This window comes from Accipiter gentilis, chromosome 3, assembly GCF_929443795.1.
Source record: "Accipiter gentilis chromosome 3, bAccGen1.1, whole genome shotgun sequence".
Taxonomy (NCBI): domain Eukaryota; kingdom Metazoa; phylum Chordata; class Aves; order Accipitriformes; family Accipitridae; genus Astur; species Astur gentilis.
Genome location: NC_064882.1, coordinates 12578592 through 12649382, shown reverse-complemented (window position 1 = coordinate 12649382; position 70791 = coordinate 12578592). Strand labels below are relative to the sequence as shown.

The window sequence follows — 70791 nt, the reverse complement described above, 5'->3', positions numbered from 1 at the left end:
AGTAATACTACAAATAAAGAGACTATATTACAGTTCTGAGGAGGCTACTTTATACATAAATTCATAGCACAGCCATTAAATTCAGAGGATGTATGTTTGCAGGTACAAAAAGTTGTAAAACCAATGAACTTACAGTACAATATACCAAAGAAAATCTATTAAAAGTAATTGTTTGCTTATATGGAAGCTTCAACAGCACAAGAAAAAAAGAAAACAAAATGTCACACTGCTACATATTTACAAAATTCCATTTTCATAGCTAGAACTATTACGAAAGCCGAGGTGATGAGCAGAGAAAGCTATATGGGTATGTAGTTTGAAATCTGTACTATCATTATCTTAGAAGACTCACCTTACTCAGTTTCATATTGTTTCATTACAATGAATCCTTAATTTCAAGGTTGCTTATTTAGAAGCTGCTCAGTATGCCTAGCAAAGCCTGTCCCAGGACACTATTCTTATATGTATGATGCCTTAAAACCAGACAGAAGAAGAGAAAATAGCCTTTACTTCACTGATGGGAATATACCTTTATTAAGTGGATAAAAGGCTCTAGATTTAGTCCAGCTTAGCTCGTCATTTTGGTCTACTATGAAAAAACAGAAGTGCTTTAGGGAAGTAAAAAATGTACATACTCTGTAAATGGGTGAAGGACTTTCTTAAAAGTTGTCACTGAAAAGAAACTAGGAAACAGCTATGTCACAAGTATCAATTCAACATTGTCTTTCAAATTTATTTTTTATTTTATTTTTGAGAATTATAGACTTAAAGCTCAACCCATGATACATCAATAAAACAGGATCTAGCAATTGCTGTCCAGAGCAACAGCACCTTGGAGAGCAAGTTACCCTTCCAGTAAACCAGGCAGGAAAAGAAAAAAAAAAAAAAATCTTTGATCCAGAGCTCAGTCTCATATAGCCACACAACTTCCACTGAAATTAAGAGCAATCGCCTGCCTAGAAAAGTGTCAAGCCTGCTGTCCCCCTACATGCATCTAACAAGATTAGAAGGGACATATAAGCAGATCTCAGTAATAGTAAAGAGACGTGAACAACCTTTACAGACACTTAAGCAATCCCTAGGATTTCTTTAAAAAAAAAAAAAAAAAAAAAAGCAAGCCTGTGTATTAAGATATAAATCAATAACTTACAGGAATTTGGTGAACAAGTTATTATACAAGTATAATTTCTGACACTGGAAACTCAGAGCCTGATCATGGGTTTGACCTGATACAGAAATTCTTTTATCTCTGAATCCTTTTCTACTGAAGTGCACTGAAGGATTCACTATTTGAAATTGCCATTACTCAATGAAAAAGAAAATGCAAATTGCACATGAAGGAACTCTTTAAATGAATACATCTAATATGCTATGCATTCCCAGCTCCAAATCAAAAGACATTATGGGATTCAATAGAAAAAAAGAGGGGTAAAAAAGGGTACCAAACATGAGAGTGTTTTCGCTCAAAACTGGTATCAGGGAGGAAGAGAAAAGGTAAGAAACTTAAGTACTACTTAGTGATAAATTCTGACCTTGGACACACAATGTAATCTGGCAGGATGAACTGCATAGAGCATCAATATATTGAAGGCATATATTGAATCAACCTCAAAACATGTCAGAACATATCAGAGTATATACACTACTCACAGGCAGTGAGAGGATTTTTTTTCCCCTCAACTTCAAAACATACAAAATATTTGAGCTACCAAGATTAAGATACCCCTGACCTAAACACCTGCCTCGAATTATTTCTTTAAATGTGCCTATTGTCCTTCACGACACCCCTAATATAAGCTGTGCCCCCACAAGCTCACAACAGCTGTCACACTGCAAGCTCTTTGTGATACAGATATGTTTTCTGGTAGTTCACTGTGAAAGAGTTACTACTATTTATTTTATTCCAATCAGGGTGTGAAATATACTCTAGTGACAGAGAAGGTCTTTGAAATATTCTGGACAAGAACGCAAATACAAAAACCTATGATGAATGTTACTATCTACTAGCAAGGCATAAGTAAAGGACAAACACAAGAAACAAATTCTGAGGCTAACCTTCAGAGTGCTAAAAAAAAAAACCCCAAAACAAAAACCAAAAGACAAACCACAAAAACGCAGAAAACCCAAACAAACACCACCAAAACTCCAGATATCTTACTGAGAAGGACTTTAACTATGTATGCATTAGCAGTGGACACAGATAAGGACATTCAATAAGTCAGAGGTGGAAGCCAATTTTATATTGAAATCTACAGATAAATAAATTATCCATACCAGAAATTATATGAATGGTATGAACCTGCATTTTATTCTTCTATCTCACTTACTGCCCTCTCTTGTCCAGTAACTCTAAGCAGATGACAGCTAGTAAGAAAGGAAAGTGCACAGAGTGAACAAAAGTGGGTAAATCCTCTGCCATAAGGAACAAAAAAAGCGAAATAACCAAAAAAAACCCCACCAAAACAAAAATAAGCCCACAAAACACCCCCAGCAAAACCACAACACAAACACCAACCAGAAACTTTCTTCAAAGGTAGAAAAGTTACATGCACTGTTGTTACACCAAAATATATATCATCATCAGTTTTTATTCTTTCTAAGCTCTCACTGACTTGCTGTTGACTCATTTAGGGAGAGAAGGAAAAAAAAACAAAAACAAAAAAAACAACAAAACCACAGACACAAAAAAAACCAAAACCCCACACGCAACAGACCACACTGTCTGATGAGAGCTGTAGATACTGTCCTAGAACAGGCCAAACTTTGGGCAAAGATATGCTTAAAGGACATTACCCACACCCGTATCAACTTTGCTAATACCACATATAAAGAGAAATCTGTAACATCATGATAAGAAAGTGAGTGAACATGTACACCATCACTGCAAAATTCTCCATCTCTTTCTGAACAAAATGTAAGGGATACAGAAGTCCAAATAAAGCTAATCAAGCTGATGCAAGAAAACCAAAAGGAATGCAAAGTATTTATTCAGTAACACCAACAACCTACAGAAGGTATCTGCAACTACCTTAAAAACAGCTAAGATTTCTACAGGGAGAAGAGACATCATCAACTAATACTGCATTTCTCTTCCTCAGTATGAGAAATATGCATGACATCAGTCCAGATTTTTCAAGGCATTAGAGTTGATGCATGCCATGGTCTCAAGTGACTGTAGCTGAAAAACTCAGCTGAAGGGGGCTGGAAGGACTTTTTGGTGCAATAAACTATTACATTGCAAATAAGACAAGATGTAAAGGGGGGGGGGGGGGGGAGGGGGGGGATCTCCCTATCGGTATTTCTGTTTACATGAAACAGAATCGTGTACAAAGTCAAGAGCGGTGCAGCGCATCGCTGAAAAAAGCACGAGCAATGCAATCAGCATGATATCAAATGAGCAACAGGGTTGCTTTAAGAAACCAGAAGGACACTGCATCCTGAAGCTTACTGCTTGTCAGGCTGAGGGGACGCTGCAGCAGCAGATAAAGCTCAAGTATTTGTTGTAAACTTTCCAGCATTCAGGCTTTATTTGTCCGAGTCCGGTACTCCCCTCTGTGGGTGGAGAAGCCGAGGGACTGGCTGACGTCACCCAAAAAGCAGGGATAAGTGCAGTGCCCGCAGCTGTGGGACGAGTAAGAGTTCCTAGGAGGTGTGTAGGGTCGGCTGCCCCGTCCGGCAGGTGCTCTGCGGATAGCACCCTTCCTCCGACAGCTTGGCTCCTCACACAGACCTAAGGAAAAAAGGACAGTAACCCAGGAAAAAAAAAAACATCCACAATGCCACAAAATGTTGTTCTCCAAGGACCGGCACCCTGGGGATTCAGGCTCTCGGGAGGAATAGATTTTAACCAACCCTTAATCATAACCAGGGTACGTATTCTTTCCGTTTCCTTTCTATTTATTACATTTTTAAGTTGTTGCAGATTTTTGCCCTTTACTTTTCTGGAGTTCAGAGATGCAGACGAAGCTGTGAGTAGATTAGCAAGTAGCTGCTAGTTCTGAGGAGAGCCAGCTGAATGCTAACAGTTGTTACAAGTTTTGCATGACATGTTTCTGGGATCGTTTCATCGGTCTCAAATACCTTAACTGCATTTCTACTTATGCCTCGAAAATTAAATTCAAGTGCCTTGGCTGCAGAAAATCTTTGTCGCGATTTCCCCAGGCATTCAGATGAGAAAATTACTTTTCGAGCCTACTAAAGGCCAGACCCCACTTCTATCATTTGCACGACCAGCCTCTGTGATCACTGGGGGAGAAGACTGCTTGGCAGCAGCTCCTCGCATCTGGAAGTTTCTGCTTTGCAAACTATTTGCCAACTTTACAAGATTAATCTGACTCTTATTTAATTAAATTAAGTCCTGATTATTGCCAGCAAAGGCAACAGCGCCTTTTTTTTTACATACGTAAAAGTTCTCACTTTCATGAACGTTCAGTCAGTGAATTATTAGAAAGTTATCCAATCCTGAATACAAAGGAGATAGTTCTTTGGTGTTTTCTGCCATATTTAGAAAGAGCCTATTTACCTTACCCCCCTAATAAAGGGCAAGAATCCAAGCCTTCCTTTTTTCATGGATCTTGAGCTGTTAACTGCAAGTTAGTTAAGGAACCAGTTACTCAATGAATGGAGCATATAACACGCTGTCCGCTGCTCTGCATTTACAGACATAGATCTACTCAAAGGGCAGGATACATATTTTGATAATTGGTATGTTTTGAAAATTGTGTTCAGTGCACATCAGACTAGAATTAGTTCTCCTTATATTTTTGCTGCCTTTCAGAACCTCAGACACATCAAGTGTGTGCTCCATGAGCCTCCAAACCACCAATGCCTTTTTTTTTTTTTTTTTTAAAAAAGCCCTGCACTATGACTCAATATATACACTATGCCTGGTATTAAACAAACGTCAAGAGCCTTGAAGGATGGATACCACTGGTGAAGCCTTGCAGTAAACATGCTTCTAAACAAGAGGCCGCAGAGAATTTAAGGACCAACCTTTCATATATTATACTAGTAAAAATTAGTTTCATTTAATCACTTATTCCAGATTCCTGTAAGCATAAAATATTTTACTTATTTTAAACAGAAGTAAGCCAGAATGCAATTATTTGACTGTATGTAGCTTCATAACAAATATTCATAGGATACAGCAAAGCCTTTGGAGAAACAGGAGACAAAAACTTTGAATTAAAAAGAAAAAAAAAAATCTCTGTATGTTTTGGGGCCTTCATTGCCTTTTATGGGCCTTCAAAAGAAAAAGTTTCCATTATCTCTAATGAAAAATATTTTAGCGGTGTCTGGTTTGTATTTTCTTTGTGTTTAGATTAAGTGCAATGAAGTTTAAAACTGCAATAACAAAGGACGTTACTATAAATGTAACTTCCTGAAGAATAAATTAGTTTGCAATTGACTCATACCTAGCAAATGCCTCACAAGACATAAGCCATTGCTTTCTAGTATATTACAGAAATGCTCAAAATCTTATTTCATAGTTCTACTTGAAAAGTAGTATCTATAGGGAAAAATGGCAAACAAGTTTAACAAGTTAAACAAGTTTGCTTAGCTCACATTCAAGAATATTAATGGTAGATTTGTTTAACATTTTTGTTGCCAAAGCATACATTTAGAAGAGTCCCTACATAAGTATTCATGCAGTACTCCTTAAGTAGTAGTGAATATTTTACAAGATCCATATGCCTTGCTTTTGGGGGCCTAGGTGTTCCTTTTGTAAAAGGTATCACCAGCAGCCCGTTCACATTTGGCTTAACTGTCCTGACAAGAAAAAAAAATTAGTCATTAAAACAATAACTGGAAATTATTTTTAAACACATTTTCAATAAAATAATTGGACAGGTGTTGAGTTTGGTTGGCTACAGTCCTTGTGCAACAAGAGAAAGCTTTTACCAGGACTTGTCAAGAGAGACAGACAACATAAGAGATCATCATCCACCTGTCTAAAGAACAGATGTCATCTCCAAACCCATCTGCGATTTCTTCTGTTGTTTTGACCATTTCAAGCAAATGCAAAACCCACAGATCATAATCACTGGGAAAGTAGGAAGAACAGGAGGGGACTAAAAATAGACATACTCAGAATTCTATTAGGGTCAGAAACAACGAATTAACTAGAAATAATGAAAAAATGTCTTGAAATCCTTGGAACTTTACATAGATACAAAAAAATTACATCAATTAAACTGACCAAAAACCTAGTCTTAATGAAACTGAATAATTCAGTTTATTCTGACCAGAAGATAACCTTTTGGGTTAAGCATTTAGAGGAATGCAATCCTGGAATTTAAGTCATATTGAATAAAGCATTACAGGAACAATTGAAACTTGTAGAGTTTGGAGGGAATGGTGAAATATTATCAACTCTAGATTTAAGTTCTCTTTTAATATAAACCTTTACAGGTCACAATGCAAGTATTTATATTAACTCAATTTTATATCTAGCCACTCTGCAGACATTCATAACTCTCTTTAGAAAACACAAAACCTGAAATGTTTATGAAGGTGTGCCATGATGAGCTTCATAAGTCTATTAACAAATGCAGAGAGGTTTTCTTCAAAGTTTTCATAGGAGACGGTGCCCCTCACGTGGTTAAATAGTTATCTAGTCTCTGACAACATCTGAATGCTCAACATATATCCTTGTATTTATCCAAATCTGAGATACCTAGGATGCGAGAGCAACAGGTGTGCCATACAGACATGTCCTGAAGAGAAAGGCAAAAATTTTCTCAAAGCACCGCAGAATCTACCTCATGAAGCCAGAGTGAGCAAGCAACAAACACTACAGTCATAATACGATTCTAAGAGTTCACAATACACATTTAATGTGTCACTATGTTCCTTAAGAAACAGTATTACTTACATTACTGAGGTACCCACAATATCACTATTATACCCACAACGTGTTGTAATCTTGCAGCGCACAACCTGGTCCCTTTCTATAAAACGTAGGCTGCAGTACTTCTGTCTGTCTGCCTCTCTTCCCCATAAGCAACAGTCAAGATTTCCCCCCTGAAATATTAAGAGAGAAGAGCTGGCACCCAGCCACGTTCCTCCTACCCCATCCTAGCGGCAGATCTCCAGCTCTTTCCATCAAGCCCAGGAAGAGCAGATGAGGGAAAGGATCATACAAGGGCAGGTAGCTCTGCACCCCAGAAGGCCGGGGCAGGTAGAGCTCAGCACCCCCATCAAGGTGTTTAGGCCCAACAGACACATCCCAGAAGCCTGGCAAGAATCAGTTCAGCTAAGGAATAGGAAATACAGACTCCTGGCCCTTTCCCTCCTTGCTCCCACCAAACAACGGTAACCCCATTGAACCATATAGTGGTATCGCTGGTAACAATATGCTACGAAAATCCAAGGGATTGTGCATTACTACCAGCAACACAGAATGGGTTAGGTCCTACTAGCAGCACAGCTGCAGGGGAACATACCATGCTAGACAGATATGCTACTTTATAAGGCAGAATCATTATGTCAGTACATTGCTGCAGTATGCCACAGATAAAGCAGAGGATTTGTTGTGACATGTAAAAAAGCATAATCTACCGAGTAACCTATATAAGGGTTATTCAAGCAAGGTTATTCTTGGAGGGAACCAAGAATGGCTGGGTTTGCCCATTTTGGGTATTAGAGCATCAACAGTCACACTCGAACACTAGGAATCCTGCTGCAGTTTGTCATTCCACACATCTACAACATGCTAAGCAAAGTCAGGAGCCGTTCCAGGTTAAAGGGAGAAGCATGATCATACCTCTATCCCTGTCGTATTACAGTAATGTAAGTGGTCTCAGTGTAGTTCATTTACACTAACAGCTGTTGAAGTTTGAGAAACAGAGTATTTTGGAGACTTCAGACTTAGAATTTATGAGCAACTTCCTCGATTCATACGCAAACAGATTATTCAGGCACCTTAAGACTTTGTTAAGCACACACTACACGAGTCCATTCTTCTGGAGGGTGAGGGGGTAAAAGCCTCTGCTGAAAAACTGGGCAACACCAGAGTTGAACACCTCCATAGCATGTTTTCCAGTCCCCCATAACACTTAATTACTTCTGATAATTGAGATAGCACTTGCTTTGGCCGTAGCCAAACCCATGGTGACAAAAAAATATCTCCAATAGCTTTTTTACTTCATACATGGCACAGATCAGAGAACTGCTCTTGTAAATGAGAATATATTGACACTTTTGTCCTCCACACTGGGATTCATTTACTTAAAAAAAGCAGCTAGTGTTATTTTAGATGAATCAACTCATCCCCTTTGTTCTGCTGTTTCAGAAGAGCTGAATTCCAGAAGCTTATGTGCTACATCCATCAATTTCATGTTACTGTCTTGGTTATCAAAGGTCACCTAAAATGGCAATACACACCTAAGGGACCTAAATCCCACTCAGTGACCAAAGACCTCTTTAAATGGTGTGGTGGTATGACAAGTCACCTGTTTGCGAAAAAAAGGCCTGCAATTCTAGGTCATGGCCTCTCTGCAATAGTTATTTTAAATCAGAATTATATTGCATTTCAATTATTTGAACCATGATGTAGAAGATTATCTACAAGACACAAAAAAAAAAAAAAAAAAAAACAAGCAGAGAAAGATAAGCTTTGAGCTATTTCTATGAATGTCACTGACGGTGGTACATTTCTGTGAGGTATGAATTTTGCCACACGGATCACCTTGAAAGATCAGGGCCCTTGTTATTCACATGCAATGGGACTTAAAGCTAAGCACTTTAAGGAGTTCAGGGTCTGGATTAGACAAGAATAAAGAGAAAAATGTCATTTCAGTATTATTAGCATATTTCTGATTACTTAGCAATACAACATGAGAGACCAGTCTAGCAGAAACACAAACTGCTGTATTTGTCCTTAAATGTGGTAAGACCACAAGTGGCTTTCTATATCAGTCAGTCAATGGCACATCATGCGCATGAACATTAAGTAGCAAGATTTCTTAGCAGTTCTATTCTTCTGCTGTTGCCTGGAGTTGCAAAGGAAAAACTTACTGTTTCTTTTCAAGCAAATTACAAAATGGCAGTTGAGACGGAAGATTCAAAGACAAGGTACAGCAACTACAGAAATCAGAGTGGAAACTACTTAATGCAGAAGTGTGAAGATAGTTTCTATCTGATTTGAAGTAATGATGAATAAAGCATTTATGTGGTGATCTGACAATGGAACTACAGAGGGTCCGGCAAAACTAAGAACTTACTTTTTTTGTTAGCCAGCATATAGTTGTTTACAGGCCCACTCCCTCCCTCCCTCCTTCCCTCCCCAACCCAATAGGAAATAGGGAAGCATGGTGAAGTTTATTTTCTCTATCAATTTTCAGGTACACGTGGTGCTTAAGCAGTTAAATTTTGTTTTTTCAGATTACACCTGGAAGCAAGGCTTCAGCTGCCAACCTGTGCCCCGGTGATGTTATTGTAGCTATTGATGGTCTAGGCACAGAGAACATGACACATAACGATGCCCAAGAGAGAATTAAAGCAGCTGTACATCAGCTTTCTTTGAAAATAGAGAGGTATGTGTGCATGTCTGCCTACTTGTGAATGAAGATACTACCCAACCAATTATACAGTACAACTATTATATAGTGTAACTATTTAAAATAATTTTAAGAATTTCACAAAACTTTTAAAATTACAAGCACCCAGACCCACCTCACCAACTCCAGATCATACAAGACTCCCCAGAACACTTCTTCATGGGCACAAGACGACTCCCCTCAGGCTACTCACCACGTTTATTGAGCTGTGAACTGTACCCCTGTACTGTCCCTACTGACTCCACAAGCCCTACATTTGCTCTCTGTAAACAAGTGGTTCTTCATATTTTTGGGAAAGAATAAAACACTCAGCTAGCTGTCCCTTGTTCAGTTACCTCTCTGCTCTAACTCTCCCTCAGCCACAGGTGCTTATCATTGCCTCCTGCTCCTAATCACAGACAAAGCTGCCAGTATATCCTCCCAGTTAAGGAAAGCAACATCACATCAGACTTTCATAAGGAGTAACAAAGGAGGGGGTTTAAAGCCAACTTCTTTGGTCACAATGTATTAGACCAAATACAGGATTCTCAAAGCAATGTTAAAACCAAAACAAAACTAAAAAAACCCTCTCTTACCTAAACTGCAGGAGTCCAGAAACTTTTTGTGTTCGTTTTGCCCAACTAAAGCCATCAACAGAAACAACCTGCATCTTCACGTCTCCCAGCTGAGTTTGCTCAGCCTTTAATCAGAATCACCTAGCACACCCTTTCAGCTGCCTCCAGGAATCAGACAGCTCTGATTGACCTGAGGCTCTCAAGGAGGCACAGCACTTCATTACAGCTGACCACAATATTTATTTCCAAATACAGAAGGTTGGGTTTTTTTTGAAAGGAGCATTGTCAAATTACTAGAGCACACACCACTGTTAAAAATCCCTACAGTTAATTCTAGGTTCTGCTACAGATTGGTATACGCCATTCAGCAGCTCTCTTAGGAAGCAATTTTCAAAATATGATAAGTGTAATTGTGCCTATGAAACATGCATATTTTTAAAATGCTAAATACTTGTATTTATTTATATAACAACCAGTCCTAGATTAATGTTTAACATTAACATTACACTATTTTAAAATTAGCGGCCAAATTCCATTTTGTCGATGAAAACTAAATTGTAACTGATATTTGCACGTTATCTCTGCCTAAGTGGCTGAAAGAATCAATTGCACATATACTTTGCATACCTAGATTGCATTCCTCCCACACTGAAAAGCAGACTTTGCATGGATATTGCGGTCATAAAAAAAGAAATTTATGTTGTTCTGGTTTAGGATTACTACTAAGATATTCACTTACTTGTGCAAAATATTCTGAGGACCCAACATTCATTCTATCAACCATTAAAAAAACCAAAACTGTAAAAATTTCATCAGCTCAGGTCAGAAAGGCATTAATTTCCCTTTCCCTTTGCATGTGGTAACTAGTAACAAATTATTTTCCATTGTTCATAATATACATAGTTTTTTAAAAAGTAAGCACGTTTTTATATATTGTTTACATATAGTACACATTACATATGGTTAAAGTACTTTTCTGTTAAAACATTTAAAAAGCATAGAACAAACTGAAAATTTTCAAGCTGCGTTATATTTTACAGGAACATATACAACTCTATAGGAATTCAAGTTATTTAAATTATGCCTTTCTTTCTTTCTTTCCTTCTAGGGCAGGAACTAAATTATGGTCCCCACAAGTTTCAGAAGATGGCAAAGCACATCCCTTCAAGATAAATTTGGAAGCTGAACCACAGGTATGAACTGTTGAAAGTTACCTAACCATTTCCATTCACCTTTTTACACTCTAAATGATCTCCCTTGTGGTCATTAAAATACTTTGACTAGCACTTCATCCATTACCTGCCAGTTTAAGCTAATACAAACCATCACAATTATGATATGTATGAACAACTTTTTTTTATCTGACTGGATTTTTTTTATTTTTCAGCTATAACTGAAACAAAATATTAACAAGTGACAACACATTCTCATTTTTCTTGAAACGGTACATATCACCATAGCTTTATTATGGAAAGAAAATAACTCATTTTATGCTAATAGAGTTTAAGTTGCTTTAGAGATTCTTCATCATACAAGGAAGCTCTTCAATCAGGAATAAATGTCAAGTACAAAAGCAATGCACTCATCATATCACAAAAGTTATTTTGATGTAACAGTCAGTTAAATAGAGAGATCCATTAATGCTGCATCTCTTTACTTCCATACATTTTTATACTACACCACAGAACAAAGTTACAAATTTGTACAAAACCCATATACTGATCAATAATCAAACCATTCACTACTTCTGACCAGCAAAGTCTTGATCCTTGTATATGACCAAAGCAAATCCAATCAATTTAAATCTTATAAGCTGAAGTGTCCATATTGTATATAGTTAATTAGCTAGCTACTGTCTACAACTAGTGCTTTATTCTTTTGTCATTCCTCTTTAACCTACATGAACGTTTGCTGTTCTTTCAAGAGGGGGGAGGGAAGAGCATTCTGCTGATCCTGGAAGGCCAGGATCAAAGCAAGTATGTCAAAGTATTTATTCTGTGCTATCCTAGACAAAATGTAAGTGCAGATTCCATTTAAATAAATCCTAGGCAATAAATACTTCCATGAATTCTGTTTTCATGGAGACACTCCCAAACATAAATATGGCATTTCAGTGTTCCAGTTGTCTCCCAATCTAAAAACTTGCATTAAGTGATACAGCAAACTTAATCAGAAATAACATAACCTCTTCAGCAGTAGGAGATAGCATAGTGAAGAAAAAAAAAACATTTTAAATGCATATTTTTGTGGAATAGCTAGGATACACATAAAATAAACAGCAATGAAACAAATTCAGTAAAAAAGCTACAGAGAAAACTATGTAGGCATGTATGACAGGAGAGTAATCCCTTTGCATGAAAGCTGCATTCCTAAAAAGGATAGTTACTTCAAAATAAATCACAAGATTTCATTAAGTGCTATTTGGCAGACTATTGAAAGCAGTCTCCATTGGGCAATCAGAAAAACCGTTTCTCCTAGGTTAAACAGCCCACCTCTTCATTTCAGTATCTGTCTGTCTTTCCTTCCTAGGAAAATCAGGACTACTGAGTATATTTAATAAATAGTAGGCCCCAGAAAAGTAGCAATGCATATAAACAAATATGCTAAACCATTCTAAGAATGATTTACATTTTAGATTAAAATCTTCCATCCAAGAACATCCATTACCCTGATCTCCCTCTGGAAAAAAAATATAGCCTTTTTTTCCAACAATTGCTGTAATTTTAAATTAGCTTTTACTGCATATTTAGTCACAACACGAGACCCAGCACTGTGTATACCAGTAGTGAAAACAGTACAACATCAAAGTTTCTTTAACCTCATATGACAAATTATTGCACAACTATAACCTGTGCTGTTTAGGTCATATTAGAGTTTGCTGGAGTCCAACAATAAATAAAGGCATTGAAGCCCAGACAAATGGAGAAAAATCCAAAAGCAATATAGTGTTACTTCAAATGTAAATCCCTTTTATCCAAAAGTATTGTATACATTAACTGGTGTGCAGAAATGGAAGATCACCGAGTTCTATAAAAAGCATTTCCTCCATTTATATAATAATTAAAATTATTCAAAAGGTCATAGATGTTATAAATGTAGTCAGATTTTTTCACTCTTGCCAGAAAGACATTTTAAAGTTCACTAAGAAAGTTTCACAAGTGTAAGTCAATAATTTAAAATACATTATAAGCCAAGCAAATAACAATAATAGATGAAGACTTACACAATTTTCTTAGTATTTAGTTTCTATTTGCAAGCTAATAAAACATAGTTATAAATGAAAGTATAACATATTTTAAATTGTTCAGCAATTTGGCCAAATATTTGGCCAGAGAATGCTTACTTTAGCTTCAGTGAATGAAAATTATTCTACAGATGCTTGGAGATGGTTATGTGAAAACTGAAAAACAACTAAATACTGTGCCTACCTGCAGCGATGGAACGAGGGACCTTTACACCGTAGCAAACTTTTGCATTTAGGCTGAGCATCCCCAAAGAGTCCTTTGGAGATTGGTATAGGCAATTGTCACAGCACAATGAAAGCTCTCACTGCTTTTTCCTCTGGGAACAGGAAACTGAGGCAACAATTCAGTAAATAACTTACAGCAGTAAGTGGCTGACTGAGAGCCACTCTTGAAAGCTACACAACCCCACATAAAAACCAGCCACCTAATTTCGTTAGTCAGGAGCAACCTATAGCATGATGGAAATAATAGGAAATAACAGACTACTTGAAGTATTACTAATACAATCACATCGTATTCTGTATAAAAGCAATTTAGAACATAAAGTTCCCAAAGAATATAATTAGGAAGAGAAAATAAAACAATATAAATGGCAAACTGTATCTTAAAAATTATTTTTAAAATCCTTTGTTGTATTGTCAGTGTAAAACAATACTATGACCTGTAAATTCTTTTCTGTTACAATCGCTTTAACCTCATCTAAAATGAATTTCTTTCCATTACCACAATTTCTTGAATTGTTTTTATTTGGGCTTTTCTTTTTTGCTTCTATCTTTGCCTGAACATTTTGTTCAGTGTGGCTAGGCTTTTGGCCATGAAAGACATTATACATTCTTGGGAGATAGAAATATACTGTACACATAGATAAGTATAAAAATCTAAAAAAAACCCCACCAACCTACTATTCTAAAAAGTAAGATTTTAGTCTATTACCACTTCTAATCAAGTTTTGAAACACTATAATTGTGAAAGCCTAATTTTGAGGACTTACACCCTCTTCCATAACAGCATTCAGAGATAAAGATTTTAGTCACATGATACCTCCAAAATGTAAACATCTGTGTACTGTCATAGCAATTATCCCCAAGGAATGCCATCATATGGTCTGTGCTGGATGCACTTCTACAGATTTTAGGGGCTACATTCATTCTATTCCCAATACCTGTATCAATGCAAACATGTAGTTAGCCCTGCAAAAAGGACATCAGTCAGCTGGAAAAAAATTAAGAAATTAAATTCTGTAATTCTCAAATATTCCTAATTAGGAATTTCAACAACCTCCAGTTCTCATTTAGCTTTTGAACTAAAGGAGGACTTTTCACAGATTCAATGAGATCCAATAAACACAAGAGCTGGACTATTTTTGCTGCTGTATGTTCTGTCACTGATATTTTATATGAATAGATGAGTTAAAAAGAAAACAGAATTTAAGTCTAACTAACTGCAAATACTTGTTTCACAACTGTTACATTGTAAACATGCTATTATGGTGCCATATGTCTTCTGTGCTGTTCATTTGTCAACAAGAAATAAAAAGGGGGGATGAAATTACAATGTTCATGGTTGTTTTTGTTCGTTTCGTATCATACATGGATTTAAATAAATTTTAAATACTTTGACATTAATATCATTTATTAAGTAGACATGATCCTAAACACTAGTAGATTATTTCCATTTACTAATACATTTTGTTAACTGCAACCCAGTTCTAGCAGACAGAAACAAGGAACTGCAAGCAAAATCTTTGTGCTTGTTTATCTGATTGCTGCTTTCAGTAGCCTCTTACAGTGCAATGCTGCTAAACATTTTTATTTAATAAAACTGCTTTTTACTGTTTGCATTTTCTGGTTGCACATTCTATATATATCCATGACTTTTCTTTAGGTCTATTCCTAAATATATTTCTGAAACTGTTGTTTTAAATTAAAACAAAGGGCCAATTCACATTCAGGTTTTCATAATTTTTATAAATTATTCACCAAAACTTTGAACAGAGACTTGATGCTGTCTGAGAAAGGAAGTAATGTTCTGGGGAATTAACAAAAATCCAGAGATGTCAAAAATGTGTCCATGCTTATCTAATCTGCTCTTCTTATCTTGATTTATTCTGTGGATTTTAGCATTCAAGTATCTATTTTGGTTTTTGGTAATATGTTGTACTTGTTCTAACTGGAAATTTTTCTAGCATTCTTAAAGGCTAAGGTAATCTTAAAAAGGCATTTCTGCATTAAACAAAACACTTTGTTTACAGTTTTATTTAGTGGAAAAAGGAGACTGGTTTGTGTAGCATGCAGCACATAAGTGAAAGACCACAACTGCATCTGAGTAATCTTAGAGTTGAAGATGTTGGGTGTGCCACCATTAAAAAATATGTGATAGCAAATACCAGTCAGCGTATACTGTACACAGTGATTAAGCCAAAGGCTCCTGTACCCAAGATACAAGCTTCAACAATTTGAAATAAATCTCTATCAGAACTTACACTGTCCATAGGTCATATGACACAGTGGGATAGCAACATAAGAACAGAAATGGTCTATAGTATTGCAGGTGTATTTCTAGTACACCAATCACACTCAAAAACAAAGCCAAATCAGAGAACTGGCAAAGCTTTCTAAGAAAATTGAAGTATTTATGTCCTATGCTATTTTAACATTGCAAGTTCCAGCCTCTAAAGAAGACACCAATTCAAACTGTAGAAACCTATTTGTTAGGAACAAGAGCTTTTTATTCCATATGGATGGAAGTTCAAGTGCTCTCACAGCACTGTCTCCAAAGAGCGCTGCAGGACATCAGGACAAGGTGATGGACTACAGCAGCAAACATTCTTCACCCATGAGCACAGAAGGGAAAAAAAAACCAACCTCAGCAGATGACAACACTATTTTTTCCAAAGTCTGTATTTCTCTGGGTTAGGGATGGACGGGACCTGAGCTGACTGGGACTCAAAGGAGACTGTATTAATGATGCGTAACACAATTCATTTTTCACACAGTCGACAGTCTTTATTATTCCTGGCCAATCACTCCAGAAGAACATTGTAAGTTATCTGAAAGGTCATCAGAGATTTTGTTTCCAGATCTTATCCCTATGAATTCTACAACTGGAGGCAATTATCTGGGCCAACAATAAACAAAATCGTATTCCAGAAATAAACAAATATACCCAGAATGATTTCCAATTTACCCATTTCTGGGTTTTACTTATTTATGATGATTTCACATTATCTTTAAATTATACAGCACCACAATTTTTGATGCACAGGTATGCTTCAAAGTATGGAATAAATTCAGAAGAATGTCCTTGATCTGACATACACTCAAGACTATTTCCATAAAAGAAGTGTTAAGAATTATGTGTTTTCTAGGCAAGACATTTACAATAAAATCTTCACATTTTTGTGAGTCCCTCCATCAGCATGTGACAAAAATGCAAAGGCAGAGATTAGCACTAAAGCAAAGCAATGAAGCTAACTATACATGGAATGTTTCTAAAAGATGCTAAACAGTGCAAAATCTAGATAACAATACAACAGATTACTATAATATTCATCCCTCCCATTTCTTCTTAAAGTTGCACACCATTTACAAACATGGAATGCGTTCTGTTTGCCCTGAAGCAGGAAAATAATAGTCTCTGAATGTGTATGGCTTAAGTAGCATATAGAAAATTCATGGAAAATTATAGCATGCTTGCACCAGTTCAAAAATAACAAAGTCACAAAAGTAAAACATGCAGAGATTAACAATACTGATGTTGTCAGTTTTACTCATTACTAGCTTTGGTGTGCATTGTAGCTTTGTGTATTTTGTCTGCCTATCATGTACAGGAATTCAAGCCTATTGGTACAGCTCACAACAGAAGGGCCCAGCCTTTTGTTGCAGCAGCAAATATTGATGACAAAAGACAGGTAGTGAGCTCCTCCTATAATTCTCCAATTGGGCTGTATTCATCTGGCAATATTCAAGATGCACTTCATGGACAACTGAGGGGTCTCATTCCTAACTCATCGCAAAAGTGAGTACTGGTATTTACTTATAATATGTGGCCATTTGTGGTATACCACTATCTGTTCTGTTTTCAGTTTAAAAGTCCAGCTCTTGCTGTTTTTTCTGATAATCAGGAGTTGATTATCCAAAAAAATGGTGATAAATGAAGCAATTCTTTCCAACATAGAAAACTCTCCATTCAGCTCTGTAGTAGCAACGCTGCAGGTAACTAAAATTTGCCCTCTATGTTGGGCTGCAACACTACCTACCATCATCCTTCTCTCTTACAACTGCACTTTACTCTGAACGTTTCTGAACACTAAAGTGATTGTGTTTTTAGTACCAGGAATGTACAAACTAAACACGGTTACAATTTTAAAACTGTTAGCTACTTTTTAACTAGAAATAAGCATTTGTAGGCCAAAGAAAGTTATTTTAACTCTCTTTTATTTTACAGGATATGAACTACTTTGAACACAAGCATAATATTCGGCCCAAACCTTTCATAGTCTCAGGCCGAAGCAGGTTATAAACTCTGAGTGCTGTGCTGGATTTGGATGCATGATGTTATTTTTTAATGGTTACTCACCATTCACATTAATAAAACATACTGATGCATTTGAAATTTACTCATAGTAGTATACAGCCTAACACTGAAACAAATTTAAAATAAAAAAAAAAAAGGTTGACTTGCAGAGATCAGGCTTGAAATTCAAATTTCTATTTCCAAAAGAAAGCAGCTCCACACTCCCATCTCAGTTACACTGATAAGAGTCTGAAGTAACGGTATTTATGAACCTGATTCAATTTACAGCGTAGCACCAGATACTGTATACTTATAAATCTATGGCACTTCGAAATTCTTCTGTCCAAATGGAAATACATGTAATTTGTTAACTTGCTAAATAAAAGATAGCTAGTTATATAAGTTATCATCTAGGCCATTCAGAGATATTAAGTTTGCTTTCCAGCAGACCTCTGTTCAGAAGGCAACCTGATGCAGAGCTATCTGATGCCACAGAGGTGTAAAGCTCCCAAATGCAGAAAAGCTAATATATATATACATCCATCACTTTAGTGTAATATTCCTCTATCATAAATGGGCATGAACTGCCTCACTTACTATTATTTACATTATTAAATACAGAGAGGAAAAAACAATGCAAACTGTGTGGCTAAAAGTGCAAGGAAGCTCAAAAGCGCGTGAGTGATGCAATACATTCTAATGTTACCCTTTATCCTTTCTAGCAGTAGCACTTTTTACCAGTGAACTTAGTGTTCTGCATTTTCTTCTGAAAGTTCAAAATGCCTGCATTCTGATTGTACTTATTTAAGTGTGACAAACTAGACCAGAAAAACAGGATGATACTTGATTCCTGTGTACAAAGGACAATCTCATATGGATTATCAGTTTTGAGATGTGTTAAATTTTTCAACCACCTGAGTGATAAAGAGGAGACTGTAGAAGATGGATGGAGTCCCATCCTTCTGTGAACAAGAACTATCAATGTAGAAGGCCACGACAGTGGAGAAAAGGTGCCCATCTCTCCTTGCAGTCTGATGCTGATACAGGACAAATGACAAAACAGTCCTTAGCAAACATGCATGGCCTCTAACCATAGGCAGCACTTACATACTGTACCTAAACTGGCTTTTGGACTACTAGGTACCATTGACAGGTACCTAATCAGATTGATGGAGATTCAAATGAGCGTATCAAGAGCCTTATCTCCTAGTTCAAAAACCTGAGTTACACAATATTTTCTATGAAAATATTGAAGTAAATGGCCATTTTCCAGCCTGTCAGATGGGGAAAAAAACCTGTAAAAATTAACCTGACAGCGATGCAACAAGTTTCAGAACTTTAGTTGGGCAAGGTCAGGTCTATCAGGTGTTCTAGCACTGGAGAAGTCTGTGTTTACAAACTGCAGAATCTCTGACACTGGGTGTTACATCAACAAAACCTTGGTTGTCACACCGTTTGTCTGCTACATTTTTGTCAGTCTGGCTGGATATTTACCCTCTGCTAAACACAGCAAAAACCAAACTGCAACCTTGACCGTAAATATCCCTTTAGGACAGACAGCTGAGGACTTTGACTAAAAGAAGAACTGATTATGGACCGTGGGTTTGAGCTAACAGATTGGGCATTAGCCACGATTTTGGACTTTACTCTAGCAAAACTAACTGGAAATTACATTAATGTATAATTATATTTTATTTATACTTTAGTTTATTCTGTTTTAACATTAGTTTGGCTGCTCATAGCAAGAGTCATGCTTTTTCTAGCCTTTTCCTGCTACCTTCCATTTACTAACACTATCAGCACTGACAAAACTTACTCTACTGCAGGATCTAAAGGTGGTCTTGATTCTCCTAGAAGAAAAGACTGTAAATTTTTAAGTTGCCCCCGTGTGAATTTTTTGGCTGGCTCATGCTAGGCGATGATGCAGAACTGTACTTTTGCTTTGAGGCTTGCCTACCACTTCTGGAATTAGCTTTCTTTTCATATGTCTTTGATGGTAGAGTATATATTTCCCTTTACTTTTTTGAGAAAGTGGTCCTACACAAATTCACTTCTGAATCAAAGGGAGAATTGTGGGTCGTCTTCTCCACCCAAAAGTAGCTACTGGGCAGAGTACTGAACTATGAGACTGGGAAACAGAGTATTCTTCCAGGTTTCCACAGAATCATTCAGCTTGGCAAGAACTAACCACAACCCTGATACACAGGTTGGATGAAAGAGATTAAGCATTTCTCTGATAGCTCTGAATATCACATAAATGGTAACCAATGACTGTGGAAAGCCTGGGTTATGTGCTGTTACAGAGCAACAACAAAGAAATATCCCATAACAAAGAAAGCCTCTGGGGTGCTATGGCGAAAAGACTGAAGTATTAAAAACAGTGACACTGAAAAAGACTTGGGGCTTAACGTTCACATTGTTTTACTAATCCTTTTCCAGAGATGTTAAATTGGTGTGCAGTAACTTTACTTCAGTAACATCAAGCAACATTAATATTTCTAAAAAACTGTACATCTTTTTTATTATATATAAATTACATGTAAAATCTACTTCAAAAGCAGTAAAAGTAATTCTCTGAATACATATCCATTGCTCTTGTGAAGGACCACTTTACATTCTGCTGGAAACACTGTAATTTGGAAATGCAAAAGTAAGCCTGGCTGGTTTAGTATCTTTTCTTCTTTGAAATGCTCAACAAATATTAAAAAAAAGAAATACATTGTTAAACTAATTTTAAAAGATTAATAAGTATCTTATTGTAGAATTTAAGGAAATCTAAGAACTGTGACACCCATTATTTTACACTACTTTATAGTAGTCTCTTCAACTGTGGACCGAGATGGTTGTGAGGTACAGGACTGGAATGATGCGACTAGGATTCCAGTACTGCAGGTGTTTTTTTCTGTCACTGACATGGACAACTCACATAACCTTTGTATGCTACCCTTTTGTAAGTGTTAAAAGTTACTCATCTAGAACAAAGAATTTTAGGGAGGCTTAATTAATCCTCAATAAAATCTAGCATTGAAAATGTAAAGTAATATGTTCTGAATTATTCAATTTATCAAAGAGGTTTTACTATATTTAAAGAAAATGCATGCCAGAGTTTTAAGGACTGCTTTATAACTGGCATTGATACTTTTTACAGGAAAATACTTTTCAGCGAATACGCATACTTTTGCTTTTCTCTACTTTCTGTACTTTTGCTTTTCTGTATCTGTTCTATTTACTCTTTTCAGCCCTGTTAACATCACCATATTCCTGTACTTTTGTCTTTATTCTCTATAATCTGATACGCATTGCACACTCTTCTGTAATCTGGCTATTAACACAGTGGATGCAGCACTCCTTCGGGGATTGACTGTGGCAGCGGACGCAGTACCCCCTCTTCAATTAGCACGGTTAGCTCTATCTGCCCTACCGAGCTGAAAGCAGTGTCAAAGATGGCCCCTAACATTCCCTTGGAAATGGAGCTTCCCGGTGTCAAGATTGTACACGCTCAGTTTAACACACCTATGCAGTTGTACTCAGATGACAATATCATGGAAACACTGCAAGGCCAAGTTTCTACAGCTCTGGGGGAAACACCTGTAATAAGGTAATTAGAGCAGTATCTTTAATATTTATGAATATACAAGTTTAGAATATACCAAAAATCATGAGCTTTAATAATATCACACTGTTTCTCTGAAAATGGGTAAAAGGGTTAGAGAGAACCTGTCATTTAAAGCCATTCCATATTTTCTTTAAAATACTAGTAATTTATGACTTTTAACCCAAAGCATTAAAGGAGTCTTTAAGAATTTACAAATAAATATTTCATAGGACATAATCCTATATTTGTAGCTAATAAATAAAAACTGATGATACTACCTGGACTATTAGCTGACTGACCCCTCCGAATCAAGATTCTGATTCCCTCCAAAATTAAAAACTATGTATTATTATAATTATTATTTCTTTAATAAACATTTAATAACTTATTTTATTAATAATTTACTATTAGTAACTCAAATTTATTTCGACTGTTGAAATTCAGGTTACAAAGTTTAGGAAATCTTGTAGATGTTCATAGTGTTCTAGATATTTAACTCCCATTCAGGATGACTCATTCAGTACGACTAGCTCTTGTCCAAAAAGAGCCAGAATTGACTTCGTAGGCCTACTAATCTATCTCTGACTTATGAATTTTAGCCATTGCACTGACTAAAAGGCAGGTGGGAACCTTATGTATCTAGATAACGATGATTATACAATAAAAAGTTTTAAAGCATTATTCATTTTTTTCAAGGGACAATTCATCATTCACATTGCTTTATCTTTAGTTTTGCAAAATGGTAACTTATTTTTCTGTTTTACAACAGTACTTAAGTTAATAATTCATAATACATATGGTGTAAACTAAAGCTAATTACTAATATTTTAAATAAGCAATAATCACTGGCACCAATGAGCCTTCTTCAGCACCTTGCAGAATTGGGTTGTTACTAACTATAAAAATTGTATTTATATAGAAGTATTAACTTCACCCTATCTGATGAAAAGAAAACTGTAGTTCATCAAGTTTTTGCAGAGTGATGTTACTCTACTGCATGAATATTTATCCTCAAACACAACAACTAGAGAACAATCTTAAAAAAACTTGCTTTTTCTTTATTCTGAAATCGTGGATTAGGTTCAGAGTAATCAGATTTCACAAATGCCTGTGGCATTCCCAGTTTGAGAACTGACTCTCTACAGAGGTTTGAAATGTCTTTTGTTGTGGGATTGGTTTTCACTATGTATGCATTTAGAAGTGTTATCTCACTCCTTGTGTCTAGTTTTTTGCTTTCTGTATATAATTGCATTATACTTGTTTCACGTTCAGAAATATTTTAATAAAGAGGAGAGAATCAAGGGTTTAAGTAGCCATTGGTAAGAACTGTAAATAAGCTTCTTCAATTCATTAAAAGCTTGTGACAAGGCAGTGGTAGTTTCTTCACCAGCTTAAAGGTGGCTCAGAGAAATCTATTGATTGATGAAGATGCAAACAATTAACACAAACAACAGAGATCACTGCCCCAACTGCCGCTGCTCTTACAGAGCTATTTGACAGCTTAGATGCTACCCTGTGAAACAAACCAAACCATATAAAGCAAAACCCAGTCCAGTTCCTTACGGAATTAGGTAAGTTTCCACTGGAAATAAGCAACTAAAGTTTAACAGACAGTAGGAGGCCAGTTGTAACACAAAATTTAAACTGGACACTTATGTGTATATCAGTGAGATAACAGACTTCACTGAAGTAAATTTGGACCTTTCTAATTAGTCCCAGTAGCAGTTTGAAATTTACAGATGCCACATATTCAGCCTAGTTCCTGCCAGTGCATGTAGTCATCTACTCTTCCTCTCAACTACTTAGGATGTTGGTTATCATAATCAATTTAAAACATTCAGCACAGTTTAAAATACCATGAAATACTCTCAGTAAAATCTTCGGCTCATGGATCATTGGAAATTCAACCATCAGCTGTTGTTTGGACAATAATTCACTTTGTATTTTTATCATAAAATTGGCATTACAAAAAGTAAGCTGTGCCCCATTCTAATTAAATTAAGAAACAGAATTTCCATTCATCAGTGTTCACCTTTGTTGCGGTTTAACCCCAGCCAGCAACTAAGCACCACGCAGCTGCTTGCTCACTCCCAGTGCGATGGGGGAGAGAATCAGGAAAAAAAGTAACTCATGGGTTGAGATAAGAACAGTTTAATAACTAAACTAGAATAAAATAGAATTATAATACAAATATAATAACAAAAATAATAATTGTAATGAAAAGGAATGTAACAAAAAGGGAGAAATTAGACCCAAGAAAAGACAAGTGATGTACAGTGCAATTGCTCACCACCCACTGACTGATGCACGAGCAGCGATCCACCCCTCCCAGCCAACTCCCCCATTTATATACCGAGCACGATGTTCTATGGTATGGAATATCCCTTTGGCTAGGTCTTGGCTCTGCTCCCTCCCAGCTTCTTGTACACCTGCTTGCTGGCAGAGCATGGGAAACTGAAAAATCCCTAACTTAAGATAAGCGCTACTTAGCAATAACTAAACCATCAGTGTGTTATCAACATTGTTCTCATACTACATCCGAAACACACTGTACCAGCTACTAGGAAGAAAATTAACTGTATCCCAGCCAAAACCAAGACAACCTTACAATGCTTACTACTATCCAATACCTACTCAATCTTTGTCAACTCCGTAAGTTAAATAAGTAACAATTATCTTAGCCAAATAACAACTATATTAACTAGTGATCGAGCCAACTTAGAAAAGGAAGAACAACTTCATGTCATGATACTCTCCCAAAAGATTCGTTTACTTAGGTTTTGGCTGACCTTATGTAAAGATATAAGCTGTGATTTTAACAATATTCTTGAGGCCAGTTGCTGAGAAAATGGAACTTCTGGATACCGTACCAAAGAGCACCTGGTAATACAGCAGTTGATTACAGGAATGCAACTGCTTTGAGGTTAAACACAGGTACCGGCCTATTTCCAAATGCCATTACAGCCAGAACAGTAATTATGGAAATACTTTCGTGAGTTTGTAGATTTATTTTTGTAACAATTGCACAGATAATTTGTTTCCAGCACTTTTTAGATCAAGAAGAGGCTATATAAAGCAATGCTACCTGGAAGATAGAGTCTTTCAGCAGTTGTAGAAACACATTGTCTTTATGTTTGTTTCCTGAATCATATTCTATGCCTGGTAGAGCTATTGCTTTAAAGTTATGTTTGTTAAACTGCTTTATCTGCTCTTCCTCCCTGTGATACAGTGACCCATCTCCCAACTCAGTGCCTCAGTCTGACGTGTACAAGATGCTGCATGCCAACCAGGAGGAGCCCAGTCAACCTCGCCAGTCTGGCTCCTTTAAGGTGCTCCAGAATTTAGTCTCCGAGGAAGGTGGTTAATAATGACATATTCTACCTGTTCAAAGCATTTTTAAATGTTTGTGGGAAGGGGGAATCTGAGAAGAAAATATGAGAGATCAGAGCTGTAAGAATTTCTGAAAGCCCAAGTCATTCTGAATCTTATAGATAGCACACTAGCCTCCTAATATTTGTCCCCTTTGTTTTTATAGCTAGCAATCTCCTGTGTGAATAAAATGGGGGTGTTAATCACAGTTTTCAGAATCTCTTCTCAGATTTTAAGATTGTTAACGTACAAAGCTGACTTTAACTGAATGCTAAACAGTTTTATGTAAGTGAACTTTGGGGACAAGCTGCATATACTCATGACACCAAGAAAGAAAACACACTCTTCCACATCCAGGAAAAGAGAAATTTAAACCAACTCCTAAAATAAGTTTCACCCATCACCTCTTCATTCTAAATAAAAATTGAAGAGAACAATATAATTTACAGTCATATTTCCTTCAAATGAAGAAGTTATGAAAACAACATTACTAAAGGCTGCAAGTTTGTTATATTTACAATAAGTGTAAAGAATAAAATACAACCAAAATTAACCTAAAAGGTAAATATTTAAAATTTTATTTTTTATATCTCAATAGTTACCAGAGAAGGGATACATGCATCTAATTGTGTGTGTGTATATATATATAATTGTGGTATTTTGCTTGGCTTTTTCTTGTATTTTGCTATAATTTTGTATTCATATCACGTTACTAATCTTTCTGAATTTTTTGTAGGGTTAGTTATATAAATAAGCAGCTTTCTAACAATAGGTCTTGACTATGTTAAGTTGCTATGTTAAAGCCAAACCCTCCTCCCTCTCCTGCTATACTCGAGACCTACTATCAGAGAATTAGATGATGTCTACAAGACAGAGAGCAATATATATATATAAACTTTTGTACTTGCTTTTTGGCTACAGCTACACAATATTTTTCCCAATTCCAAAGAGGTGGAATCTGGCCACTAAACTTGTATAGAGAAACTTCATTGTTTGGCAATATAAGTGAAAGCCTGTAAATACATCCAGAAGTGTATTTACAGGAAAATTATTTAACTGCATCAGATGCTTTTATATCAGCCTCTACATAACAGGATTGTTTTGTTTCTCAGATGGACGCCCCACAGGTACAAGAAGTGTGAAAGCACCTGTGACAAAGATACCTACTGCCATGCCTGGTGTCCAGAAAGTGCCACTGTGTGACAAGTGTGGGAATGGGATTGTGTAAGTTGTTTCTTTTTAGTTTTAGAAATCTCTAGATGAAGCACATGTCCTCAAACACCACCGCAGACTACAGGAATGCTTTCCAAGTGATGGTCTTAGTCTTGCCAAATTATTATACCTTAGCCACTTTTGATACAGATGATTTCAGTTTTGGTGATCTACCATCAAGGCTTTAATTAAGATTTCTCAGGACCTTTTGCAAGTCAATCATTAACACATACATAACGAAACCAGCAGCTACCTGTGCTGCATTGCCTCAAGCTGTGAATTCTCAAAAGTTTCTTGGTATTGTAAAGCGTCCTTCTCCCAACCCAGTGGGAGTATCCAGAAAGCTCTCTTCGGCCTATTTCAAAACTACCACATTTCTATCTGAATGACAGCACTATCTTCAGCAAAGAACACAGATAATGATGAGCTCAGAGAACAGTCAGTGAGGAAAAGAAATGTGGTTTTTAAACTCATTTTGTCACCATCTTGATAGGTTAGACTGTACTTCCTGTGTTGTAACCAAACTAACATGTTTCTTCAAACTCTGGTTTTCCAACGAACTACTGAACCAGGTGATCACCTCTATGTCATTTTATGTCACTTAAACTCAGCTTCTAACCTTAAATTATATAGTAGTTGGCAAAACCACCAGATGAACAACCTAAGAGCCTTAAGATAAATACCTAGAACTTACTTTGTGTCATACTGTAGTTTCTTCTCACTTTAAATTCATATGAATTAATTGTTTTTTTCTTTTCATTGTTTCCCCATAGAGGAACAGTGGTGAAGGCACGTGATAAATACCGGCACCCAGAATGTTTTGTGTGCTCTGACTGCAATCTCAACCTGAAACAAAAAGGCTACTTCTTTGTGGAGGGCCAACTATACTGTGAAGCTCATGCACGAGCTCGCATGAGGCCACCAGAGGGATATGAAGCAGTTACCGTTTATCCAAAATGCTAGTCTTACGTTAACACACAAATATATGCATGCACACAAAAAGCCATTAACAGCTTAGAACTGCAGTACAAGTGTCAGGACTTCCGCCTGATTCCAAAGTAGCAGCTTTTAAACTTTTTCTTGTGGGATTCTGAGGAAGGTGGAAGTCCCTATTAGCCAGCAATAACATTATACCACTAAAATTCTGCTAAAATATTATCTTTGAAGTTGCCAATGTAACTCAATTAAGTATAAACTAAAACAGATGTACTGGAATAAAAAAAGTGAAACAGCTGAGGTATTACATTATTATTACAGCATATACATAAGGGCTGTAATCAAGATATTTTTAACATAAATGAAGTACCTGTGCAAACAACAAAGCCATCAGTGTTCCAGGCTGGGCCCTAACAAACGTAGAAAATTGACAGATCATTAGAAAAGCAGCTATTTTACATGGATACTACAAAACAAGCAGTTGTTCATGTCTGCTTCCACCATCTATTTTTCAGCTACCATTAATGTATGCCAAAAATAGATTTTGCTTACTTTGCTTTGAATTTGGGGTTATATTGACTTAACTTTCTGGTTCAGCAACTGTGATAAGGAATAAATACCAAGTCATACAATAAAATGGCTAGAATAATAAAGACTGTTTAATAAGAAGCAAAACACAAGTTCTATGTTGTTTTAATGGTTTGTGGTGAAATCAGCTTTCACATCACTTAGCAGAAAATTGTTCCGAGGCAAGCACACACACATACATTGTTTTTTGGAAAAACAACCACTAATAGGAACTCACTGCAAATTAAGAATGAAAGTAAATTTAAAACCCTTTTTGCATAAAATGGTACGGGTTTTTTGCATCTCCATCTTTCAACTTCATAATAGAAACAATGGGGAAATATCATCATAATATCTTTATTGCTGGTAAATTAAAACTTGGTCAACTTTAAAAAGAGATACTAATTAAAATACACAAAGGAAAGATCTGTTATAAAAAGCCTGGTGAAGTCCTAAGGAGAAAAAAAAAGGCTGAAAGAATACAGTTTTTAAATCAATTTCTGAAACTTTTTAAGGGCTACATTGCTTTCAGGTAGGTGCTAGCTACATATACACCTGACTGATAAACTGAACCTTAGCATTTTCAAAAAATATCAACACAATTCATAAATGATTTATTGGGGTATTTTGAACCCACTTTAAAGTAGAAAAATCTACAAAATTTGTATCAAGTCTACAAGACCAGCAGAAATTAACAAATCAGTCACAAACAATCTTATATTGCAGAATGGGAATAGTATATAAAAAGCTTAAAGTGTAAGAAGAATATGGGATCAAAATAAGAATTTGTACATACTTTAAATATCTTTTAAAAATTCAGATGAGTCCCAAAGCTTGAAATACCATGTCCACATATTCAAAGACCTTTCAAAATGTCTTAAAGTATTATTTCAGAATTTAAATGTTTTAACAATGTGTGTCACTGCATTTATAATTTATGTCTGCATATCAAAAGCAGACATAAAAAAGTGTTGCACCCTTTTAAAGGTTAGCTCCTGAATTATTTTTGGGCACAAAACATAATTCGGCTCCTCATGTATCATGGAGGCTATGTGTAGCATTTATATTATTGCACTGTTAAAGCCCAAAAAATAAATCTGAAAATCCTTTTGAAAGTGAGAGTGCACATGTCTATTTTACAAACCTAAAATGTCATCAGTGTTTTAAAATATTTGCTTAATGTTCATTTCTTTGTGGAGTAACTGAAGGTAAAAATAAATCTACTACATACAATAAAGATCCTGTATTTCTTTTCAACTGGTATGAAAAAAGAGAAAGTGTGTCAAGCTACTGGACAATAACAGAAGTTTGGCATTTTCAGCCTGACAGAAGAGTATGCTTCAGATTTATCAAACCACTGGCAAGAATGAAACACAATTTTTGTATTAGGCATTTGAATATATAATCTGGGCAAAACTAGCTTTCTAAAACTGAATGAGATCATATGCTTTCAAAACTGAAGACCCCAAACTGCTCTCTGTTTAACAGGCCAAACATACCAATTGTAAATGTGGGGAAACTCTCATAAATGTAGATACAAGAACAGTTAGGTTAAAAGAAAGTCATAGAACATGACCTGATACCAAAACTTTGGGGAAAGTTCAGTGGCTCTGCATCATCATACAGTGCTATTTTGAGAGGTTGGAGGTTGGACATGACTTTGATAGAATTAGAAGGTAAGCCTATCTAATTGCAAGTACCGACCTATGTGAAAATCTTTATGCCGATATAACATAAAGGAAACAAAGATTTTTAATTAACGCAGATTCTAAAATCTTTGATCCTGGTAGAAGAGAAAAAAAAGAAATCTTATCCTCCAGTCCCTTCAGTTTGGAGGAATTGAATATAGAGATTTAAATGTGAAAGAAAGATACAGTAATTCTCTCCATCACATGCTCAAGGCTCAATTCTTTATCTCAGTAGGGTGTCAGTGGTTCCTGGCACAAATCCTTTACGAACTGTCCAGCTAAAGAACTATCCACTTTATCTTCTGGCTTAAGAATGGCATAGCCAGTGAATCATGATAGCTTAATGCTACTATGTTTCTCAACTGTGTCCAGGCTTTTTTATATATTTATTACAAGCCAAAGAGAGCCATGGCGCTTATTTTTAGATGGAGAGAAAGATAGGAAGTGTGACTTCACATGCTTGTTATCTTGACTCTTCAGATGTTGATCAACAGGTGTGAAAAGCTTTCCTCAGCTGTGCTACTGTTGCATAAACAGCAGGGCTGTTCTGGGAGATGTTTAAAAACTTACATGAAACTGTAATCCTCCAAATGAGTAAGCCAAGAATTGCATCTGAAAATACGCACATTAATTTATATGGTACTTCTGTATCAATTATTCCAAGACAAATGCTTTTGGTCTTTTAAGTAATGCTGAAGTGTTGCCAACAATTTGAAACCTAAAAAGTTCTCTAAAGTACTTAAAAGAAACTAGTTGTTTCCATCAGCTCAATAACTTTTTTTCAGTTTTTCAGCCACATTTCATGACTTAAAAAATTAGACTAACACTTTTGTTCAGATCAGAAGTATGCTGTTGAAAGAACCCCCCATCACTCCCATTTCCTGCATTTTGGTTCACATCACACAACTTCAGAGTGCACAAAGTGGTTTCCTTTACGATGAAATTCAACTAGAAGAAGATCTCTGGAAGCACTGCTAATGCGCACCAACCACATATGGGAATTCAGACCATAGAATCAAACCAGAGCTAAATAGCCCCTGCCCGAAACACCCATTAGGTAGATGCCAGGACCTCAATACCAACTGATCTGCTCCTACCGCACCACGCTGCCTGCTAACACAGACACAGCTTGAAGCATTTCTTGCAACTTTCATAGAGAAAAACTTTCTTAACAGAAATTAAATTACTGACTGTTTAAAACTAGAGACACATCCAGTCTCAGAATTTGGACCTGGCTTCAGATGTTCCAAAGCTCAGAGGTGTTTGATCAAGAATTTTGGTTCAAATTTCTATAAACCATATAGAAGGGAACTGTGCAGTTGGGTATAGATCTGACTTGCATGTAAAGCACATGCACTTGATTTAAACTCTATTTTAGGAGGGCTTTCTCACAAGGACAAGATTATTATTCACCTGTTCATACATTTATAAAGAAAATGGTGGGAAATAAAACATGTTTGTTGGCATATATCCAGCAAATTTTATCTCTAAAGGCAACCATACTCTGCAGATTTGCCCTTTTGTGTTTCTTTTTTTTTTCTCCTCTCATCTAAGCAAGCTGTTCAGACAGCTTCTTCTGAAACTGTTAACAAGAAAATTCCATAAGCAGATTATTCCTTTTTTCTTAATACATGAAGTTTTAAAATAAAAAATGCATGCAACAAGTCTTCAGCATATGCTCAGTACACTTATTCTTGTTTCTTATTTTATGGTCATTTATTTCTTCTCTGACTCACAATTCATCTATCATTTTCCATTCTCACTATGACTTGTTATGAGATTCTTCTCTATGAATACATATACCACACAGCTCTGTTAACTGCCTTTCCTACATACTTCCTATTCACTGCTTATTAACAACCGGCCTTCCTGGATCAAGAGCTACTCTCACCTTTGACAGAGTATGAAAGTGTAGCATTTCAGAAATGATGCACTGAGATACAGTGCTGTCTTTCCTTAGAGGTCCACAAAAATGCTAATGAGGTAAGTCCCTTTATTAAGTATGGAGTTCTAATGACACCGTGACATAAAATCTGTTCTTTGAAAGTCACACCTAAACACAGATGTACTTTTTGATGTCTGTTAGCAAAAATTGTATCAGCTATTGCCCTGCTCTAGGCAGAAGTAAGGATTGAGTAAAATATGCTTTACAGTGGTAGCATCTGGGCAAATAACAAGCTGTCAAATCAATCACAGTTCCACTGTAGCACGTGAGGAAAAAGGCAAAACCTTTGAGGCATTCAGACTGCAGTGTTGCACTGGTTCTCATTGCTGTTGCCAAAAGGCTTTTCACTGCAATTAAATTTCCTGAAAACAGCCTCTCCTCCTGAATGCTGAAAGGGCTCAAACTCATGTTTGCACCACAATACAAAAGATAATATAGTAATCTGAAAGTAGGACAATCTCTTTTTTTCCCTAAATTTCAAGGTCAGACAAAAATGCTAAGTGTCCAACATTCTATCTTAACTACCAATAACAGAGGATACTAGATACACAGTAAAAATGAATTAGTAGAGTAGAATAATATAATAGTTACACCCATACAGTTTCCTACACATAAAAGTAGGCAAGTTTGACACAGTGGTGATAAAAGGATCCTCTTTTGAATTTATATCTTAAATGACTCTGCCCTTGATAATTCAGACCTTCTTGAAAGATGCCAACTTACATAAACTGACATTAGCTCTGACTTATACATTGCCTCTCAAGTTAGAGAACCAAACTGACATCTCCAAATATTCAACGTATTCTGTCTCTATGATCACCCTGTCAGATCCCAATGCCTCACATACTTGTATACTTACTGCTATCATGTTTTAATAAACCTGTCTAGGTTGCACCTGTTCAAAGGTTCGTGGAACATATCTACTCATGGTCTCACGATAATTAAGAGGTGGCAGCTGTCCCTGTAGCTGATTCTAACATTTCTATCATATTTAGAGACACAGACAAATTTAATTAGCTGTTCATATTTAGCCCACATTTCCCTAAGAAGATTCATGGGGCTATAAAGACCTGAGCCATGCAGTCTCAAGACAGGTTGGCATCTGATACTGCAAGTTATGAGAACAATGGACTGTTTCCATATATGTGTCTCCTTTTTTTTTTTTTTTAAATAAGAACAGCTAGTGAATACCATTGCTGATTCTTTCTGTGAAAGCTTTCTTTTAAGGAAAAGACAATCAATGTCAAATACCGGTTAACGAAAATACTACGAATCCTTGGCACTTCTTGCAGACTCATATCAAAATAGTAGTGCCTGCCATTTTTCTAAAGTTTTCTAACTTTGATGATATTGAAGTGTTTTCTAAAATAAATCACTAGTTTTGCAATCTAAGGGAATGTATTTAGCATCAGTTTTTAAAAAGATACTAGTTCCGATTTTATTCAAATTATTAGCCTCTAATCATACCTGCTTATTGGAATCATTAAAAAAAAAAAAAAAAAGAAGAAGAAGAAAAAGGAAAAGCAGAAATCTCCTCAGATCCTCAGGAAGAAACAATTTACCTTCATCTTCAGAGAATGTCTCTTCCATCTTAAAATGACTACCTGTAAGAGGTAAGAGAAAGACTTAACTCATATCATAAGATGAAATGCAGCTTCACTCCACCAGCTATTAGCAAACTCTTCCAAAGGTTTCTTTTTCCTGCTTAGGTCAGCAACTCAATACAAGAGCCTAGCAAGCACAGGGTTTTTTGCTGGCAAAACATTCACTCAAAATATATCACTTGCCCTTCCCCCAAAAAAGAATGTTTTAATCCAATACAGATACACATTTTTCTAAATATCAAAGAGGTTTAGACATTCGCAGCTAAATGACTAGAGTTGGAAGAGGCAAGAAGTTGGTATGTAAAGGATACTAACTTTCTGCTCCTTTGAGATGAGACCTAAAGTCTTCTCCCTTCTCTCTATCTGCTCTTGTCTAGTAAGCCCACCAAGGGAGTAACTTCATGACAAACTGACTACTTTGTACATATATTTATCCAAAAAAGACATTTTGAAATTGATCTTCCTCATTTATTGGAACTTGTTCTGCAGTTCATATACTCTTCCTGAGGCCTGGAACAGGTACTCTTTGTCAAGAAATAGTTACTTACTTTCTCTTTTCAAGGTCAGCTTTTAACTCCACATCCAATTCACCTATCCACATAGCAGAAATTATCTTCTGGTGATGTGACCAAGCAACTACATATTTTCCTCCCACAACTTTTTACCCACCCCCACCCTCCAGACCTTTAACATTAGGTATCACATTCACCTGCTGTAGCACCTCCCAGCTTAAAAGGGATCCCATCAGCAGCCCTCAGCTCTTAAGGCAAACAGTGGGGCATGGAGTGGGCCACCGTAGGTACCACACAAGCACAATGACATCTGCACGGTCCCATTCAGAAACTAATGCCAAAACCACCTCTGTCTGGGGCACAAAGGGGATCTCCACCACCTGTACACAGAGACTGGGACTGTGCAACAAGGGTTCTGCTGAGAGATTTCTCCGCTGTTCCTGCCTTGGCAGCCATGGAAGGCCTGGTCCAGCAAGCTCTCTGAAGAGCCTCCATGTCCCAAGTCATGGGAGAACATGGGCAGCTGAGAGGTCTTGAAAGTTACCCTTAAATACTCTTCAACACACAAGGCGCTCTACGTTCTTTCTTTATAGGTTTGTAGTTTCCCTGTTTGCTGGCTTTAAGATGGTTTTTGGTCTTATACATACCAACTGGTCACTGCGTTTGTTTATTTACTTCCATTACATCCATGCCTAGCTCTTGCCTACAGTGTAACTGCTTGCATCGTATCATCTCCTCCTTGTAAGTTTTACTTTGCACATCTTCTTTTCTGTTTTCTTTCCAAAAATTGCAATCTGATAAACTTAATTTATGAAGCCTGGCAATTTCCAGAATATAATTTTCAAAGTGAACTTTAGGGTTCTTCTATCAGACTTTTTCCCCATTTTTCACTCTCTGATCACCAATAAAATTTGAGGCTGAATTACAGATTCTATCAGCTCTCCCAAGGTACCTCAACAGCCTGAAAATTGCTAATAATGCTTCACAATTTCTTCATATTTTAAATCTGTCATGTAAAATTGATACCTTTTGGAAGTTGGGTTTTTCTCTCTCAAACACTACACTATTTCTCAAACTTAGTAATACAATCTCATAACTAATTGCCTTGTCCTTACTCAGGTAACTGCCTGCATGTTGCTAAACAAATCCTGTATCTCAGAATCCTGACTAGTCCTCTCCTCATTTTACTTGTCAGTGCTTCCTGAATTTCATCCACTCATTGCTATGTTTCTGGCAATTTTCAGATGCACTGAGCTTTCAGCTGCTGATCTATTTTATCTACTCCTGTCCTTGGTTTTCTGTTTCTTTGCCCTCCACATCTCTTGTGAAGATTTTGGGGTGGTTTTTAATAAGAAGCCTGTTGCATTGGAGCTGCAATTTAGATGAGTCTAACAACAGGTAACTAAAATAGTATGGAAAAGAGCTCATGAGAGAGTGAAGGACAGCTACATCTATCTACACTGACTACTAACACAGAATTAATTCAAACTGGCTAAACCAATTCTTCATTTGCAGCCAATTACCTAATGGCCCACTATTGTTCTCTGTGATTTCCTGCAGTGCCTAACTTCCTAGCACTTCTTTCTGCACTGGAAAATTTCCCTGTACCTTGTGTAAGAAATGCAAAAAGACCATTCTCTTATTTTTTTACTGTTTTTCTTGCTGGAGAAATACAGAGGACCTCTCCTGGGTCAATTTCCGGATGTGTCTTTGTATAAAATGAAGTGTACAACACAGTTTATTTCTAAACAAAACAAGGTACTGGTCTTGTTTCAGATAAACATATACATCAGAATTTTACAATGATCATATTGTTTTCAGGCCAAGACATCCATAACCGTTTTCCATTTGCGTCACAATTTGGGACTAGATGCTTCTCTCTGTTTAGGAAGCTGGGTTTTTTTCAGTTTTCAAATAGCTGATCTTGTTTCTTTAACTGCAAACAGGAGCTGACAACTCCAGAAGGCTTTTGTTGTTGTCTTTATTGTTCTTAGTGGCTTTTCAGGAATCCAGGAAGATCACAATGCAGATATACTAAGAACAGTCTCTATAGCTTGCACACACCCTGATGGCGCAAGCAGGCAGCAGAATACCACGAAGAAACTTCCAAGTAAATGTTCTTTTTCATGGTAGATTTATAGTTTCATTATTTAGAACCCTTCTTTGGTCTTTAAACTGGTAGTATACCACAGGACTTACTCTCTCCCTGACTCAGAGTCACACACAGACTCCCGGTAATACTAACTTCATGTGTTGTGTATGTCAATTCCTATACCTATCAGTGGCAAAATTCACTATTTTTAATGGTTCTATCTTCACGGACAAAGAAGATGCAATATTCTGAGAAATGTCCACAATTTGGATGACTTTTGCCAGATTCATGAAGGAGCCAAGCCTGAAAACTATTTTTACATTTATTCAAATGATAATTTTTTCTTGCATCACTGGTTTATTCTTCTTCCTCTTGCACTGCCTGGCAGCAAAGCCTTCTGCTATCTTCCAGATCTTTCATGGTATGATATGGTCTTTTACAACTTACAAACGCTTTGTACATTATCTTTGACAAAACAGCCCTATGTAAAAAAAAAAAAAAATCATACTTGATTTGCTAGCACAGCTTAAAGACAAGCTGAAACGCCTGATTCAAAAGTCAAAACCAGTAACTGTTAAAAAGCCATTCTCATAACCTTAAGGGCAAATTTCTCCATCAGGGACTGCCAGTAAAAGGTTCTGATTCTAGTTCATGGAATAGTACTGGGGAAACACCTCTGGAGACAACATTGTCACTAATGTTAGAATAGGATCCGAAAAAACCTCAAAAATTGTAAGCAGGGGACAGATTGCAGTTACAGATTTTATGTTCTACTACTTACGGATTGCAAACATAAGCCAAAACTTGTTTTTATGATGCCACAAAAATGAATAAAACTTATTTCTAGGTTGGAAAGTAAGCAGCTAAATATGAGATTTATGTTTGTTGCTGTTGTGTAATACTGCTGGACTAATTCCAGCCACTAAACTCTCCAGCTGTCCCTCGACAGGTGTAAAGTGGTTTCACTAACTTTGTACTTCTGCAAAAACACGTTAGAACTATTTGGGGAGCCTGAAAACCTTGAATATTACGGCTATGCCGTTCTTAAGGACTGAGAGTCATGACCCCAACTTAACTCTTTTAACTACATAATTGCAAACTATCCTTCCAAAATGATGCTCAAATGTACCAGTATCAATGTCTTTGTCGGTCTGTGAAACTATAATCTTCCGATGCCGTAAGCACATTTGTAATCTTTTAGCACAAGCACTGAACGACAAGTCCCATGACTGAATATTAAAAAACTCAAATTTCTTCAACGTGTCCCACCACTAAACTAGTTAACCAATTATATTATAATTTCATCCACTTTCTCTCTTCCTATTAAAAAACAATATATAAAAGAAGTAACTACACACAATTTGAAAATGAAATAAAAATGTTGAGGTTGAATTCGTTCTTTCATCAACAAATCCCACCAGATCTTTAGCTTTTCTGCAATATTGGGTTTAGAAAAATATGTAACTTCCACTAATTAGCTGTTAAACAAGCTTTAACTTAAAAGCCTGACACAGATTAAAAAAAAAAAAATTTAATTAGAAATAAAACCAAAACTTTACCTTTGGCAGTACTGCCTTCCAAAATAACATCAATGAGGTAGGTTAGCAGTTGCTTTTGCAGCCAAAGGCTTCTCATGTACGTCAGTCTTATGGGTGCTTTAACGAGAAGCAATGAGGCTTAACAACCTGTGCCTAATATTACAGGCTTTATTTACCTGAGCCCCCTAGTTACCTGAGGAGTCTTTCAGTGAGTCTACTCACGTGGATACAAGTTATTGAACGTCTGCTTTTGTACTTCTGGCACAGAAAACACGAAACGTGGATGTTGTTCATATACCTTTTAGGAGCCCTAAATATTTTGGGAGGGAAACTTTTTTTGGGTTTGTTTTGTTTTGTTGGTTTTTTTCTCCTGGCAGGATGGGACTACACTCGTGCAATCTGTTTAAATTCAATTCAAACAACATATGGCAGAATATTACTTTTAAAACATAAATGCCAAAAACACGTCTCACAGATGCGACTGCACGATAGAGCAAGCCCGTCCGGAGCGACAACACATGGAGGTGTGTGCAACGAAAAGCGAAACTAACAAACAAACAAAAAACCCCCACCAAAACCTCCAAACAACAAAGTAAAGAAAGGAAGAAGGAGGCACTTGGTGCGCAGCCACGCTCACCTCAGGGCTGCCAGGGCTAATTCTGAGCAGGCAGCTGGCGCCAGGCCCTCGGCGACGGGCGGCCCGCCAAGCGGCCCGCCGCGCCGAAGGGGTCTGCCGCCACCGCGGGGGCGGCGGGGCCGCAGGGCCCGGCCGCCGCAGGGCCCGGCCGCCGCCCTCCTCCCCGCCCGGCCTTCTTCCTCCGCCGCCCGGCGGGGCCGGCGAGCGCTCCGGGCCGCCGGGGGGAGCCCGCGACCGGCTGGCGAGGAGGCGGCGGGCCGGGGCCCGTCGGGCCGGGCCTGCCGCCGGGGAGGACGGCGTCGGGCAGCGCCACCGCGCGGGGGCGGTGCCAGGGCATCCCTCCCCGCGCATCAAAATTCTTGTGTAAATTAGCGTCTTAAAAGGCCGTGGGGTCCTGCTGACCTCAAGGTAAGGGTTTTTATGCTTCAACACACGCTGGAAGACCCGACCAACAGCTCCTGGGTTCATATTTATTTTCATTGATGCCAGGAACGGTGAGATCCAGTCTGGGAGTGCTTTAAAAAACTACTGTCCTGGGAACAGCGGTAAGGATACCATGTCGTGAATATTCTAGAGTGGTACCATAAATCTTTGATAAAAGTGACTACAGAAATTCTGTCTTCACGTAGTAATTTGGACAAGTACATGCTGAGTATTTTTTTAATTTTCACAATAAATCACCTTTGGTCTACACGAACAAATTTCTTGGACCACGTATAAAAAGCTGACAAAAAGTATTAAGATGAAGGTGAGGTGTACATTTAGGATCACAGTTCCATCTGAGAAGAAGCAACCTTGAAAGACAGATCAGGTTTGTTAGGAACCTCCCACGTACGCAGAGTGAAACGAAGCTGCTCTTGGGGAACATGGCAGCACTTAGGGTTGTCGGGAAATGGAGGAAGGGCGGTAAATAGGTGCTGGTAACTAGAGACGACTCCTCCCTTCATAACAGCCAGCTTGTGGTCTGGTTTTGAACAATGCTTGGTATTGGTCGTTTTGAGAAGGTCATCAAAACTAAGATTTAGACATTTGAAAGACAGTTCTTACAGAAATCATAGTTGAAATAAAGCGCAAGTTGTAATTCTACTAAAGGGAAACAATGACCTTCGTTTCACTGTGGGTCACATGTGACTAACTTGGTTAATACGTACACTGCTACACACTTTAAAATACATGCATTTTCTTCTACTGCAATATATAGTCAATTTGCAACCCAAACTACTCATTAGAAGGTCTGTTTTCTAAAAGTACATTTCAAAAGTCCAGTTAAGCAATAAGATAAAAATTTATATAAAAATACAACCTTGGTCTTAATAAATACATGGTCTTAAATTATTTATTATAGCTTTATATTTAAAACCAAAAGACTGCATTCTCAATAATTAAAGAGATTGGATTACCCTAGATACTTGAATTCCACTTTTGACATTTTTATTTGCTTTGTTAACATTTTACAGACTCTAAAAAGCGTACCCTTCATTTCACCTTTTGTACCTAATAAGATGTCAGCTGCGCAGTCTTGTAGTTCTTTACATTTAATGATCTGAAATGTAAATGAAGAGAAACTTATTAGATTTTTGTAGAATATCACCGTACAAATTACAGGAGTTTTGTAAAAATTAAAAACTGTGATATACCCAGTCCTGTAGCTAGATTTAATGACTTGAATCCTCATGAAGTCAGATTTATTTCAATAGAGCTCTGCATGAGAGCAAGAATCTACACTAGCAAATCCAATTATAGGATTATGGTCCAAGTATCAGAAGGTAAGCTTTCCATTGGAAAGTACATAAATAACTGTAATTCAGTGGAGGAAGCAGATGATTTGAAAAATGTCTTACCACATTTCTTAAAAGCTATGAGCTTCATACTTATAATAAATTCAGTTCACAATTCTCATTCTATTAAACCTAGGAATAATGATGCAAATATAAATAAATACATTCTTTAAAATTCTTAGGAGGGAAATAGCACTTGAGAATTTGAAATACTAGTTTTAATTTCTCTCTGTGGAATTTCTGTTGGGTATGTGAAAATTTTCTCTTTACAAATATTTTTACTGAGTCCATCATAACTATTTCTGTGAGCACATAGTGATACTTCACCATCAGTCCCCCCCTTTCAATTTTGAAACCTACTTCACATACAGTTAGGGGTTTTTCCCAATAAAAACATTTCATTTGGGAACATGAATTTTTATTTGGTTGATAAAACAACAATACAAACAATTACACTAAGAAAGCTACTTAGACCAATACAGCATTCTCTTCACTTTTACTAGTTTAAAAACACCAGTGCATACATGGAAGGTTGTACTTTCTTACGTCAGTTTTGGTAGTTACCACCAACCAAAAAGTTACTTTCAATTCTTTCTTACTTTCCATTAGTAATGAAAAGCAATGTGGAGCAATACATAGCTTCTGGTTCTGCCTTGTCAGTGTAAATAAAAACTTCAAACTATCCCTGCAACTTAAAAAGTGATTATGCAAATGCCAATACATGGTGAAATAAAGTAAACAGAACAGCAATGGGGGAATAAGGGAAGGTGTATTTCTTAGACTTCACATATGATATGTAAAAGACAAATCACAAATGTAAAGCAGATTCCTCTAAGAGAGTTTTTCAAATTTTAATGAAGTATTCCTAAACTATTTCATGTTACTCAAGGAGTATGCAATATGCTTAACTGTTCTACATGCAGTCTTAGAAGTCTGCATTTGAAAGTGGTTTCTCTAAATAACTCGAAAGAACACAATCTTGATTTTTTGCTTGAATTACAACAGAGCCAAAACCAGAAAAAAAGTTTGTTTAAATAAAAGGTTTATAGCTTAGTAAGATAAAAAAAATAAGAATTATGTGTTTGTCTACCTATATACATACACTGTGTACTATAAATCTCTTCTAACATTGCACAGTGACATGTTTGTAGTTAGGAATCCAATTTGAGTGCCATTGTTTCAAAAGCTTCACAGGCTTAGATTACCTAATATTATGTTTTCCAGCAGAGGGAGCCAATTTTATTCCATAAACATAGGGGAAACCAAAAACATTTAAACAGGAACATTCCTAGTCTTTTTACATTTATTAAGTCAGAAAAGAATAAAAATTAATAATTCTTCAGTGACATCTGTATAGCATGATTCTGAAGGTCTCTCAAAAGCCTCATAAAGTAACCTGAATTTACAGAAGAGAGTTGGAATAAATTTTGAAAGCCAAGTTCCTTATACATTTCTTACCCTTTTGTTTATAATTCATTCCTTCATTTCTTCAATTATTTCAGACAGCAATAAACAGCTGTGCTAATGACTTTTGGTAGACTGCATACATGAAACATGAACTCAAAGGAGCTTACCTTGTGACATTTAAAGTTATTATGCTTCTAACAGGTCTGCTTTTTGGTCCAGCGGGAGGATGAAAAATCTGTCGTTCTTTATTAGTTGTGACAGGCTTAGATTTTTTAATTACATAAGGGTCAGCGGAATGGCTTGGGTAAGGATCAAATGTGCCTCCTTTCATGCCCCCTGACTGGAAAAAAAAACTTTTTGAAGTGCCAATCTACAATATAATTGAGTAAATTAAAGTATTTTTCATGCAAAAGTAAGTAAGAATACTGAATAGCAGACTGCATCATATTATATAAAAAAAACCAAAAATCAAAACAAATATTCCTTAAATTTGCAATGGAAACTTTAAGGAAAATTTTAGTCATTATTTTGATGAATTCTCAGTTTCAAATGTTCTTTCATAAGTCTGGATTTTGAGGAAAGGAGCTCAAAAATGTGACAGAAAAAGTAAAAACATAACTCACTAAAATGAGCTATGTTGTGGCAAAAAAAGGGTATTCCTTTGTCACTAGTAGTTTACTAGTACACCTCCGTGTCCAGTACTGGTATAGGGATTCTTACATACAGCAGGGCTTGGGCATTATTATCAATGTGCTGTCTGACATACAGGATTGAATACAGCATTGTTTTTTCCTGAAATGTTACGTCCACTAGTAGTACTACAAGAGTGGCAAATTTTAGTTAAAAAATATGCAGAGACCTGATTAATTCTTTGCAATCCCCTAGTACAGCTGAACCCCACAGACTGCTGAGGCTGCATTCCTGAAAAGTGTGGCAATAAGCAGTTCAATCAACAATAAAGCAATTTTTCCCATAAGAATTTATATAGCAGAGGGAAAGTGTGCAGTAGCTTGGGAAGTACACATAATTTAAATATAAGGGGAAAGCATATATGGTATGAAAGATGGGGAGCCTGAAGCAGGATCACGAGCATTGTCAGCCAGCCAAGGTGCTGACTTTCTAGCAGCTAACTTTTCTGAACAGATTTCCATTCTGAAAGATCTCAGCTGCCTCATCGATGAGGCCAAACACCCAACACAATTATTAGTATGTAAGCATTTTTGCAGTCTCTTTCTGAATAGTTATATTTTCCTTGCTATCATCATCTTCCTTAGGTGAATCAATGTCAGTCAAATAAAAGTGAAGGACATAATAACAGGAAAACAGTGGTTAGCAGAGCACAGTGTTAAATGACTGACAATGGAACTCCAAAATGAAGAGTTGAAAAGTGACAGATTAAGGGGTGTTACTGTATTAGGTATCTGGAGTCATTTAAGAGAGAGGTATTTATGCATCTTAAACCCATTTCAAAGTGAAATTAAGGTTTAGCCTAAGGTGAATGGCATAAATTTAATATCTAAAAAAAAAATCAAAATGGAATGCTTTATGGCATGGAAAAATATCCATTCAGATTTTAATAATGACACTAAGCAACTGGAACTAATGAACTATGTTCCTATATACCCTTCATACTAACCCCAGGCTTTATTTCTTATGCCCTCTAAGCCCTGCCACATATATTTATTCCCATACTTTTCCTCCTTTTCTCCTAAATACTAAAGAGTTGGCAAATTCTAAAGTGGATTGCAAATTTGTGTCTGCTGATGGACGAGCAACAGATAATTCCTGAGTTTATTCTGCAGTCTTTCCCTGAGCAGAGGGACTAACCTGACATTTTTCTGCTCCTTCCAGCTATCCATTCCCATCACACTTCTCAGAATTATCTTTTAGATGTTTGTCTTTATAGGGTGAGAGTAATTAGCAGGTTCAAAAATGATAGAAGTGACTGACAGAGTCCAAAATAGGAGAGCATTTCATTTTGCAACGGTAATCTAGTCTTACTGTCATTTATTGTATAACCTTCTGCTTTTTATCTTTTTGTGGTGTGTGCAGTCAATTAACTGTATGTTAACAGCACTATGCAGACTTTAAAGAGAAACACTTTTTAGGTTACTTGAAAATGGTTAGCAGTTGTTGTTGGGTCAAACAAGATTTCATTGCTTTGTAAACTGAAAACAAAGTAAATGGAATAATACCTTTTGTAAGAAAAATAAGAAATTAATAGCAAAACCTAACATTTGTTTTTATCTTATGTACTATAAGCAAAGCTTTTAACAGGAAATATCTGAATATTTATCTTTTGTCTCCAGTAGCTATAAGACAAACTAACCTTTTTAGCAGGAGAACTTGGTTTGAAAGGTGGTGCAATTGGCTTCTCTGGAGGTGGTTTCTTCACAGGTGGCAAAGGTTTGTCATTAAAATAGGGATTCATGTCAAAATAGTCCTGGGGATATAGATTTAACTTGAAAGGCCCTCCTTTAGCCAATCGTTTATGCTCCTCTTGCGCTTTCTGTAAAACAAATACTTTGAAAGAAACAATCTTGAGGATTTTTACTGTATATTATTCTAAGAGAAAAATGGAAAGCATTTAAATTTAGTCTTGGAGAATGTTCACTCTAACTTTCTTTGCTCTTTGATGATCAAGGTATTTTATATACCCACCATGTATAATGGAACATAGATTCACTAACCAGGAAGTGCAACAATCACTGTAAAAGTATGGTAGGAAAGCACTGTGCATTTAAGATGTGCCTAATGGTATTGTATACCTGTATCTTGGGCATACATGCACACATACATGCTTGAAAATTCTGCCTGCATACAGTCCAGCCACTCACCCTTGTGAACCCTGGCCACTATGTTTCCCAGATTCTGAGCACCCTACTAAGCTGAACTTCTCTAGGAATTGGTTCTTTGTACCATGCGAGATGTTGACTATTCTTCCCAGATTCCATTTTAAAATAAAATAGGTTGAAACATTACGAACAATTAAAAGACAAGCATAAAACGTACCATCAGTAATACACTATCACCTGGTAATGCATGTTAATGTCTCAGAGCAAATTCCCTTTTTTCTATCCAGTGGAAACAATCCCACCTCCCTCTTTTCTCTGTTCTTCTTATTTTCTGCACTGGATACTTAATTTTGACACTGAATTTGTCTCAACTGCAGGTAGCTGAATTGTTTCTTCTAATCTTGTTCTTACCCTAGACCAAAAAATGTCCTCCTGCTGCCATTTTTCAGGACATATGATGAAAATATATGATAACTAAAATCAGTGCAAGCACATTTACAAGTTTTCTTAGATTTATGAATTTATATGAAAGAAAGGAACAGGGTTTTTTTTTTATATAGTATCTAGGATAATGAGGTCCCATTCTTCTGACAACAACGTAGAAGTATTATTGTTCTTGCTATTGGCATTGTTTGGTCATTATTGTATTACAGCTTAAGGTCTCCAAATATAAAATTAAGGTCAAATCCTGAATGGTAGAACTTGTGTGGGATACTGCCAGATGTCTCAAAGAAAAAATAATAAATGAAAAATACCTAAATATTTTTAAATACAGGATGGTCATTAATTTGTTTTCCTTCCTTCACTTTGTAAATAAACATTAGTGATTTCAAGCTAAAGGAAACACCACAGGGAACAAAAAGTTCATGTAAATTTTAATAAATAATCATAACACTAATACATAATAAAGACAAATATTTTTACCTTTGCATTTATTCTTTCTACTTCATACCCATCAGATTCATGTGGATATTGTTCACCTATGGTAAGATTTGCATAACTGTAAAAACAACATTAATTACTTAGGTGTTCAAAACTCAAGAAACATTTAATAAAATACTCTGCAAGAAGCAATATTGTGAAGTTACCCGTATCCAGTTCCTTTCTTTCCTGGATTAGTATAAAAATTCTTTCCAGGAGGAATGTATCTTTCTTTGGCTTTCAGTTGTGGACTGAAGTATGCATACGAACCTCCTATGGTTCCATAATAGCTGCCAAGTCCACATCTAAAAATAGCAAATGAACATATTAATGTTTTGCAAATATTTCAGGCTTCCCATGTCTAGTGTGTTAAAATGACAGTAAGTAGAAAACCCAAGCAATATATACATCTCAAGAGTTAAATATAAAACCAGTTCAGATCCACTGTCCATGGAATCTACTACTATAGCAATTCTGTGCAGTGTTATGGACAAAAAGGAAACAAGATGGTGGCAGAGATGATGTTTTAAAGTATCTGAATAACATAAATATGCTTAATAGAGATCGTTTTAATTATGCGCCAACAAGGTGAAGTAACACTGGTAGAGATAGATTCACAAATGGAGACCCAGAGGAGTAGGTTAAACAGATTTGATGCTTGATGACAAGAGGACAGTCTTTCCCACAAGTTTACAGAGAACAGTAAGTTAGTGCTGGTATGATAATGGAGTGGCAGGCAATGTCTGCCCAGACAGGGTACCTGTCTGAAAGGGTTTTTTAATGGGAGATGTCAGGACTAGTTAACTTTCTGTCTTGTCACAGAAGGAAAGTAAAAGGAGGCATAGCTCATTTAGGAGAAATACTTCTGCCTACAAAGCTGCAGGAATTCACAAAGACTGTTTTTTAAAGACCAGCTTGAAAATCAGTATTTGCTGACAAGCGTAGGACATGCTCTCAAAGTACATGATCATACAGCCACTAAAGGAAAAAAGGACCGAGACAAACTAATGAAATTGCTGAGTGGCAATTTGGTCCACTAAGCTGCAGCTACAGTGGTCCAAAAAAAACCCAAACAACCAACCCTCTGTTCCCACGCCCCAAAATAGAACAGAAAAAAATAAACAGGAGCTACTATATGAGATCTGTCAACTACTCCAGATAGCTGAGGTAATCTGCTTTGCCTGTACTGTCTGCACTTATTGTGGGGAGAGAGTAAAGTGTCTCAATGAGCTCCTACTTAAAAGGGCCATTAATGAATACTGACAGGATTAGGATGCCTAGATAACATTTTTCATCTTTGCACAAAACTCTAACCTACCTGTTCATTACCCTCCCCTTATTTAGGGACTTCATAAACTCATATATAGAAAAAAATGGGCAAACTGACAGTGCACAGACAACATTTATCTTGGTGTTTCCTAGCTCTTAAGTGCTTCATTTCATATTCTTCACGTCTTGCCTTTGTGTAGGCTTTTTATATGCCAGTAACAAAGTAACAGAGAACACACATGTGAAGAAAAGAAAGGCCCAGGCTTCAGTCATATCTTCAGAATATGACATCTTTGCAACCTTTCTATTTGCAGCTAACAACAAATGTGGCTCCAATGTAAAGATTCTCAAGAGCTGCTTATCATTCAGACAGCCAAGAACAACAACTCAGAGAACAGCAACAGAGCTCTGTGCTAGTTTCTCAGTTACAATGGGAGTCAGTTTTGGATATAAGAAATGTATAATCGCTCTCCGGAATTGCTTCAGGATTCCATTAAAAGACAACCTAACCACATTCCCAGCTTCTGCTTTGTGCTACTCTGCCAGTACAGATTTAGGAGAGGATAAAGACAATAAAGAACCTGTCCTAAAGTTCCTGTCTAGATGAATTCAGAAGTCTTACAACAAGAGCACAAGCTGCTGCACCAACAGCCAAGAAGTGCATTTGTGGAGGCAGTATGTGGAAGAGAGCACATCAGCAGGTCTTCATTGTAAGCAAGACTCCCACTGTTGGTCTCAGAACCCAGGAAGTAAGTGAACAGGACTCTCATTGACTGTCATGTGCCTAGGTGTTTCTAACAGTTAAACCCTTATAAACAATTTGGTTGCTATGAAGTCAAGTTGTAGCTGAAAGAAAGTTTTGAACACAGGACTCGCATATTGTCTGTCCCATCAGAAACAGCACACATATATCCAACAGAAAGCCTACACACCATGTCTTACATTCCTATTAAAATCTAAGGTGTTCCTTTAACATACAACAGAACATAGAACATGCTAATCCTTGCATCCTAAAATATATATATATATATTAAAAATAAACAAAAGGTTACTCTCCAAACAAAAGCAAAGCTGCAGAAAGATATGACTAAATGTCATATCTTACAGTCATGAGACTGTAAGAACCAGGCCCTGTACATAGACTGAATCCTCCTGTCCAAGAACAAAACAAGATTGTATAGTTATAAATGAGTAACCAGGCTCTATCTGTTTTTCACATGTGAATAATAATAGTTATATGACACCAACTTCATTGGTGTCATTTTGTCATGCAATTAATGTTGTGCAAATAGCAAAGATGTATTTATTTTAATATTCTACATATATTCCTCAGCTCTGTAACACGTTCTGATCATCCTATAGGATAATTGGTATTATTTTTTTAGCAAAAAGATAATGGATATGGATTTGCTGAGAGAAAAACGTTGCACCTGGATAATGGCCCCTTTTCCTACTGTTTATGCAATATATATGCCATCTCTATTTTGGGAGGCTCGGAAATGGGAAAGAGAAGATATTGCATCCAACAAGTTCCAACAGATTTCCTCCTAAATTAAAATGAAATATTCATTTGTTAATTATCCGTATCCTTTTCCCATAGCCATCTTCGTTTTCATCGAAAGTAAAAAGCTAAAGGTAATGTTTATAGCAAAAAACACTAGTTAAGAGCAAGCATCAGGACTTGATTTCTACCTGTGTTCAGCCTTCCCTATGTTGCTGCTCAAAATTCTTCGCTTAGTACTGACTAACACCACATTGTATAAAACAACAGTATTGTACTCTTATTGCAGGTTTTATAAGAAATAATCTGTGAAAATCATCTTTAGCGTACAGAAAAGAAAAAAGGTCAATTTAAAACATTTTCACAACACTTACGGCAATTTGTCTCCATTACTGGGAAGGAAAGCTTTGCCCAAATTTTTCTTTGATTCTGCCAATCTGTAGCGTCTCCTTAGCTGAACAGGGTTTGAGTAGGCTTCACCATTGAAAATCCTCACAAACTGAGGCTCAAAATAACCTGCCTGCAGAGCTGACAATGTTTTGGTTCCCCCAGGAAACATCTGTCTGTTCTTGCTCGCAGCTTCGTTAAAAGGGCCTTTAAAAAAGTAAGCACTGTAAATAGCTGTTCGATGTTAGTGCTTCTCTTGGCCTACATTAAAAAACTAAGGTCCGGATCTGGGTGGCTCAAAGAATGTACTGTAGACCATTTAACTTGTAAAACATGCATGTAAATGGTTGTGTCTGAAAGACAATGCTATGAGAAGTTATTCACAGCATCTCATTTTAGTTTTCTAATCCCAGCACTTGCTTTACAGGCAATGGAGAGAGATTAGTTACTCCAGGCTACAATTCAGAGCTATTTACATACTACTACTACATACTACTATTACTCTGAGTAATACTTCAGAGGAGCATATCTCTCTCTCTCCCACTGATTACAGACCAGGTCGAATAGCTTAAGTGCCTCCAGTTGGGTTTTGAATCCCCAGCAGCTCAGTGTGGTGGAAGTATATCAGCCAGGGTTCTGGTGGACACGTTCATCACTGACACAACAACACAGCAGAAGCGTCTGTATTGAGAAGCCAGGATTATTTTGCATTATCACTTCAAAGCAGCTACTGAGAGTTAACCTCTGTAACCTTACTAATTACAAAAAATTACCTTTCTCAATAAGTATTCTCATTAAACAACCAAAAAAAAAAAAAAGGAAAAGACAGGATGGGGAATCTCACACACGAGTCAGATCAGAACAAAAAAATTGCATCTCTAGTTTAAAAATAATGACAATCTAAGTGTCAATGACAGAAAACCTGCTGAAAGAGCATAGAAAAAACACTATTGTTTTCCACAAAATCAGAAAAATAGTGGTAACTTGCAGATAATTAATATTAAAAAGAAATGTATACATTAAAAGATTTTATCAGTCTTATTATGCATAGATATTTTTCAGTTTTACTGGACTTCTCCTTTCTTCGATATATTCATTCCAATCTATCAAGCCTTTCTCTTAATAATACAGACCTGAGCAAAGAATATGCATGAAAAAACAGTTCCTTCTAATAAAAAAAAAAAACCAACAACAAAACCAAAATTAGAAAATAGTGATTCTGAAAGTAAATGGATACTAGAGCTGGTCCCTGTCACTAAACAGTGATTAAAATTAAATGTACTTACGCATATAATGTGATACATATTTATCTCCAATGGTAACATAACCCATTTCACTGAAAAGGCCAATCCTCTCCATATCACTTTTCCCTTCCGCAGGCATGGCTGGATCTGTGTGACAGTGCACTGCACTAAAAGGGTGGAAGTATCCTTGTTTATTTGTTCTACTGCAAAAGTCTATGATCAGTCCACACCTGTAAACAAAATGTTTATTAAAGTAAAATGCAAGAAATTTTTGGTTAAAAATACTAGCAATAAATGTAATCTGAAGAAAGTAATCTACAATATGTTTGACAGCTTTGGTGCTTATACAACAAATGGACTATGTGAGATTTAGACACCATTAAATCTCCTCTGTTAAATTCAAAACATGACCAGAGAGAGAAAATCAAATGCTTTTGTTTTGTGATAAATCTGGTGCAATTCTTACTGAATTTTCATAGCTGGGTCAAAACTTATGACAGATGTCTTCAGAGTATTAAGATGAGAGGGTTTGGTGGCATTAACAGCTAGTAATAAAACATGCCAAGCAGCTTCTTTCTTCACGTTGTGGCTTATCTCTAGCAATAGCTTTCAGTCACTTTCTAATAATGGTATAGAAGGTCGGTGTATGGACAAATCTGTGGTAAAACGTAAAAGCGGAATTTTGGAAGCCCTCTAACTAATCCAAGACCTGGTCATGGTAAATGTATTTCCAATTTCTTATTGGTTTTAATGCAAGTGATTTACAGTCAATATTAGTTTTTCCTCATCATCACCCTCATGGGAGCCTGACAGAACTAAGGAAAATGCCTAGTCAACAAGTGTAAGAAACTTAAGGGCTTGAACAGAGAGCATGCTTAGCACTAGGATTACCAGGGATCTGATTCCCAGAGTGAAAACTTAGTAGAGATGGGAATCAGAATCAGCTAGGGGAAGAACTGCCTTGAGGAGGAAAATAACAATGTATGGTAGCTTCACCAGGAATGGAAATTAAGGCAGAATAAAGTGGTTAATACGTTAGTAAAGCTCTCTCTTGAAAGTCATGAAACGTAAGAATTATCCAAAAAATCAAGGATATGCAAACAAATAGCTGAAGTATCTGTGTCCACACAGCTTGAAAGAGAGGAGGGAAGTTAAGAAGACATTAGAGTGGAATACAGATTAAAGACACTGTAGATCAAGTCCCATGTTGGTATTAACTATGGGGGTGAAGGTAAGATGTAAGATAGGAATGAAAATAGGCAGCAGAAAACTCTGAGATATTAATATCACATATTAGCTGTATCTGGCATGTGGGTGCTGAGTAGAAAAGCACCAGCAGTGGAAATCTGTATAATAATATAGACTTTATATGTTTTATTATAAGAAATAATATGCTGGAACACTGTGTACGATGGAAGGGCTAGCCACATTTTGCTTATGCTCAGCATGCAGGATGGACAGCATGCAGAAGTTTTAAAAAGTTTAAAGCAATTTTTTTTGCAAGGTGCAGAGGTTCACACAGTGTAAAATGACCATCACTTCATCAGATAAACTCACTACTGTTCTTTGGTAGATCTAGATGTTGGGTAAGGAACCAAAGGGCAGGTGACAACAAATGGCACTGAAAGAAGAGATGACAGAAAGCCGACCCTTGGAAACGAACTTCAGGGTTCGCTGTTAGGAAGCTAGTTGGCATTATTGATGAGGAGGATAGGAGTAATTTATCGAAAATAAATAGACCTGGAATTAAACTCTACGGTGTAAAGCAAGGGTCGTTGCTCAAGGGAATAACGGGAAGGATTTTTGGACCTCAGCAGTTCGATGCGACTGAGGAGATGTAACGAGGTGGACGAGCCTGGCCTGGCAGTAGCGGTACTGCCAGTCAGCAGGCGGGCAAGCACGGTTCTGCAGCGTCTCCCGAGGAGCTGGTAGGGAAGGTGAGGAAATACCAGCCTTTTGCCACAGAGCGCTGGTACCACACAAGCCGTCTGAAGTGCAGCTGTGGTTGGTTGCCCAAGCTAAAGCAAGCTCGACGCAGTACGCCAGAGCGCGCCGGCCCAGCGCTAAGCGCGACAGCACCGCAGGGTACGGAAAGCCGGTGAAATCGAGAGGGAACCGAGCGGCACCGCGGCCGCCTACTTGCCGGAGCCGGTACCTCACTCGCCTGGGACGGCCGCCGGCAGGAGCGAGAGGCGGTGCAGGCGGGGAGCGCCCGCGGCCGCCACCCCCCCCCCCGCTCTGTTGGTGCCGGTTGTCCAGGACGCGGGAAAGCCCAACCGGCAGAGCGGGCAAGTCTCGCCTATCGCCCGCCACCCCCGGCTCCCTGCATTGGTACGGCCCAAGGCGATCGCGGCTGCGCAGCACCGCAGTGCGACGGGTCGACGGGCGGGGGCAGCTTGCCCGCTCCGGCCACGCCCCCCCCCCCCCCCCCCCGCACCTCTCCAGCTCGCGCGGCGCCTCCCCCGGGGTCGGGAGCGCGCGTGCGCGGGGAGGATGCGGCCGGGCTCGGCCCCCGCTGCGGCGCTGACGGACGTGGTGAGTCCGCCCCTTCCCCGGGGGGGAGGGGGACCGCGGCGGTGGGGAGGGCTCCCGCTCGGGCTGGGCTAGCAGCGGGGCCGGGGGCTTGCCCTAAAGGCTCCCCCGCACCCCGCGGCCGTTCCCACCCCCCAACCCGAGACGGCCGCGGGGGAGGGGTCCGCGGCGCCGCCCCGTCCTGTGGCGAGCGGGGCGGGCTGGGGGCTGGTGTCCGCCTGCGCCGTCCCGGGTGGGCGCTCCGCGGCGGCCTTCGAGCCTCCAGCCCCCGGGGGCACCTGGCGGGGGGGAGGTGTCGAGGCCCCTTGGGCGGCTCAGGGGGCGAGGCCCGCCCTTTCTGCAGGGCCCCGGCCGTGTCGGACGGGGCAGCGGCAGCTCCCGCACTGCCCACCCCCCCACCCCCCCCCCCGCGTCGTCCGCCCCTGGCAGCAGCCTTCCCCGTCGCCCTCGGGGACCCTGGGGCTCGCTCCCTCGGCCTGGGCGGCTCGTGTCAGGGATTTGTCGTCAGGAAGACGTCATCATCCGTGGTGAGCCCCCGTCGAGAGGCCAGCTCGTCTCTTGCTCCTTCCGCAGAGCTCTGCTTTTCGTTCACAACGTTGTTCTTGCCTTGTGATAACTAAGATAAAAAACGTCTTTCACGTCAGCCCAGGCAAACCTTTTTTTCACATGCTGGCGCTTGCGGATCCCACACTCCAAGGCCTTTTTCGTGTAGATGGCTGTGTTATCTAAAACAGTTCCCGGGTTATGGTTCAGGAACCAAAACGTCAGACATTGCAATCTTGCATTTTCGTTTCTTGGAGTAAACTTTGGCACTCCAGAATCAGAGAAACCTGAAAATCCCTCACCCAAAGCTGAAAGTGTAGATGCTTACATTTTCATCGGGCATGCATATCTTTTCTTCTATTTCTGCTTAGAGTACCTCTAATGGAAAGAAAATTAGTCCTCTGTTTTGATTCTTTTATTTCATGAATAATGATAGCATTGCACCTGGAAGTTTCCCGTACTTTGTAAGCAAACAGTTATGCGGTAAGCCTCTCCAAAGGGTCTTAGTGTAATTATTCTTACAGGTGTTTGGTGGCTTTTTTTAGAGCAATTAAGGCTGTAAAGGATTTATTTTTATGGACTGTTAGATTGCGCAATACCCACGCTCTTCTGGGTTGTCACCTTTTGTTCCTCTCTGTACTGGCACAACTGGTTTTGTAGCAATATGTTGAACTTCACTGGGAATTGATCTGGCTGGAAAATTTCTTCTCAGTAAAAGGGTCGTTTTCCGTCTGGATGAGTTCTCTGATGAAGTTCGTGTTGAAATGTCTGCAACGGGCAGTTGTGGGGACACAGAGCAGGGACCTTGGAAGGGGGAAGAAACAGCTGGGTGGTCTCTGTGCTGGCACAAGCAGCTCTTCTGTCAAATGTGAAACTCGGCCTGGGTTCTAGAGGTTCTCTGTGTGTGTGCGTGCCTTTGGGTTTTTTCTTTTTCTTTTCTTGAAGCTGTGATTTCCTAACCAAGATGAATGCACACTTAGAGATGTGCTTAATTACCTCTCTGCTCTAATGCTTAGAGCGGTCCTTAGTTTACTTGAACTGGAAGATGACCTATAAGATGCAAAACATGACGTTTGGACTGAAACAATGAGAAACAATTACATTTTACCCCAAATATTTCTAAATGGTAAAAGCATAGAATTAAAACTTTCTTGTTTAGGTAGGAAATGTGTTTTAAGGAGTGTGCTTACAGCAGTACTCGCGTAATTGAGGTACTGGCTCCAGCAACTATGTGCTGCTGTACCACTCGCTTCCCTGTTTATTCACTGGCCTTTCATACCCTGAGCAGCTGCAGTAATTACCGGTGTGCTTGCACACTGTGGTATCATAACAGTCAATTGTAACTTGAGAAAAAGCATGTTGAAATAGCTATTCATTTTCATTGCTTCTTTTTTCTCCTTAGGTAATTCTAGAAGCTATGGATATACTCTTTAGAATAAGAGGAGGCTTGGATCTTGCATTTCAGCTAGCAACTACTGATGGTGTGTCTATAAGACTATGATAGATTTTTTTAACATTTATATAAATAACTTTTTATTAATTAACTAGTTATTACAATGTTTATTTTCTTGGTATTTCACCGGTTAAGTGCTTCTTCCCAAACCTGCGAAGATTTAAGTACAGAAAATTATATTCTTTATCTCCATTAATTTTATGACAGTCTTTTTCCATTGTATGTTTTTTACTTTGATTTGAAGTAAAGTTTAAATTGCCATTTTTAGGTCACTTTATTTACATATTTTTCCTACTTAGGGATATGGTGTTGGGATCACTTTTCAGTTTGAATCCAAAGTTGACCCTGAAATTCTAAGCAAGCAGAGAATAACTTAATGACAATATAATCCTGCTATAACCAAATTCGTTAATAATACAGTTTTGAGGTTGTGGTCCAGTCTTTCTAGAGAAATAAAGATGATGAACAAGCTAAGTAGTTACCTTACTGAATTTAGGCAGGATTGGCTACTGCAGTTCCATGTGATAACAAGGGACTAGATCATATGGCGTTAAGAGGCTCCTCTAGTCCCACGTTCTTACAGTAATGGGATGTTCGCTTCAGAAAGTCTGCTCAAGGCTATTGGTGGCCACTGAGCTATCATAGGGCCAAGTGCAGAAGGACGGTGTCTTTAGCTCAACTGTAGCTCATTCTGCATTTTAAGAGAACATGTCTACTAGAAACTCTGAATTCGGTGCTAGTGAACCTTGAAAAGGAACTTAGGCTCATTTCAGTTCATGATGTGGAATAGAAGTGTTGAATAGTTGGTCTAATGCATAGCAACTTTTTGTGAATTGCATCCTCAGAGAAAGGCTATTTATTTGACTTTGTTTACAGTGTAGTGAATTTCAACCACAGTGAAGCAGAGTGATATTCAGATTGTCTATGTGCATGATACTCATGCCTGTTGGTGTGTAAATATGGCAGACCACTCCTTTTGAAGGCAGTGAGGCTTTTCTTTTGGAGGAGTTTTGTTTGATTTTTCCAATACTGTAGTTTTTACAGATTTCTAGTGCAAAAGTCAACTAATAGTGGCCAAATCTAAGTTAATACATTACAGAAATACAATTCAGCTTAGTCTTTGATAGCTCGTTACGCTTTGTGTAACTTGTTGCATTCTAAGTAATGTTTTTTAATCTCCTCAGTAAGGAATACAATGTTGGTAATGTGTAAAAGTTGCTCTATCGTATCCAGTATTGGCTCATGTTGTAAGGAGTGGGTGAAACTTAAGAACTCGAGTTAAGCTCTGACAGACAACTGTCTATACTGGTAATAAAGACTCAGGCTGACCAGGGTGTGGCTGACAGTTACAGGTTTATGTTGGCCAAAATTTGGTCTGCAGCGGGAGAGAGGAGGCCCTGCTTTTCCAAAAATTTAGTATATTTTTGGTTTGTATTACTGAATAATATTGATCCGAAACACGTGACTTGGATTGAATCTTTCCAGGATTTACTCAAAAGACTAAATAAAACCTTATGTAGAAGTTTGTCTGTACATAGAAGTTCGTTTGCAACTGTAGGCTTGGTTAAGAGTTATTGATGTGAGAATCAGCTACAGTGTAGGTTATTCTGTAATTCATGCAGCTCTTTGTATTTGACAGCATTTGAGAGAAACAGTACACTTATGTTCAGGCAGGTATGAATGTGAATGTTTGAGACAGACCTGCTAAGCGAAATCTCATCTCAGTTTCTCTTTACATAGCCATTTTTCTGATCATAACAGCACTTACATTTTTATTCCAAGTCCAAACATATAAATTTTTAAAAAATGTATGTCCAGCAGCTATAACGAAAGTGAGGGAATTTTCTAGGCTAATTGTATTCTTATTGTGTTTCAGAGGCATCAACAAAAAAGGCATTAGGATATGTTTTCAGTGATCTTGCAAACAAACTGTCCTCAGATGTTCTTGTATTAAGAATTTGCCACAGTTCAGTCTACGTGTGGCCTAACAGTGGTATGAACACTGTTCCAGAGCTGACTGATGATTCTGCCTGTAAGGAGATAAGACGATTTATACAGTGAGTATATTTAATTTATATATTTTATAATAGATTAATTTCATATTATAGAAATTTCTCTTTCTGTTGATTCTTCAGATTTGATCAAGATGATGAGACCAAACGAAAGCTTGGCAAAAAAAAGGATAAAAAGTTACAAGATACGGTATGTGTCTCACCACACTAATTATATCAGACAACCTATCTTTTAAACATTTTTAGATCTGCCCTCCCTAGGCTTTTCTATACACAGTCAGACAGTGACATGACTCAAAAGAATCCTTTTAAAGTCATTGAGACTTGGCGTGAATGCAGGGATCTGTCTACAGTAGATCAGCACATAGAAGTTTGTTTTTAAGATTACAAGGTTTGTTGTTTGTTTTTTTAACCCCAAGTATTTCATTACTGAGTTTGATACTAAGTATCTACAATGTTACTTTTGCCTTTTTGGTGCATGTGGTGTTGGAGATGTAATATTGGTGTCTTTATTCTCTACAGCAGCAGATAGTCAATATAGACCTCATGTTGGAAATGACATCTTCATTAGCTGCTTTGACTCCAGTCATTGAAAAGGAAAATAAGGAACACCACTACATAAATATGACATTACCAGTTGATGTTGTTGTATCTGTTTCTCCAGAAGAAACATGGGGAAAGTAAGTGTTATCCTGAGCTTGTAATTTTTCAACTTTATTTCTGCTTTTTCTTGAAAAAATGAAGTAAAGCTATATCATTAATCAGTTTAATGAAGTAGCATATAGTATTTTTGTAATGGAAATTAACTGTGTAAATAATAAAAGCTGCTGTAGACAGCTGTTAGCTTTAATAATCTTGCAAACCAATCTTTTTGCTATCTACAAAATATTCAGTTTATCAGTGTCTGATAAATTGATAACTCGTTGGTTATCAATGGTTATTGCTTAGCAAGGAATTGAGAAAGTCAGGAAAATGTTCTAAAAATTGTTGTAAGTATGTGAGTGTGTATAAAAGTAAGAGTTGGAGTGTATTTGATGAGTTTGTAATCTCAGTACTACGTTAGGGGCTGCAGCTGGCTAGGTGAAGGTGGAAAACATTAGACTTCCTCTATAATTTTTCCTTGCATTTTTTCCATAGGATTTGACTCTGAAGGATGCTAAATGGGGTGGATAAAATGCAAACAACCCCATATAGTCATATATGTAACTTTTATTTCAGCAAATGCTCATAATGTTTGTGTTTCTGATATAAGACCAGGGTACCTCCACTTCGGAGGGTTGAATCACTAGGGAGTAGTTTCTGTGTGCAAACATGCTTTGAGTAAAGCATGGTGAGGTTCTGTCCTTCTCTGTGAAAGTGGAAGCGTGGAAGTAGTAAGTTCATCAGACCAGGTGCAAATATGCATGTAAGTATTGTATGACTATCAGACCTATGAGAGAAAATGACCTACCATCGCTGTTCTACTTTTAAAATATTCTCCCTTATACTTTGTAGGGTACAAAATCTCCTGGTGAAAGCAATTCACAGGCAATTAACTGACATGGAAAGGTGTATCATGAAATATATGAAGGGAACGTCAATTGTGGTACCAGAACAATTTCATTTCATGTTACCAGGAAAAAATCACCTTGTAACAATCTCGTATCCTACAGGTATTTCAGATGATCAACTGGAAAGTTACAGAAAGGTAAAGCCAACAAATACTAACAGAACCTGATTTTTTTTTAAATTATTATTATTATTATTATTGTTATTTCAACTGAAGCATTGGTAAAGCTTTTCATTTAGGTAACGTAGAATAAATACTAACAGATACTGCTATTTTTTAAATTTATTTCTATTATAAATGAAGCAGTATACTGAATGTGGAAGCTTGATTTATTAGAAGTTATTTTACAAAATGTGCCAGATCTCATTTTTGCAAAGGGACAATAGAAACTTTAAAACTACGTAGGATTTGGTTTAGATAGGTTTTATCTAAATTACACTTCTGGTACTGTATTCTTGGAATTTCTCCACTTCCATGGTGGAATATCAGATTACTTCTAGTGTGTTATTACTCTCAGGCTTTAACATGTGTCCTGAAAGGGTTACGGTTGGGTTTTTTTGTTTGTTTTGGGTTCTTTCTTGGGGTTATGTGTTGTTGGGGTTTTTTATTTGTTTTGGGGAGGCTGCTTTTTGTGGCTCACAGGTGGCCAGCCTTAGCTAGCTTGTTTGTTTTTTGCCTTCTGGGTTGGCACATCTAGGAAAAAGGAAAATGGATGAGGTGGGAAAATGTTCTGATGTGGCAGTCCTTTGAGATTGAGACATGTACCTGGCAGATACCGGTTCAGGTCACACAGTTACACATACTGAGAGTGGGGAAAGAATCTTCTGCTGCCTTAGAGGTGTAGAAGCCGTGGGGGTTTTCATTTTCTTTTTCTGTGTGAAACATTACTGGGTGTATAAAACCTAATCAGTTCCTTGCATTTGCAGAGGCCTCGGGCACTGATGGCACGTTAAGTCTTTACTGCTCTCTGTCTTCTGTTCACTCTTATCCACTGATTGCGAAGTGTTCCGGTGGCTAATGTAGTTGGGTTCAGCGTTGGGTCATCTGCGTAAAATGTATTACCCGTGTTACACGCATTATCCTAGATTATCTCATCATTCCTTTCACTCTTAAGCTCTGTGAAATAAGACAATATATCTCTTTAAATGTGGCTGCTGTGTTGTAAACAGTGCTTAAGAGATTTAAAAATAGACCGAACCTGCTTAAACCATAAGCTCAGTATCTTTACTTTGTCTCAGTATGTGGTATTTGTATGTCTTCAATATTAGTTAAGATTATAATTCAGAGTGTATGTATCTGTACTACTACATAGATAAAACAGTAATCCTTTTTTATCATGTTGTATTTTATCATACTTTCATAACACACTTGTCACTCATGGTATCTTCAGCGGGGCTCCAGCAGCAGGTGTTATGTAACAGGCCCGTGTGAAATAGTGGGCCCTTTAGATAGGAGGTTAGCCTGCATGAGCTTCCTTTGAGAGGTGAGATCTAGTAGTAAATATATATGCTGAATATTTAATTAAGCAGATTTTAATATATTAGTTTTGCTAAACTGTGCTGTTAAATTTGTTAATGTCTCTATTGTTACATACAATGTGATGTTTCTTTTAACCCAAAATTTGAATTGTGCTCCTTATTTTTATTTGAACTTGCATGCAGGAATTGCATGGGTTGTTCAATCTGCCTTGTGACAGACCATATTTCAAGAGAGCAAATGCTTACCATTTTCCAGATGAACCATATAAAGACGGATATCTCAGAAATCCACATTTGCATCTTAATTCACCTGGTACAGAGTCTGGTATGGTAAGTTTAAATTGAAACACTTGTAAGAAAGTACTTTTTATTTTAGCTGAGATTCGTTATTAAAAGAAGTAATTTATATAGTCAGTATTGTATAGGTGAGAAAGCAAAGTAACTGACTTGGCCTTTTAAGCAAAAGGGCTTCTCTGCACAAAATGGTATTGCTTTAGTTATATTTGTCCCAAAGAAATTGCATTTTCTTGGAAAAGGATGTACACATTTTTTGCATGTATTTTAAAAGTTTCTCAGAACCAGGACAAGAAACTGAAACTATGAACAGAGGTGTTGAGGAGACAAAAACAGGAGTAACCATGTATCAATAACAACCCTTCAATTCTTCCAAAGATTCGCAGTCCCCAGCTGAAAGCTTTTACAGTGCAAGTGACAAGACATATGACTTCTCTGGAAATTGATGCAAGTGTGATCAGATTCATTTGTATTATCTCTTTCTGTGCAGATTTATTTAGTACATGGTGTATATAGTTATCACCACTATATGCAGGATCGGATTGATGACAGTGGTTGGGGCTGTGCCTATCGGTCTTTGCAGACAATCTGTTCTTGGTTCAAGCACCAAGGTTACATTGATAGACCTATACCAACACACAAGGAAATTCAACAGGTACAGAACATTTAAGCAGATTATTTTATGTGTGTTTCTGTAGATTATTTTTAAAATATCAAATTCATATATTTTAGACTTTTTGGATCTGTGTGATATTTTTCTCTCTTAAATTGAACTGTAGTAGTTCTAAATTATTATTTTTAACAAGTTTTATTACAGGAGATATGTTTCCAAATGTTTATCAGTGGCAGGGGACACTATGTGTACAAATGAGACTCATTAAAATAGTCTTCTAAATACTTCCTTGGATTAATGTTCTATTAGAAGGTCAAATTATGACATTTTCACTGTTTTTGCCAAATGAAAGGAAACAAAGAAACCAACATGTCCGACTAAAATCAGTTTTAAAACTGACTTTTGTATTCAGTAACAGCTGAATTAGTCCCCAGATGCTATGCTATGCTGCCTTTTGCAACTTTGTCTTTGAGAGTAGTGGCCTTTTTCTGGTTTTTGAACTATCCTTCACTTCTTTTTCTATTGTGAATTCAAATGCATAGCTGAATATGTTTGTTTCTGTTAACAGCACTAAATAAAAACTGTGGGCTTGGGTAGCTAATATTGTATGCCTAGCAAGAAATACTACAATTATCTTCAGTCTTCTAAAAAGTTCTTTGTGTTTTATTTATTTACTGAACGTTTTTGGCAAAGTTTGATTCAGTCCATAAGACAACTTTCATCATACCTAACAGGGATGTGAGCACTAAAACTGCATTTCCTGAATATGTCTCAATCCACACCTAAACCTAAAAGCAACTGAAGTCCATGCACTCCTGTAGTATTTTTAGACATCTAGGAGAGGCACTAGCCTTCAGGAGACTTTGTGGGCTTTGTATCCTGAGCTGAAAATGCCCCTCTGAAGTGCTGCATGTAATATATAAGCCTCAGAATGGAGAAGAGTTTAAAATAAAGCACAACCTTTGGTGTACTTCAGTGATCTCTTCCTCAGAGCACTATTTTATGGATCCTTTTCTGAGATGCTTTGAATGGGAATCCAGGTACTTCAGCCTGCGAAGTGGCTTCTGCAGTACAAGTGGTGCACTCCATTATTAGACAGCTTGGTGCTCACCACCCCAGCAAGTCTGCCTGCAGACTTGGGGTTATATTCTGTGCTTATAGGCACTGTTCTGTATTAGTTTTCAAGTGACATTTCCAAAACAGAACTGCAATGAATGAATTCAACATCCATTTGTCTGTTTTTGACTGGCTAGGTTCAAAATACATTCCCATATATATAAACCAACTTTGTTCACAATAAGTGGTGGAATTGCCTACTATGTGTTGTTGATGGTTGTTTTTCTTCTTCATCATGATGTTGCAAAAGGCACTGGTTGATGCTGGAGACAAGCCGGCAGCATTTGTTGGGTCACAGCAATGGATTGGTTCGATTGAGGTACAGCTTGTTTTGAATCAGCTTTTTGGAATAACATCAAAAATATTATTTGTCAGGTAAGAATCAATATCTGTTTAATAGCTCAGTAATTATTAAAAAGACTCAATGCCTTAAAATGCAAATTACAATACATGGGAGAATAGGGGTAATAAAATGGATAACAAATCTTTTAAGGGTTCCTTGTTCATAAAACCTGTATTCCTGCCTTTAGTTGTGCTAAGTACTTACAGATGAAGGCATTACTGATTTTCTTGGGGGCTTTGGGTTCCAGTTTGGAGTTGCTGTAAATTGCCTAATGATATGCAAATTGATGTGGAATTCAGGCTATTCCTTTGCACCACAAACATAATTTTTGAAGCAGGCACACAGTCTGGCAGCCGCAATGAACTGAAAGCACATTGACAGTAAATCATTACTCATCCACAGAGCTAACCTGTCAGTTCAGGATTGAGGCAAATTGCTGAGCAGCCTGGAAATAGTGTTCTCTTTTCTGGGTTTGTGTGACAGATAAAACAAGGGATTTGTTTCCGTTCTGGCAATCTGACACTCTCATACACAATAAAGAACCCAACAAATATATTTGCGAGAAAAATAATGATGTTCAGCATTTATTAGAAGTTCAATTACTGGATTTTTATCATTTAGGCAGCACTAAGCAGACTAACAAATCCCTGAATGTTTTGTGATTAAATACAATCATGAAATAAGGAAGATATACTAACTAAGCTTTTATGAAAATTCTAGTCAAAGTACTACTCGTGTATTTAGAGTAAATTCTACTGTAGATATTCTAAAAGAGCAGGTGACCATGGTGATGGTGCTCCTTAACAGTAGGAAAAATAGTTCAGTTCTTCAATATTTTGTAAAGCTTTATGCAGCCAATTTTAATCTTTTTTTTTGTTCCAGAGCTTATATTGGCAGATGATCTACCTATTATTTATAGCAGCTGTGACAGGCTCTGCCAGTATGAAGGTTTTTATTCCTGCACATCAGAATATAGAGTGAACCTTTGTGAACCCAGTAGAATTGCTCATAGTGCTGCTACAAGGGAGCACCAGTGTTTTTCAAGATTAAGAAAAGCCAACATCACTACCATGTTGAAAAGAAATGTCATGCATATCTTTCAGCTGGTCACTGGCAGGGGATAGCATTTTTGTCTTGGGCTTATTTCCAGCTAGCATCTCTAACTCTTTATGGAAATAACACTTCACAGCTGCACCAGCAGCACTAGCACTGAATCCATTGTTGTAAATGCACCATTTCCCAGAGTTCCAGTTTTGTATTCTGTCTGCATTTAATCCATCTCTTCAGGAACTTGAGAAGCAGGCACACAAGCTTTCTTTGGGTTTTCAAAAGGTTAACCACTATATATGAAGAAATATAAAGACAAGTTGTTAAAAATATCTGTATGAATTTCCTTGCCTAGTTTCTGTCACCACTTTTGGGAGTACTGTCAGTCTTCTAAGGGGAATATGAGTCTCCATCAGACATACGTCTTCAGCTCCAAATCCTGGAGTGCGTGCATGTATTGGGAGCGTGCCTTTTTCTTTCATGTAGACTTCTTTTGTCTGGGGCTGGTCCCCATAGTTGAAAAGGAAAGCAGGGAGTTTATAACAAAGCTTAGTTCAGTGTTGCTTTGAACAGATTACTAATGTTATTTGAGATTTGATTTTTAAAGCCAACTCTGGTATGAGTACTGCAATTGCTGGTGCAATTACAGTGGAAACCTGTCTTAAGAGATGTCATTATAAACACCTTTATCAACACCTTATTTTTGTTGTTTCTGATGAAGTTCTGTTACTTCAGACTTCCCCTTGCTGACAGACATAGCCAGTCTGTTTTTCAGACACTTGAAGGGACCCACTGGGGTTTACCAACTGTCCTCACTGTGGGAGACAAGCAGCAGACACATTATAGAAGCTGGGTGACTCCAGGTGCTCAAGTGGCAACTAGGCTTACAGCAGATTCTTTGGTCCAACCAGAATCTGTAAGTTATGTTAAAAAACTTTTTTTCAGATTGTCCCAGGATGTTTACACAGGAAAAGTCTAAGCCACTTTCTAATCAGTTACCTATGTAGTTAACGGGTATAATGGATAATTAGAGAATTAAGCCTAGTGAGGATTTCAAATCTATTGTTGTTTTTCTTACCTAGCCAGGGTTCTGAACTAGCGTTGCAGGGAAGAGAGCTTGCTAATCATTTCAAGACTGAAGGAACTCCAGTTATGATTGGTAAGTGCTCAAGTATCGAAGAATGCCAATGACAGTGCATGGCCTCCCTATGCTGAATTTCATCTCAATTAAAAACTCTTTCAGTTTATTGTACAAGAGTTAATCAAAACTCTAGATGAATTAAAAATTATGCTTTTCCCAACAGAGCCTGGAAAACGATGCAATTTAGTCTGGCTGGTATCTTTTCACTCAGTATTTCTCCCAAGCTCAGTATAAAACCTGGTAACAAAAGTCAATCTGAATGGTGTTCTTCAAAACTGCTGTTAAAGCCAGAACTTGAGAACTGAGTTCATACAGTTCCCCAAAATTTCCCATGACAGAAGAGTAGTGTTTATCTGGCTTTGAAGAGAAGGGTATCATCCCAGTTCTTTTTAAGACCAGTTTTAATAATATGAAATGTTGGTAACATAAGAAATGCCATTCGTAACAATGCTGTAACTTTAATTGAACTATTTCCAAGACAGCTGTGGCTTAGGAAATGAAGAATATTGAATATATGGTTTTCAGCTTTAACAAGATTTTAATTTCAGCAGTTCTTGCAATCTGTATTTGGCACTCCATAAAGACAGTGTTACTGTCTCAAAAAGTCTAGATTTTGGTATGAAATATTTCTGGCCTTTCAGCAGCCTTTTTGTCTGAATTTCAAGAATTTAGAATCCTATATTGAAAAATCTTTTAGTCTGTAACTTATCCTTCCCTGTAATGCTTTCTTGTAGATTGGTTTAATTGTTGTTGTTGGAGGGGTGGAGGTTGGCTTTTTGGTGTGGGTTTTGGTGATTTTTTTTTTTGATTTTTTTTTTTTTCACTTGTGTTCTTTTGGGGTTTTTGCAATTCCTATCTGTTGTGTGGAGTCATTACTACAGTATCCCAAGGACATAAACTCCTCATGCTATCTGAAAGAAACATGCATGAGTTGACCTGTAGCCAGCTCATCAAAATATCCCCTTTCCCTGTTTGCAGGCTAGAAGAAGGGGAGTTAGAAATTACTACTCTGCCCCTAATATCCATTGATGGAACTTAGTAGAAAACAGCAGATAATCCTTACCCAGAAATTCTGATTTCTCTTCTAATTTTAGTCCTTTTACAACCAGGAAATTTTCCAGATCCCTTTTCTACAGTTAAGTTTCTTTAAAGAAAGAGTGAGCAAAACAGATGTTTGAAATATTCTTGACTTCATGTGGTGGAATTGTTGAGGATTTAACCCGCCTTGCTGACATGGAAGAACTTTGGAAAGTAAATTCTCTAGTTGTAGTAAGTAAAGTAAAATAAGTAGTCTTCCCTAGTTGTGGTAAAGATATGTTGTTTAATAATATAAAGAATCTTATGTAGGACAGCTTCAGAATCATTTTGATAACCAAGCTAATCTGTTAATAGAAAGTGTTGATATACTTTTATTTGGCTAAATGTGCAAGCCTAAATCTCAATGAAAAACTTTTAGCAATTTGTGTTCCTCCTATTTTAGGTGGAGGTGTTTTGGCTCACACAATATTAGGAGTGGCTTGGAATGAGATTACAGGGCACATAAAATATTTGATTCTAGACCCACATTACACTGGAGGAGAAGATCTGCATGTTATTTTGGAAAAGGTGAGGCTTGATGTACATATATATATACACACACACACACACAAATGTATGTATATATGTATGTTTTGGCATTAAACAAATAATGTACAGCCAAATACAAATTGGCCATTCTATGGCATCTCCATTCCTTACGGAGGCAGTGCAGATCCCAGTTAACCTGCATATATGCTACTCTAGCTTCTGAAACTTGTTGTCTCTAGAGAAGATATATTGGGTCAGCAACCACATAAAGTTGTTATAGTACAAAAAAATGTTCTTTACTGTCTCTGAATTAAACCATCTCCCCTTTTACCCAGTAGTATATACAATAAATGTGTTTGGTATTTTGAATGGAACAGAAAAATCTGTTCAGCCTGTAAAATGCTGTTAATGAAGCAGAGAAGATAAGCATTTATTTAAAGTGTAAGTTTTATTTTTTTAAAATTCAACACTAGGCATTCTCAGATCAGGCCTTGAACTAAGTTTAAAGGGCAGGTACTGAGCTGTTTTGAAAAACTGGGAAAACTCTAAAGCACTAAAGGATATGTACTGTTATATCCATATTTAAAGCTACTAAAAGGGATGACAGCATGTTACGAAACAGTAAACATATAGTGTCAGAAATGTAAACTGTGGCTAGATCATCCTACACGTGTTAAGTAATCAGTTTCTTTTCTGTTCTTCATGTTAAGTTGCAAATAGCAACTTTTATTTTGTATCTTTATTTGACACCCTTGGGTTGGGCCCAACTAGAAGAGCTGTTGAAGAAACATTTTGCTAGCCCTATAATGATTAAAGCTTGAAATGAGTACAGAAAGTAAGTTACTTCCAACAAACACGTAGAACCAAAGGCTGTTACAGCTACAAGGTGCTCAGGAATGGTCCAGGAGGATAAAATGCATGCAGAACCCCCTTTCCTCATCCAAAGTGGCAGGGTAGGGGAGGAACTGAGGTGAACTTAAAGTTTGTAGCTCTTTTCTTCAAAAGCACCTCATATACTTATGTAGTGCTCTGCCATCTTAAGAGCTTTGTTTTGACTGTTTTTCTGCTAAATCATGATCAACAGCACACCTTCTGATATTAAGAACTTTGCCTCTGAAATATCAACTATTACTAAAGAGGGCAAGCATTCAAGACGAGAAATGGAAACTGCGAGAATGATAAGAGTTTCAGAATAATATTAGTCTCTCTGTAGCAGCAGGAGGGATGGAGGGGGGAGATGCTACTGTTTTGGAAGTGAGCTAGGGTGGGGAGGGAGGAAGGGAGAGACACTTTGCAGTGTTTTCTGTTAATGTGTTTCCAGGCATGTAGAGAACTTTCTGAAAATTGTGTGTTGTTGCATTCTATAGATATTTGAAAATAATTCATACAGCTTAGATTAAAATTAGTAAAATAAAATAGATCCAATAGTAGTAGATAAGAAAACAGAATTCTTAGTAGATTTAAATGCTGTCTTGCTTTTTCTTGGACAGGGCTGGTGTGGATGGAAGGGCCCAGAGTTTTGGAACAAGGATGCCTATTATAATCTATGCCTACCTCAACGACCAAAAACTATTTAAATTCCACTGTTACGCTGGAATATGTTAAGACAGAATACTAGCTGATCTAGATATAACTGTCTTGTTATTTATCAAAATAATGCTTTAAGTCAATCAAAACCCAGCTGAAATAGAAATGTTGCTTTGAGTAATTTAAATTAAGAGAATTTTTTTTAATGAAACCTCTAAAAATACGAGTTGTCTGATGTGAACTGTATTTCTTACAAATACATTTATTAGATAACGAATATGCTCTTCTTTCGGCTAGGACATCTTTATGATTATACAGCATTTTTTGTTATGCTAAAATCTTTATGGATTTTTATTTTATGCCCAGTCCTTTTATTTTATGGAATTCTTTCTTGCCCAAAAGATGAACTGTCCTTTACCTTCAGGTTCCATATAGCCAGCTGTCTTGTGCACTATGAATCTGTTCAAAGGCATTGTTTGCTGCTGGTACTGTTGATAACAGCATTGGAGAAGGGGAGTGGGAGAAAAATGGCTATATGTACGGAATTTTATGAACTTTGTGTAAATACGAGAACAGAATAAAATGTGAGTGAATTGTTGTTGTATGCTCATTTGTATATAGCTGTACGAATACAGCTATTCTAGGAAGGAAAAAAAAAAAAACAAACCACAAAAAAAACCCCAGCAGAGCAGTCTTCTGTAAGAAGTAAAAGTTAACAAGCTTTCCTCCTTCTCAGAAGGAGACAGTGTACCACTATACGCATCTGGCTGCTCAATGCATAGTCCAGTCATGCTTCTTCAGACTTTGGATTCCCCTTGATTTCATTTTGGGATTACAAGCTTTTTTTCATTTGTCAGCTAGGAGACAAGATCCATCTTATCAACAAATAAGAGTAAGTCTGTAGCTACTCCATCAGTAAAAGTACCTGTGATTATTTCCACACCCCCACCCCACCACGTTAAAGTAGCCTTTTCAGTGGCAGTCTCCATGCACTACCCATTTTTGGCAAGACCACAACCTTAAATACGTATGCAAGTTGATCCTTACTAGCAGGCTTCTACGTCTAACTGCTATGTATCTAACACCAAATTTATTTACTTAAATGCTAAAAGCATTAAAAAAAAAAAAAGACAAATACTCTGAATTGTAGTAAGCCAACAGTATTACACACCGTCCGATCTTCTCCTCTTCCTGCTTATGGATCTGTTGGTTTCACTTTCTTGGTTCTGTGCAGCTGGATCCTCTCTCAGCAAGCCATGTTTGTCACTTAGCGAGTAGCCAGACTGTCCTCTCAGTTTCATTGTCTGTGTGTGCTGAATTGTTGTGAGGAACTTGGCACATTCCAGAAACCCATAAGCCAGTGCAAGGTCTGCTGCTGTTTGTCCGCTGTTGTTGCACAAGCTGAAACACAGAATTAACAATAACCATTCAATTAAATTGGAATATATATTATGAACAAGCACTGGTCGAGATTAATTAACTGGTAACTTCAGACAGAGGTACAAAAATAAGTACAGAGAATCAATACTAAAAAGGCTTGTCAAGGATAGCATGGGGCTCTACTCATACAGAGGGCTGGTATTAAATGCAACAAGGAATAATTATTTTAAAATACATTTGTCATCAGGCTCTGACTGGCTTAGCATATCAGGCAAGAGGAAGGTGAGCACAGCATTAGTCAGAATGGAAAACTAACAAGGAGAACTTATGATCAGGAATATTCTTTTAGCAGTTACTATAGAGGTCTTTAACGTGGAACTAAACAACAGCATATGGTGTATGCTGCTTTGGTGTATTTAGCAGTTTTTAATACTGCTCTTATGACTACAGTCATGCTATATTTACAGTCTTAGCATGCGCACTCTGAACATGAAGTGCTGTGTAAAATACATGTATCCTTTGATACTGAGATGACTAAATGGAGCTCAACTTACTCAATTTTGGCATCACCGGCAACAAGGAGAGCAAGACATTCCAAACTCCCAACTTTTGCTGCTTTATGAATCGGCGCTTCCCCAAGGCAGTCCTGAAAACACAATTTATATATAGCAGTCATTTGAAGGAGGGAGAATAGGATGAAGCTATCTTGTTCTCTAACATGACTGTTTATGGAGAGTTACACTGTATACCAGTCTGTTGCGAGTTGAGAGATCAAAGCAGTGTAGCCAGTGAAGTGTACTCAGTAATTGCCATTAAATGGTTACTGCATTCATGACAGTAAAGTAGAAATACTGTCCCATGCAATACTTGTTGTTTAACCTTTACCTTCTAAAAGATTATTTACCCAGAATACACTCTACACTGATTAACAGCATCTTTTGGCACCATTCAGGGATTGCTGTGACCAACAGCTTGCTGCTACCATCTCAGAGGTATAAGCAAATTAAACTTTGCAGCTAGAGGAAGAATCCTTATGTTTACGGGAAGCAGGGGCAAAATTTCAGAGGAAAAAGGAATACTCATTTGTGTAAAAGAATTAAGTTTTGACATCTGCATGCAGCACTGTAAGTGTGAAAACTGCATTACACGTAGCAAATGAAATCGAGAACGCAATATAGACAGGATTTCTGGCTCATGCTAGAATAAAGTTACTGTAAAATAAGCAACCCCAGATACCTCGTGCTGTGTATATAAAACCTCTCCTAGATTAAAAAAAACCAAACATGTAAATAATAAAAATTGGATTTACAGACATGCCAGATTAGAAGTGGAAGAAACAAAACTTCTGCATTTTTACCTGTTGGTTCAAATTCGCTCCTGTCTGCAGTTGCCAAAGTAGGAAAAAAGCTTCACCGCCACAAGCAGCCAAGTGAGCTGGAGACTGACCAAAGGCATCTGCAGGTGCGTTCACACTGGTTCCTGCCTCAAACAGATTGCTGAAACTACCAGACTAAAATAAACAAGATACCAAAAAAAAAAAAAAAGAGACAAGCACAATGTTATTGCCAGTCAGTCTAAGAACGCTGCACCACAGCAGAAAACATTCCCCCCCGCAAATCACCGGACCTTCGTGTTCCGCGAGACTGCCCTTTTCAACGAAGCAAGCCAAGCATGGCTTTTTTTGGCTTTTAATCTCTTCACCAGAAGTACCGACCGACATCGGCAGCGCCCCAACCCATCTGGCAGCAACTCCAGGCAAACTCCGCTTGCTAACAGCTCCGCAGCTGGGCTCCCGGTAGGACAGAACCGACCTTGCCCAAGGCTCACCTCTGAACTGCAGTCCAGCATCAACATTGCCGCCCTTCGGCTGAGGGCGCCCGGCTCTCCGGGCTCCGGGCTGGCCGAGGCAGCGGGGCCCGGCACGAAGCTCTCCCGGCCCCGCGCCCCCCGCGCCGTGACCCACCGGCAGACCCTGCCCGCAGCCCCGCCCACTGCCGGGAGCCGGCTGCGGCACGTACGCAAACACGAGCACATGGGCGGGAAGCCGCCCGGCTGGCTCTGATTGGCCGCCCCGGGGCCACCGCCCCGCCCCGCCCCGCCCCGCCTCGCCTCGGCCTGGCGGCGCGGTGCCGGGAAGCAGGGCTCGCGGCAGGTGGGGCGGCCATGGCGCGCGGGGCGGCCCGGCACGTCCCTCGCACGCTGGCGCGCGCGGAGGGCGGGAAAGGCTTGTCTCCCGCCGGCGCGGGGAGGGAGGGCCCGGCCGTGAGGAGGCCGTGTTCTCCGGAAAATACCTCCTGTCGCCGTCGCCGTCGCCGGGGGACCCACGGCTTCGGCCGAGACCCAGGCCCTTCTGGCCAACCCTGCTCTACCTCAGCCCTGCTGTCCGCTTCGTTCGCTGCTGCCAAGCGCAACTTGCGCAGCGCTTCTGCCGACGTAGCTTGGCGCTGGCTTGGAAAGAGTACATCGAGGCAGGCTTGGATCTAGGAAAGGGGGAAAAAAAAGAGGATTCCCCCCAAAAGCTTAAGTCAGCGCAGAGAGATCCCTGCCGTCTTCCCGCCTGAGCTCTGGCACTGGGTGAAGGAGGAGACCGAGCCGGCACGACAAATTCAGCTGCCTGCGAAGCCCGAGGCTCCCCCTGAGCGTACAGGCTACAGCAGGTTCATCACCAGACTGAGTGGGGCTGGACGTGGTGGTGATCGCAGGGGTCGGCAGACAAGCCTGTTACACCTCTGTTCAAAACACCTCTGCAAATACAGAATTTTCCTTCCCACTTCCTTCAGCACTGAATGTCCCAGAGAGGGTCAGGCCGTATGGGCCAAGGTCACAAACAAGCTTTCCACCCATAGACCTGTCTGTGCTGGAAACCAGAACCAGCCACAGCCGTACTCGGTTACCGCCAAAAAGAATTGCTTGGAATCTATTTTGAGCACGGAGACAGTGACGTTTCATGGTGAAACCTGCCTTCCCCCCCGCAGAGCTTTGTTCCCAGTGTCCATGGCTGCTGGGGAAGGCAGGGGTGGAAGAGGTAAATGCCCACGCGTGGGGAAACCACAGTCTCCATCACCCGCTGCTTTGAATTTTAAAAAACAACTGCATAACTTCATTTCACACGGACACAGTCTGCTCAGATTATATTTAAAAGCAACTGCCCGTCCTTTCTGTGCTATAAAATCCAGTTTGACAGAGGATTCAATCACCACTAATCATGCTTCACAGTTAAAAGCCTGAAGAGAAGAGCATCTTAACCCAGTGTCCAAGGTACACAGTTCTGTCTCCTTACCACTATAGTATTTCCTTCCATGTCAGATGCCTACATGTTTGTTGTG

At 38.0% G+C, this 70791-nt stretch overlaps 4 protein-coding genes across 12 annotated transcripts; 2 read left to right on the top strand and 2 right to left on the bottom strand.

Moving 5' to 3' along the window:
* Positions 1-3608: 3608 nt before the first annotated feature.
* Positions 3609-28767, top strand: PDLIM3 (PDZ and LIM domain 3). Of its 2 annotated transcripts, XM_049797112.1 has the most exons (8): positions 3609-3869; positions 9385-9536; positions 11223-11307; positions 17806-17873; positions 21209-21472; positions 24699-24826; positions 25951-26062; positions 26824-28767. In XM_049797112.1, exons 1-8 carry the CDS (start codon positions 3777-3779, stop codon positions 27011-27013), a joined length of 1092 nt encoding a protein of 363 aa, XP_049653069.1. In that variant the 5' UTR covers positions 3609-3776; the 3' UTR covers positions 27014-28767. The 2 variants fall into 2 exon arrangements, with proteins under 2 accessions (XP_049653069.1, XP_049653065.1); XM_049797108.1 differs by lacking the exons at positions 17806-17873; positions 21209-21472 and adding an exon at positions 17189-17376 and having other exon boundaries at positions 3611-3869.
* A 10239-nt stretch (positions 28768-39006) lies between these two features.
* On the bottom strand, positions 39007-51165 carry C3H4orf47 (chromosome 3 C4orf47 homolog). 3 transcript variants are annotated; one of them, XM_049797124.1, is made up of 8 exons: positions 50612-51165; positions 48914-49101; positions 47615-47834; positions 44638-44775; positions 44474-44549; positions 43084-43263; positions 40922-41094; positions 39007-39112 (listed from the first exon to the last, which is right to left on the bottom strand). In XM_049797124.1, the coding sequence occupies exons 2-8, from the start codon at positions 49008-49010 to the stop codon at positions 39064-39066; spliced, it is 933 nt and encodes a 310-aa protein (XP_049653081.1). In that variant the 5' UTR covers positions 49011-49101; positions 50612-51165; the 3' UTR covers positions 39007-39063. The 3 variants fall into 3 exon arrangements, with proteins under 3 accessions (XP_049653081.1, XP_049653090.1, XP_049653098.1); XM_049797133.1 differs by having other exon boundaries at positions 50681-51165; XM_049797141.1 differs by having other exon boundaries at positions 51027-51163.
* Positions 51166-51331: 166 nt separating this feature from the next.
* On the top strand, positions 51332-66685 carry UFSP2 (UFM1 specific peptidase 2). 6 transcript variants are annotated; one of them, XR_007505377.1, is made up of 12 exons: positions 51332-51406; positions 53349-53427; positions 55276-55456; positions 55535-55601; positions 55934-56091; positions 56906-57098; positions 58622-58768; positions 59223-59387; positions 60712-60836; positions 62934-63010; positions 64102-64261; positions 64473-64582. XR_007505377.1 is itself a non-coding variant. In XM_049796907.1 (12 exons), the coding sequence occupies exons 1-12, from the start codon at positions 51365-51367 to the stop codon at positions 66133-66135; spliced, it is 1443 nt and encodes a 480-aa protein (XP_049652864.1). In that variant the 5' UTR covers positions 51332-51364; the 3' UTR covers positions 66136-66685. The 6 variants fall into 6 exon arrangements, 4 of the variants coding, with proteins under 4 accessions (XP_049652864.1, XP_049652854.1, XP_049652885.1 ...); XR_007505376.1 differs by having other exon boundaries at positions 64087-64261; XM_049796907.1 differs by lacking the exon at positions 64102-64261 and adding an exon at positions 66049-66685 and having other exon boundaries at positions 55937-56091; positions 64473-64597.
* On the bottom strand, positions 57818-69449 carry ANKRD37 (ankyrin repeat domain 37). Its single transcript, XM_049797184.1, has 5 exons — positions 69293-69449; positions 68823-68975; positions 68020-68111; positions 67257-67486; positions 57818-58004 (listed from the first exon to the last, which is right to left on the bottom strand). Exons 1-5 carry the CDS (start codon positions 69317-69319, stop codon positions 57910-57912), a joined length of 597 nt encoding a protein of 198 aa, XP_049653141.1. The 5' UTR covers positions 69320-69449; the 3' UTR covers positions 57818-57909.
* Between the last annotated feature and the right edge of the window lie 1342 nt (positions 69450-70791).

What these genes read in the sequence shown, in the direction of transcription:
- PDLIM3 (XM_049797112.1), top strand. Translation starts at nt 3,777, where the DNA reads ATGCCACAAAATGTTGTTCTCCAAGGACCGGCACCCTGGGGATTCAGG. An exon ending in GGGGAAACACCTGTAATAAG is followed by an intron (nt 21,473 to 24,698) that starts GTAATTAGAGCA and finishes CCTGTGATACAG; the next exon opens with TGACCCATCTCCCAACTCAG. An exon ending in AAGTGTGGGAATGGGATTGT is followed by an intron (nt 26,063 to 26,823) that starts GTAAGTTGTTTC and finishes GTTTCCCCATAG; the next exon opens with AGGAACAGTGGTGAAGGCAC.
- ANKRD37 (XM_049797184.1), bottom strand. Translation starts at nt 69,319, where the DNA reads ATGTTGATGCTGGACTGCAGTTCAGAG. An exon ending in GAGCGAATTTGAACCAACAG is followed by an intron (nt 68,112 to 68,822) that starts GTAAAAATGCAG and finishes TTGTGTTTTCAG; the next exon opens with GACTGCCTTGGGGAAGCGCC. An exon ending in GCCGGTGATGCCAAAATTGA is followed by an intron (nt 67,487 to 68,019) that starts GTAAGTTGAGCT and finishes TCTGTGTTTCAG; the next exon opens with CTTGTGCAACAACAGCGGAC.
- C3H4orf47 (XM_049797124.1), bottom strand. Translation starts at nt 49,010, where the DNA reads ATGCCTGCGGAAGGGAAAAGTGATATGGAGAGGATTGGCCTTTTCAGT. An exon ending in ATATGTATCACATTATATGC is followed by an intron (nt 47,835 to 48,913) that starts GTAAGTACATTT and finishes ACTTTTTTAAAG; the next exon opens with GCCCTTTTAACGAAGCTGCG. An exon ending in CAAGTTCTCCTGCTAAAAAG is followed by an intron (nt 41,095 to 43,083) that starts GTTAGTTTGTCT and finishes TTTTTTTTCCAG; the next exon opens with TCAGGGGGCATGAAAGGAGG.
- UFSP2 (XM_049796897.1), top strand. Translation starts at nt 51,365, where the DNA reads ATGCGGCCGGGCTCGGCCCCCGCTGCGGCGCTGACGGACGTG. An exon ending in CTGCGGCGCTGACGGACGTG is followed by an intron (nt 51,407 to 53,348) that starts GTGAGTCCGCCC and finishes TTTTCTCCTTAG; the next exon opens with GTAATTCTAGAAGCTATGGA. An exon ending in ATAAAAAGTTACAAGATACG is followed by an intron (nt 55,602 to 55,933) that starts GTATGTGTCTCA and finishes TATTCTCTACAG; the next exon opens with CAGCAGATAGTCAATATAGA.